The sequence below is a fragment of the Bubalus kerabau genome, chromosome 1 (assembly GCF_029407905.1).
Source record: "Bubalus kerabau isolate K-KA32 ecotype Philippines breed swamp buffalo chromosome 1, PCC_UOA_SB_1v2, whole genome shotgun sequence".
In the NCBI taxonomy this organism is placed as follows: Eukaryota; Metazoa; Chordata; class Mammalia; order Artiodactyla; family Bovidae; genus Bubalus; species Bubalus kerabau.
In genome coordinates, this window is record NC_073624.1 from 99477947 (window position 1) to 99542325 (window position 64379).

At 41.9% G+C, this 64379-nt stretch overlaps 1 long non-coding RNA gene across 1 annotated transcript; it reads right to left on the bottom strand.

Annotated features, from left to right (window-relative positions):
* Positions 1-38001: 38001 nt before the first annotated feature.
* LOC129641754 (uncharacterized) lies at positions 38002-59864 on the bottom strand. Its single transcript, XR_008709414.1, has 3 exons — positions 59792-59864; positions 58383-58516; positions 38002-38326 (listed from the first exon to the last, which is right to left on the bottom strand). It is a non-coding gene; the product is annotated as an uncharacterized LOC129641754 (long non-coding RNA).
* Positions 59865-64379: the final 4515 nt, after the last annotated feature.

Sequence of the window (64379 nt, forward strand, 5' to 3'; positions counted from 1 at the left end):
TCAGTTAGGTTGTTGGTTTTTTTGAAGTTGAGTTGTATGACCTCTTTGTATATTTTGGATATTAGTCACTTATCAGGTATGTTTGCAAATATTTTCTCTCATTCAGTAGGTAGACTTTCCATTTTGCTGATAATTTCTTTTGCTATGCAAAAGCTTTTTTGTTTGATGTAATCCCATTTATTTTTGCTTTTGTTTCCCTTGCCTGAGGAGACATATCCAAAATTAAAAAATCATGAAGTCTGATGTCAAAGAGAGTACTGCCTATATTTTATTGTAGATGTTTTATGATTTCAGGTCTTACATTTGGGTCTTTAATTGATTTTGAATTTATCTGCATGCATTTGCATGCATGGTAGGACAGAGTAGTCCAGACTGACTCTTTTGCATGTAGCTGGCATGTGACCTAAGCCCAATCAGAGTGCTTTGTTGCCCTGGTTTGGGGAAACACAGGAAACCTCGAAAGACCAATCAGATTCTTCCTTGAGATTTGCCATTTAGGTGCCTAATTAGAGAGCAGTGGAGAAGGCAATGGCACCCCACTCCAGTACTCTTGCCTGGAAAATCCCATGGATGGAGAAGTCTGGTGGGCTGCAGTCCATGGGGTCACTAAGAGTCGGACACAACTGAACGACTTCCCTTTCACTTTTCACTTTCATGCATCGGAGAAGGATATGGCAACCCACTCCAGTGTTCTTGCCTGGAGAATCCCTGGGACAGAGGAGCCTGGTGGGCTGCCGTCTCTGGAGTCGCACAGAGTTGGACACGACTGAGTGACTTAGCAGCAGCAGCAGCAGCTCTCCCAGTCTAGGGATCACAAACTGTAAAGATGAGATCAATGGGAGTGTTTTCTGTCACCTTTCCTGGATGCATGAGGAAAACCATCTACAGTTACAATGAGTTCAAAGTCCAGAGAAAATAGGAAATAAAGAGAGATGAGAATGAGGTAGAGAGAGAGAGGGTCCTAAGGACATTACTTAGGCCCTGAATCCAGCCATGCCTGAAGCAAAAGACATCTCTGCTCTTTCATTAACCAATAAGTTGTCTCTTCCTTAAGCCAGTTTCCAGACTATTTCAACTGAGGTTCTGTCATTTGCCACGTAAGGGAATCAGACTAATTTATTTGTTTATTTAGTGCTTCATAGTGATACATATCTATTGCCCTCATTTGTAGATAACCTGAAATTTAGAGTTTGGAAAGAAAATACTTGCTCAAGCCTGGCCTTCATGCTCTTCACAAGGACACATTGACCACTTGGGTAAAAACAGAGCTAATGCTTCCGATCCGCCAAAATCTCAGTGATATCGTATCTGTGTCATTGCCCAGCCCTGCTTTTGCCATATGCTTGTTCTTTGGAGTTCACTGCTCCCTTTTTCCCCTTGGCCTTCTCAAACTATGGGTGGGATCCTCAGCTCTTTCTACTTTGAATCTTCCTTGTTGCCCATGAGTTTAAACCTATAACTCAAATCCTGACCTTTCCTCTGAAACCAGATACCTGTATTTAATTTCCATTTGTGGGTTCAGTGATCAGTTTACACTCAACAAGTCTGAGACAGAATTCCTGGTAATGTGTATGGCATCCCATTACACCCATCATCAACCCCTGACAATTCTGAAGTTATCCTGGTGGTCCTTTCTCTCATCCTCATGTGTACTAAGTCAAGGAGACATCCTTCATGATGCCTGCATGTGCCAGGAGCTGTGTGAGGTGCTGGAGGGAGATGAACAATCAGACATGGTCCCTGACCTGAAGAGTTTGCATTCTAATAGAGGAGCAATCCAAGGCAGAAAGTGCTGAGTGCCACAAGAGTGGCAGCCAAGAAAGGACGAAGGCAGCCTGACAGAGGGCAGCATTCATGTCTCCTGCTGGGGAAGAATTTCACAGACCGTGAAGGGACAAGGACATCATGAGGAAAGGGAGCCAGGAGAGCAATTGATTGAAGTGATCTTGGAATGATGTCTCTGTTTGCTGGTTCATGGCGATGGCTGGGGGAAGCACTGGGGAAACATGGTTGAGGTCAACAGTGTGGGTGGAGCACACACACAGCTCTGTGAAGAGCCAATCACAGTCCCCTTCTTTCTTGTCTTCCCATATTATGGAGCTAGAAAACTGAAATATCAGCTTCCCTTGCAATTATGCATGAGCGGCTAGGGCCAAAGAGAGTAAAGAAGAGGGTAAGTTGATGAAAGTCATGGGAAAGCATTTAAAAAGTAGACAGCCTGTACTGACATGCTCATCTTGAGCTTCCTCTCCCCACTTCTTCCTACTTCAGAGCACATGCCATTACTTGTGGAAACAGCAGCCATCCTGGCACTGTGAGACCCTCCAAGAATGAGGATATGTTTGTGGGATGGCAGAGGAGAAAGCCAGAAATCTCCTGCTTCCTCAGTGACATCATCTGGCTACTGTTTCCCCCACCTCCCCACATGCCTTGTGCATGGGAAAAAAAAAAAATTCCTATTTGAGTAAAGTCACGGTTAGTCAGATTTTCTTTAGCTCACAGCTGAATAAAATGCCAACATATAAGCCATATGTTAGAAATACTGCATGCCATTCTAGAGAAATTAAAGTTTATTCTATAAGGAAGAAAGAGGCAGAAAGCACTTTGCATAGAAATTAGGGGGATGCCATTATCAGAAAGCCCTCTCCTTTTGCTGCTCACTGTCCATAGCCTTTCCATAGCTCAGTTCAGTCTCCCCCTGTTCATGAAAGCTCCTGTCCCTTGTCTTAGCCACGGTTATCCTCACTGCCTTCTGGGAAATTATCAAGTGTAGCTTAGTGACATGTATTGTTATTGATTTTTCATGGATATATTATATTAATATATATATATATATATATATATATATATATATATATATTATGCATGTTCAGTAGGACTGTAAGTGCCTTGCAGGTAGTGGCCATGTTTTATCCTTTCACTCTTGAAGTGCCCAGGCCGGAGAAAAATCACACATTGTTTTGGTGCTTAGGCACAGAGCCTGACACCATTGTGTAGATCTTAGGCAAAATTTTTAACCTCTTTAGGCCTCAATTTCCTCACCAGGGGAACAAAGATTGGTAGGAGAACTTGACTCACAGGGTTGTGAGGCTCAAATGAAGTATCTTCATGAATTCTTAGCATCATTTTAGTCATTGTTAAATATGTAGTCTAAGGATTGCTTTAATAACCTCCCTGAGTCCGGTGTACATTCCAATGTGACTTTGCTGCTTTTTCCATTGTGAGGTGGACTCCACTTCCCTGCCCTTGAATCTGGACATTCTTTGGCCAATAGAATGTGGCAGAAGTGAGGCTGTGCTAGTTCTCAGCCTAGGTCTCAAGAGGCCTGGCACATCTCCATGCTTCTCTCAGCGCCCCTGACTTTACCATAAGAACGAGTCCAAGGGAGCGGCTAGAGATGCCACCTCATGAAGTAGAGGTGAGTCTTCCCAGAGAAGTCCCTCTTAGATCAGCCAATCTGCTAGCTAGCTACATACACAAAAGAGAGTCCAGCCAAGATCAGAAAATCCACTCTGGAAACCCATACTCTTATGAGCAGTAATGAATGCTAATTCTTGAAAGTCAGTAAGTAAGGGGAAGATTTTTTATACAGCAATAACCAACTGATTTAAGTTATCCAAAAGAGAGACAGGACTTCGCTGTTTCATTCACTGCTGTATCCCCAGTACCTAGGACAGTGTATCACACGATCAGGTGCCCAATATATGTGTTGCATAGATTCTTGACTGTAATTATGATTACTATTATCTTAAAGGGCCATAGTGACAAGGAAATGAGGTGATGCGGGAAGAGCATTTAGTATTGCTCCAGGCACACAGTGACTTCTCAATAAATATTAGCTATTAAGCAACGACTGACCAACTGATTAACACATTTTGTATTAACATAAGACGAGCTGATGAGTAATGTGATCCTGAGCTCAGTGAATGAAGCAATCCTCTCTGTCCACCAGAAAACCTAACATTAACCACAGGTGGGTCTTTAGCTTATAATTTTAAATAGATGGGCTTCCCTGATAGCTCAGTTGGTATAGAAACCACCTGCAATGCAGGAGATCCCAGGTCGATTCCTGGGAAGGGAAGATCCGCTGGAGAAGGGATAGGCTACCTGCTCCAGTATTCTTAAGCTTCCCTTGTGGCTCAGCTAGTAAAGAATCTGCTTACAATGCGGGTAGACCTGGGTTCAATCCCTGGGTTGGGAAGATCCCCTGGAGAAGGGAAAGGCTACCTACTCCAGTATTCTGGCCTGGAGAATTCCATGGACTGTAGTCCATGGGGTTGCAAAGAGTCAGACATGACTGAGTGACTTTTACTTTCACTTTCTTTAAATAGATAGATGATAAATAGGTAGGTAGACGGATAGATAAGCAATAAATTAATTGTCCCAGGCCACTGTGTGTTGAGTTCCAAATGACTCTCAGTATGCTGCTTCTTCCCCCCTAGATGCTGGGGAGTCCTCTCATCTGGGGCGCTGCTGCTCACCTTGGGGGTCAGTGGTGTGTGTGGGGGGAGTTGGGGGAGTCAGGGCATGAAGCCTGGGGTAATTCCTCTGTAACTGCACTTAGGGGCTGGTCCCGCTTGCTAGCTCTGCTGTGCTATTGAGAAAAGAGGCCTTTTCTTCCTCACCAAGCGAAGATTCACACTTTGTAAGCTCTCAGTGAGCTGGTTAGTTCCCAAATTACATTTGGCCGCAGGAGGATGAACACATTGTACCCTCTCCGTGGGACTCATTATTTCCATTCTGGAGACTGTCATTTATAAAATTCCGACTTTCTTTCATTTTGTATTTACACTAAGCAAGGCTAGGAATATTGTAATTGTCTGTGATGTTTTGAAAACACTTGTCACAAACCGAAGCCAAATGCTGATTAATGTCAAGTGTTTTGAAGAACCAAGCTTTTGGCTCATTAACTGGACTTGAATGGCATTACCCATCAGCTTCAAGTTCTGATAATTGCTCATCACAGATTGGTGCTAATTTAGTAATAATGGCGCTGACAGATTTGTATGTTTTCCCTACACTGAACATTATGTATACATATAAAGGCTAGTGCAAATGCCAGAGTCGGAGTGGGAAGGCCTGCTCCAGGCCTGCCACAATGTCAACATGAGCAAGTCAGCTGACCTCCGTCTGTCTCCATTTCCTTACGTAGAACAAGGGGCTTAGAGGAGATGATCTTCAATATCCTTCTTACCAAGATCCAGTGGGGTCACTATTATGCGCTTTGGTCTTGAGTCCCGTAATAAGCATGGATTCATGTTAGGAAAGGCACAAACATGAGGCTAAACTGATATCCATGGAATATGGGCAAGGATGGCAGCTCACTTCCTTTCTCCTCTGCACTTTTCTATATTAAGAGGGAAAGAAATGTTCCCTGTGGGGCTTGCAGGATAAGCCCTTAATCAAATGTTACATACCATCTGTTTGAGACAGTATTTGGTAAGTCAACTTAAGTAGCTATAATCACTGTGGAATCTGAAACTGCTTCCTGTTATCCTGTCTATTTTCTGAAGCAGAGGAAGGTAGCTGAGTTTCTTAAACCAGCACAAAACAGTAATATTCCAAGGGAGAAAGACACTTATTTTGAGGCTCTTACTTTGGAACTGTTTATTGAGTTTGCCTTTCCTCTTCTCCCTATTCTGCCACTTATTTACACTGCTTCCTCCCCTCGCCCTTTTATATGAAAATTACCAGCCCCCTCAGTGTGGCTTACTGACTTCCTCTCTGTTCCCATTCCTTGGCATAGTCCTTGGGGATTTCAACATGCTTGTTGATAATTCTTACCCTGGCATTAGAAGAGGACCAGGCCCAGAGATGTTAATGATTGGTTGAGATGGCATCTCTGGTTCATGCCAGAGAATGATAGATTATCATGAGGCTTAATGCAAGCAGTATATATTGAATGCTTCATAGGGTGTGGGCTCATGAGATGCTCCCCAACAGGTGTTGGAATATAGAGCTTAGGCTGCCTATCCTGCTCTCAGGAACTCTCTTCTCTGGTAATTTGTTTCTCTAGTTTGAAGACTAGGAAAGTAGCTTCAAAAGCTGCCTTAGTTTTCCTTCCAACAACAGACACATATTCTTAAAGGCCCTCTTTCTCTTCTACTGGCTGAATAACATATAAAGTACCATGCTTTTCTATCTGAAAGGCTGGGGTCATCTTCTGGAGTCCTTGGCTCTTTCCTGCCAGCTGGAGAGGTGGTAACAGCCAAGTAAATGGTGGAGATCATCTTGAGTTCCCCATTGGTCCAAGTCCTCGGGGTTGGTTTACCCAGCAATAGGCATCTCCATAAATCCTAGGCCTCCCAGGATACTAAGTGTCATATAAACACTGCTCCACAGAGCTGCCTGTTGAGTGGCTGTTGTCATCTGTCAGAAGGCAAGGCCATGGGCTGTTTACCTGATGCAGAGACAAGACGACCCCTCTTCCTGGAGCTTTTCAAGTGCTTAAGTTCTGATCTTGGACAGCAGTGGTGCTGCGGTGTCTGGAACTACCAAAGGACACTGAGGACAGAATGTGGGGTTGCTGGGGACGTGACCTCATAAGACTTACCTTGTACATTTGGGTATAACAGGGATGGGTAAAGGCTGGGGGTGTGGAGGTACAGATTGCCTTTCCATGGTCAGAGAAGGGTCCTGGGGCTGAGAGAACTTGATGATCTGGTCTTCTGTACTATGTTATGTTGTGTGTACGGGGAGAGCTACCCCATGTGCTAGTGCCTGCCCCAGGGCTGGGTCAACTTTACTCTAAAAGCCAACTAAGGAAATGGCAACCCACTCCAGTGTTCTTGCCTGGAGAATCCCAGGGACGGGGGAGCCTGGTGGGCTGCCATGTATGGGGTCACACAGAGTTGGACACGACTAAAGTGACTTAGCAGCAGCAGCAGGTAGACTTTAGGCTTCTCTGGTGGCTCAGAGGATAAAGAATCTGCTTACAATGCCTGGCTTGGGAAGATCCCCTGGAGAAGGAGATGGCAACCCACTCCAGTATTCTTGCCTGGAGAATCCCATGAACACAGGAGCCTGGCAGCCTACAGTCCACGGGATCGCAAAGAGTCAGACACGACTGAGCAACTAAGCAGCAGCAGCCGGCAGACATTGTTACCCACACTCCAAAAATGAGGACACTGAAGTAGAGTCTGGCCCAAGGTTACCCTGCAAGGTTTTCTTGGAGGCAGAAATAGAATCTGAGTCCTGACTCCTGACCCAACTCTAAATGTTATCCCAACATGCCATGGCCAAAGGTGACAGGATGAGGCATTTAAATGTGAGCGCCAACTTCTGGGTTCACTCACGTCTTTCTGTTCTTTAACTTGGCCTCTTGCTGCTGGTTCAGGGCAGCTCTAACTTATTGTTGTTTTCTTTAGGCTGGAGAGCGTTACCACACTTCCTGGTTCTGACCTCCAATGGGGGAGTATGGAACCGAGCGCCAGCATTTAGATCATACTTGATCCAAGTGGCAGCTCCAGACTATGAGAGCGGGAAGCTTTGAGTCTTTGTCTTTTACGAACTGGTCTTTCGTGCATGATTTGCAGTAATGGAGATTCAGACAACCAGCACCTGTCATAGATCCCTGCAGGGGAGGCACCAAGAGGGTGCTAGGACCCAAATTTGAAGGGCAAAGTATGCTGGGTTCAAATCCCAGCTGTGCTGTTTCCAGGCTGTGTAATATTGGGCAAGTCTCTTTAACCTCTCTGAAGCTCAATACCCTGTTCTATAAAATGGGTATAAAGAATCCCTTAGGATGAGATCATCTTTGCAAAGTCCCTGTCACATAAAAAACTTCAGGAACTGTGGGTTTCTTCACCTCTCCTTACCCCACACATATGTTGAATACAATAACCATACTTTGAACCTCACATTAAAAGAATAAATATTATGCCTAGAGAAGCTAGATGAAGCAAGAGCTAGCAAAAATTAGGTCTTTAGGGTTAGCTATGCCACATGCCAAGCATAGATTTCCTGTTAATGAGCTTTAAATATATTAACGAGAGGATGCTTTTACTCCTTGGATGGAAGCACAGTATTTTGTGCCACTGGTATCCATGAAGAAGTACTGACACAGACAGATCCCTATAAGTTGTGCAATGTGAGTGAACTGAATCTTTTTTCTTCTAATATCACCAAGGGACTTGATCACAAAGGGGGAAAATATACCAATGTATGCCATACCCTGCCATTGTAATTATTGATGACTTAAACTGAAGCACAGCCTTTCACATAGGAGGTTTATGATCAAGAATTAAGAAATCTAAAAATGTTAAACCACAGGATAGACTTTTACCTTTAAATCTAATCCATTTGAAATGACTTCAATACTTTAAAAAATTGGGGGAGGCAGGAGGCATTACATTCTGCTGTAATTCTCTCTTTTTCCTCCCGGAGTCAAAAGGCAAGTCTGTCTTACCTACTTTATGGCCCACAATATGCATTTAATTAAACTCCCTCTATTTGTAACACATTTAGATTGGCAGTGGGCAAGTGGGTGGATGCAAAGCTATGTGGCACAATCTTACCCTCAGAGAGCTTATACTCTGGTCAACCCTTTGGGTAACAGTCCAAATTAACCTGGCCAGAGCAATTGCAGGAAAGAGGGCTATTCTGGTTTTGTATCCATCTCTTGGTTTCTTCTCTCCCTCTCTGTAAAATAAGACATTAAGAAGTGAATGGAGAGGTCAGCTAATTTTCACCCTCAAATTGAATCCTAGATTATTGAGAATAAGCACTTTTTTCTCCCCAAAGTCAGAAAAATAAATAAAAGTGTCAATAGCTATTTCAAAGTTCTATATTAGAAAAAATTAACTTAAATTCTAAATAATCATTATATAGAACTCTCAGGTAGAAAACAGTAGATTTTCAATTCTGTATCTACTGGAGAAGCAGGGCTGCCATTCAAGGCTATGACATTCCAAGTTCTCATTTGTACAGGGGCAGGTAGAGTGAATGCCCCTCTAGTTGGAGGCATGGAAGGTGATGGTGATAGTAGATCTATGTCAACAGATCTCTACTAAAAATCATCTGGGCTTATATAAGTAACAGGCATTCCTTCCAGTCATACTACCCAGCTCATATTCATAAAAAGAGGAGGAAGATATTTCCAGTGTTCTGTCCATAGGGCATGAACTCCTAGCTGCTTTCTTTTATTCAGTTGCTTTTTCACTCATTTGTCCATTCACTAACTCACTCAATCAAGGCATCTCAAGTCAGAGATGAAGGTGATACCATAGCCATCCTAGGTGAACTAACAGTTAAACAAGAGTTCTTGCCCTGTGCTTCACAAATTTCCAGTGAGTCTAAAGTTGGGCTTTAAAGATCAAGAAATACCTTGAGATTAAGTGTAGCCATTGGTCTGAATGTGTGTATATCAATCTTTCTGAGACAGGAACCATATTTTTCATCAGAGAATCAAAGGGCTTGAGATCCAAAAAAGTTAACAAATAACTGGCCCAGTGGGGGAGAAAACCCAGCCGAGCTCCAACAACCAACAGTAGGTTCTGTAACTCTGGCCAGAAGCCAGGTAGGTGGCTTCCCATGTTCCCTGCTCTAGTTCCCAAGCTACTCTTTCTTTATATCTTCACTTTGAATTCCTAAAAAGTAAAGTTTTATCAGCCCCATAAATTCCCATAATTTCTACTGGGGCAGAGCCTTCTTGCCAGGATACCTCAAAGGGTTTCACCTGCCAATTGACCACCTTCGGGTCAAGCACCAAAATGGCTCTGTAATCAGTTATGCCAGGTTGGGTGGGGGTGTGTCACTGGGAACAGATCATGGTACTACTCTAAGCCCTTGTCAGGAGTCCTCCCCAGAGAGCTTATTGATGAGGACATTCCCTGAGAAATTAGTTGTACGTGTGACAGTCCCTGCTATCATATATATAGAATCTTGAGAGTCCCTTGGACTGCAAGGAGATCCAACCAGTCCATCCTAAAGGAGATCAGTCCTGGGTGTTCATTGGAAGGACTGATGTTGAAGCTGAAACTCCAATACTTTGGCCACCTGATACGAAGAGCTGACTCATTTTGAAAAGACCCTGATGCTGGGAAAGATTGAGGGCAGGAGGAGAAGGGGATGACAGAGGATGAGATGGTTGGATGTCATCACCAACTCAGTGGACATAGGCTTGGGTGGACTCCGGGAGTTGGTGATGGACAGGGAGGCCTGGCATGCTGTGGTTCATGGGGTCGCAAAGAGTTGGGCACAACTGAGCGACTGAACTGAACTGAAATCCATACATTATAAAAGGATGGTTAGATAAGTTGGACCAAGCTATCCATTACCTTGCCAGGTCCCTGTTGGGATTGGTTAGTAAGATGACTGCTACTGCTAAGTCGCTTCAGTCGTGTCCGACTCTGTGTGACCCCATAGATGGCAGCCCACCAGGCTCCCCCATCCCTGGGATTCTCCAGGCAAGAACACTGGAGTGGGTTGCCATTTCCTTCTCCAATGCATGATAGTGAAATGTGAAAGTGAAGTCGCTCGCTCAGTCATGTCCAACTCTTCATGACCCCATGGACTGCAGCCTACCAGGCTCCCCGTCCATGGGATTTTCCAGGCAAGAGTACTGGAGTGGGTTGCCATTGCCTTCTCCGAGTAAGATGACTAGTTGTAGTCTATTGTATGGTCATGGACTACAAGAAAGCTGATTGTCCTGTGCATATTGATTAATAAAGCCTGAAACTTTGGCCTTTTTAGTCTTCATTCAACCCAGTTAACTTGTAATAGTAACAGTGAAAAGCACAGAGACTGGAACAAAGTGTCTTTATTACCGGTTCACTATGAACTTCTACTTGTCCCAAGTTAGGGATCCAAAACCAAATAAGATTTGCAACCTGCCCTTACAAGGATCATTTAAGAATAGAAGTTATATTGTTTGGTATAAATAGCTGAATTGAAATGGCAACGGGCTGCGGGCCAGAGGGCCGGAATTCTGGTGCTGACTCTGATGCTTACTGGTTGCATAAGCTTGGCTCTACTACTTGAATTCTCTGAACCGTAGTTTTCTTACTTGAAAATGGGCATAATAAAAAGCACTCTGCTTGGCTCTATGGTTATCAGAGAAACTAAATAAGATAATATATGTGAAAATGTTTTGCTTTACATTGCCAGAGCAAAACAAGGCTTTAAAAAATTATTGCCTTAGTTTTGGGTATTGTTGGCAGAAAGAACCATTCATTACTGGCGCCATGCTAGCTCCTATCATTAAACACATTCTTTGTCCTCTCAAGGTCTTTGCAAGTAGGTTGAAAAGACATCTGATCATGTTGGAAACACGTGTATTTTAGTGGTGTGCATTTGGTTTCAAAGGACATCTGATAAAGGCTTTAAAAGTTAAAAAGTACAAACTGAATATTAAAAACACCAGTTAAAAGTTAATGAAGCAGGGCCCATCAAGAAAGAGAAGCTGTTTGCTGAGGGTGAGACAGTGCCTCTGTCTTTTACAAGAAGTTTCAAACTATCAAAATTGTGCTAGAAGTTTCCAAAGGGATGGATTAGATTCTAGTTGTATTAAATTTCATAGAAGACTCTTTGACCATGGCACCCAAAGTCCAGAACAATTATGGATTTGAATGGTTTATTTTATGCTGAATAAAGTGTGTGAACAAGAGTTCCTTTTCTGAGTTTAGTCTGGTAGGATGAGGGCTATGAATAGGTCATTCACATAGCAAAGTAGCAGGCGCTTTCTTTTGAGGACTTTTGATTCTCCAAATATTCTTAGTACTGTCTGGGTCACTGAGGGCTTAAATTGTTTATGTTCTTGAGTATTACTGAACTTTCTGTCCCCAGTATCCCCAGTGGGAGACTGAGATCTTTGGGGACAGGAACTGTGTTGTATTACTAAAAATACTTAAAGTGCTATACTGGATATCACATTAGAGAGCACAAGTCTTGTCGAGGCAAAATTTTGAACAGGCGATAGTTATCTATTTTTGTCCTTTCTGAGTTTCAGAGTCTTATCAATAATAAATAATTAGATATGGTTTGCTGTACCAGGTATCTGTATGTAATAGCACCTGAAGTGATTTCTTAACTGGGTTTAATAAAGCCAACAAAAGGAAATGACTACATCTACTCATTGAAGTGAAGATTGTACATAGTTTACTAACCACATTTAGAAACAAGGAGCTAACAGATACCCATAGTGTGGTGGTATTCACCACCAGTTACCTTTTACTAAGGCCTGCCAGTCATGATCAACCAGCACTGGGGTTAAAGAACTTAGGCTCTGGGGTCAGGCAGACTTGAGTTTGAATTTCAGCTCCAACACTAATTAGTTGGTGACCTTGGTCAACTTACTTAATTCCTTTAAACCTCTGTGTTGCCATCAGGAAAACGGCGACAATGATATCGCATTCTCCTTAGGGGCTGTTGGGAAGATTGAATGAGGTGATATGTACCAAAGCACTTAGCAGTGTGCTTGGCACAGAAGATGTGATTAACGCCTAGTAGCTATTAGTATTAGTCAAGAAATTAGTCTTTGAGCTGCTCCAAGTTTTAGTCCATTTAATGTGCCCCTAGTTGTCCTTATCTCAAGGGCTCTGTTCTTGGGCTTCCGTTCTTGCTTCTTCCTTTGTTGATCATTACGTATTATTCTTCTCTTTGTGTTTGAACCCTGGGAACAGCTGCACAATGCAACTTCTTTCCCTGCCCAGAGTTAGGGGTGGACATGTCTCATCTCCTGACTGCCTGCCAAGTCAGCAGTGAGTCTGTATGCCACAGTGATTGGAGGAGGATTTAAACCCGTATAGGCCAAAAAGAGTCACTTTCCTCTGGGAATGTGATTTGAAAACAGATTCCCCTTCAACTCAGAATTCTCACTGTATAGCTCCATTAAATAGCCAGCAGCAGGGACTCTGGACATGATAGTTTAATCATGTCATGCCCAAAGCCATATGGCAGGAAGCAACTTAACACTGGATACTGAAACTACTCCATTAAACAAATGCCTTTTAATTTAATAATTATTAGTGTTACATAGATGCTGACTTCAAGTATGGCCTTGAGGGAGATGTGAACTCTGGAATGTTCTTTAAAACTCTACTCTGGCGATAGGCTTCTGTCTGATTGACATCTCTTGACTAGCCCAGAGTGAGAGTGCTTTTTGGCTTTAAGGATCACTTACTTCATAGAAAATCTGCTTACTTACAGGGCTGGTATTCCGCTGCTGTGAGTTGGATATCAGAATCTCACTGTGGGCTCTGAGGTTTATGCCAGACCTGGTTAGTCTGGCCAGGAAGAATGTTAAGAGAGAGGATGTGAGTCATCTCAAGTAAGCTTGAAATGGGTTGATACAGCTCTGCTGTGAGAAAAACCTAATCCCAGAAACACGCTGTCTTACCTTGCTGCTGCTGCTGCTGCTACGTTGCTGCAGTTGTGTCCGACTTTGTGTGACCCCACAGACGGCAGCCCACCAGGCTCCCCCGTCCCTGGGATTTTCCAGGCAAGAACACTGCAGTAGGTTGCCATTTCTTCTCCAATTCTCTTACCTTAGGCCTGTTGAATTAGAGGGAAGAAGATCTCTCTTCCTATGAATTTATGCCTGCTCTTTGTTGAAGTTCCATACTTCTCCCAGCCTTCCCCCCTGCTTTCTCTCCTAGCACTGTTGGCAGACTGAAGGCTTTTAGATTCAGGTCAAGGAATTATGGTTACATCTTGCCCACTAGGTTAGTGTTACAAATGTGTCAGCTAATCAGAACCCTCAAGCATGGAGGAATAATGATTGTCCCTGAGAATGTGCATATAGTTTGAAAATACAATAAATTTTGTAATGTTGCCAGATGGTTTCTAAAGAGCCCAATTCTGACTAAACTGAATGTTCCTTGGGAGGAAGGACTAGTTTCAGTGTTTGTATTGGCCCCATCTAGCCAATCGCAAACCTACTGTACATATTTGTTGGGTGGGTGGATGGATGAAGCTTCTGTAATATGCTAATAAAAGTACTGTAGTTTACATGTGATGGAAGAGGCAGCATGGAAGGGAATGACATGGCTTTCCAGAAGGACAATAAGTACCAACAAAGCAACATGGACGTATTCAGGAAAGAGGAAGAGAGGATAGTGACGCCAACAAGAGTACGTCTGATAAAATAGAAAGTCACAGGGACTTCCCTGGTGGTCCAGTGGTTAAGACTCCACCTCCCTGTGCAGGGAAGGCGGTTTGGGCCCTTGGTCGGAGAACTAAATCCCTCATGCCATGGGGCAACTAAGCCCAAGAGCCCCAACGACTGAGCCTCAGCACCTCAAATAGAGGGAAATCCATGCACTGCCGCTAAGACCCAATGCAGCCATGAATAAATATTAAAAACATAGAAAGCCACAGCTGAGACTGGGAGACAAAGCTCCCTTCTAAACAAAAAGTAAAGCCTACTTTTTGTTTTAAAGAAATCCTCAAACATGACTAACATTCTTTTCTTGAGTCAAAATGTGGTCTCTACTTCAGAAAAATTTCTTTATTTCTATGCTATATTCTGAGCATATGTCTATCTTTTGTTGAAGGAAAGGAGTGAGAAAATAAATGTTCTTTCTGTAGAAAAAGACTCACCTTTTCTCATTTGTTTATTAAAAGCAGGATTTCCAAGCAGGATTAGACCATCCCATAGCAGTTTCCTCTAGAAGCAAGTATGCAGAGGAAGGTTTGAGGTACTGTTCTTGTAAATATTTCACTATACCCTAATAAAACCCCTCCATCTTCCTAGTGAAGGATAGCCTACATTTTGTCTTTGCTTTCAGCAGCCTCTCTAAGAACCTGAGACATTAAACCTCAATACATTAACAGTGGCTACTGAAGATTTAGTTTCAAAACCATCAATTACTCTCAGCTCCACCTTAGAAGTATTAAGGGAAAGCCATCCTGTAAAGTTATAATTAGAGATTGAAATTGCTGACCAGGAAGCTCCTAGCCCTTTTTTAGATGCTCCTGGGACTTGCTCAATTTCAAAAGGCTATTGGGAGAACATCATTAAAGGCAATGAGAAAAAAGATCTAAGAATTTCAGCCTGGGAGAAGGGTAGCAGCCAGAAGTATTTTGATTAGAAACTTGTTCCCTCAGCCTTCCTGTGAGACCATGAATGAAAAGTGCTACAACATAAGACTGCAGGACATCCAGAGTTTCTTTCTGTATCAGACCCTTTTGGATGCAGACTTAGGCAGCTTCATTCTACTCTGCGGAAGAGTCAGAAGACTAGTGCCCATATGGGAATTACTTATGGTGTGAGGAATTAGAGAGCAGGGCCCAAGCACATGCCTAAGAACTTGTGAAGTATTTGCCACAACTTAGTAAGTCTGGCATAGTTTCCATTTCTGTCACCCTAAACAAAGGGCCTGTGATTTTCAGCACACTTGGTCTATGATTTAACTCATAAATGCTTGTGGGGGATCTGCTGTATGCTAGGAGAAGCCCTACTGTTACTGTGTGCTTTGTGAAGACACAAAGACTGGCCTTGCTCTCAAGAGCTCATAGTCTAGAGAAAGAAGTGTATGCCTGCTCAGTCACTTCAGTTGTATCCAACTCTTTGTGACCCTGTGGACTGTAGCCCACCAGGTTTTTCTGTCCATGGGATTCTCCAGGCAAGAATACTGGAGTGAGTTGCCATGCCCTCCTCCAGAGGATCTTCCTGACCCAGGGATCAAACTCATGTCTCCTGCATCTTCTGCATTGCAGGTGGATTCTTTACCACCGAGTCACTGGGGAAGCCCAGGAAGACAAGTAAATGGGAAAGTGATGAATATAAGATGTTCAGTGAGGGGGCAAGAACAGGGAGACAAAGAGCTGTTTCTGTTTGTGTAGAAAGTGGCTGCCCTCTGATGGCTGCTGCTGCTGCTGTGTCGCTTCAGTCGTGTCCGACTCTGTGCGACCCCACAGACGGCAGCCCACCAGGCTCCCCCGTCCCTGGGATTCTCCAGGCAAGAACACTGGAGTGGGTTGCCATTTCCTTCTCCAATGCATGAAAGTGAAAAGTGAAAGTGAAGTCGCTCAGTCGTGTCCGACTCTTAGCGACCCCATGGACTGCAGCCTACCAGGCTCCTCCGTCCATAGGATTTTCCAGGCAAGAGTACTGGAGTGGGTTGCCATTAACCTGAAATACCAAACTTAGTCCCATGTAACCCTTACTCTCCCTGTGAGCCTTCACATACCTTGCTTCCTAATTCTTCATCTAAGCCTAGGGCCAGGGTTGTGAGTGCTGTCTATTGGACTGTGTTAGAAAGAATAGTAGCACTCAGTGGAACTTCCAGATGTTCAAGCTGGGTTTAGAAAAGGCAGAGGAACCAGAGATCACATTGCCAACACTCACTGGATCATAGCGAAAGGAAGGGAATTCCAGATAAATATCTACCTCTGTTTCATTGAGTATACTAAAGCCTTTGACTGTGTGGATTATAAAAGAATTGTAGAAAACTCTAAAATGGGAGTACCAGACCATCTTACCTGTCTCCTAAGAAAACTGTATGCAGGTCAAGAAGCAACAGTTAGAACCCTATATAGAACAACCGACTGGTTCAGGATTGAGGAAGGGTATGACAAGGGTGTTCATTGTCACCCTGTTTATTTAACTTATATGCAGAGCACATCATGCGAAATGCCTGGCTGGATGAGTTACAAGCTGGAATCAAGATTGCTGGGAAAAATATCAGCAACCTCATATATGTGGATGATACCACTCTAATGGCAGGCAGTGAAGAGGAACTAAAGAACTTCTTGATGAGGGTAAAAGAGGAGAGTGAAAAAGCCAGCCTAAAACTCAATATTAAAAAAACAACAACAACAAAAAACTAAGATCATGGCATCTGGTCCCATCACTTCATGGCAAATAGAAGAGAAGGCCAAACTGGTGACAGATTTCTTCTTCCTGGGCTCTAAAATCACTGCGGATGGTGACTGCAGTCATGAAATTAGAAGATGATTGCTTCTTGGCAGGAAAGCCGTGACAGTGTGTTAAAAAGCAAAGACATCACTTTGCCGACAAAAGACCACAGAGTCAAGGCTATGGTCTTTCCAGTAGTCATGTGTGGTTGTGAGAGCTGGACAACAAAGAAGACAGAGTTCCTTTTGAACTGTGGTGCTGCAGAAGACTCCTGAAAGTCCCTTGGAAAGCGAGGAGATCAAACCAGTCAACCTTAAAGGAAATCAACCCTGAATACTCTTTGGAAGGACTGATGCTGAATATGAAATGCCAATAATTTGGCCACCTGATGCAAAGAGCCAACTCATTAGAAAAGACCCTGATGCTGGGAAAGATTGAAGGCAGAGGGAGAAGAGGGTGACAGAGGATGAGATGATTGGATGGCATCACTGATTCAGTGGACATGAACTTGGGCAAACTCCAGCAGACGATGAGGGTCAGGGAAGCCTAGAGTGCTGCAGTCCATGGGGTCCTGAAGAGTCGGACATGACTCATCAATTAATGGTGTCTGTCAAGGGTGTGAGTTTGCCAACCCTAGACTAGGGCATATTTTCAGTGAGCAGTGTAGCTGTAGCATACAAAGCTAAAATTCATTCAGCTGTAACTTGAACTAATAGTTGCTTTTTTGATTTTCCCTGACACTGGTAATTTTCACTGATTTTAACAGCACTTTGTAACTATGACAGATATGCTTTAGTATTGATAGATACTAAGAGTCTTGTGATCAGACGTAAGCATGCAATTGTGGAACAAAGATGATCCATTTGGATTGTTTATATCCTAGAGAATACATCTTACAAGACCTTTACACTTCCTGTGTTCTGGCTTGATATTCAACTAATACCCTTCTCATTGCTAACCTGATTCTTTGTTTCTGGAAAGGAAGGGTCCTGATTGATTGAAAGTAATATTATTGTTACTGGAAAGCTATTTCTCAAATGGGGATTATATACTAGTTATTTAGGGTTATATACTTGTTCTTACTAAGTATAAATTTTAAGGTGATTGATCACTCTTGGGAGCTTGGCTAATTAAGTTTCTCAATTTGGTTCTGAACCCAACCATGGCACTCCCACACCAAGAGTACTCTCTCCCATAGAACTCTAACTTCAAGAGCAATAGGGGCTGGTTTGCTTGCTTGTTGATAACTGAAAGCTGATCTATGTTCTTAGCAGCATTGATAAAAATGCTGGTCACTGTCACTCTTAATAGTAGATGATCTTATAATTGGTGACAAAATGATTAAATTACATTGATAGTAATATATCTTTCTGATTCAATGTAATCGAGTCATTTGCCACCAGTTATAAGATCATAAGCTTTTTTTAAATTTAAAATGTGATTACAGGAAGAGTCAGATTTAAGGCATGGCCAAAACTTTGTTATTAGTGAATTTCAACAGCCCCACGGAAACATTTTTGGTGAGTAAACTTCATTATTAACATTAGAAATTAATCACACAGAAATATTCAGCAGCAGAATAAATATAAAGAAGCATAAGAAAAATAGCTTTATATTCTAGAGGATATGATCTAGTTGGGGACATAAAAGATAATAATAATCGAACAAGGTAGTATATACTGTGTTGCATATATAAATATGTGTGCTAGACTTGCTCATACTGGATTTCATGGAGCCAATTGCTAAATTTTCTGAAGTATTGCAAGCTAGTTGCTAAATGTAGCCATTATTAAAAATTAAATTATATTCAAACTGAACTGAGAACTCCCAGATGTTCAAGCTGGATTTAGAAAAGGCAGAGGAACCAGAGATCAAATTGCCAATGCCCATTGGATCATCAAAAAAACTAGAGAATTCCAGAAAAACATCTACTTCTGCTTCATTGACTACACTAAAGCCTTTGACTTTGTGGATCACAACAAACTGTGAAAAATTCTTAAAGAGATGGAATACCAGACCACCTACCTGCCTCATGAGAAATCTGTATGTAGGTCAAGAAGCAACAGTTAGAATGTGGAACAAAGGACTGGTTCCAAATTGGGAAAGGAGTACATCAAGGCTGTATATTGTCACCTTGCTTATTTAACTTTTATGCAGAGTACATCATGCAAAATGCTGGACTGGATGAAGCAAAAGCTGGAATCAAGATTGCCAGGAGCAATATCAGTAATCTCAGATAAGCTGATGACACCACACTTATGTCAGAAAGAGAAGAGGAACTAAAGAGCCTCTAGATGAAAGAGAAAGAGGAGAATGAAACAGCTGGCTTAAATCTCAATATTCAAAAAATGAAGATCGTGGCATCCAGTCCCATCACTTCATGGCAGATAGATTGGGAAACAATGGAAACAGTGACAGACTTGATTTTCTTGGGCTCCAAAATCACTGCAGATGGTGACTGCAGCCATGAAATTAAAAGATGCTTGCTCCTTGGAAGAAAAATTATGACCAACCTAGAAAGCATATTAAAAGGCAGAGATATTACTTTGCCAATAAAGGTCCACCTAGTCAAAGCTATGGTTTTTCCAGTAGTCATGTATGGTTGTGAGAGTTGGACCATAAAGAGAGCTGAGAGCCAGAGAGCTTATGCTTTTGAACTGTGGTGTTGGAGAAGACTCTTGAGAGTCCCTTGGACTGAAAGCAGATCCAACTAGTCCATCCTAAAGGAAATCAGTCCTGAATATTCATCGAAAGGACTGATGCTGAAACTGAAGCTCCAATCCTTTGGCCATCTGATGTGGAGAACTGACTCACTAGAAAAGACCCTGTTGCTGGGAAAGATTGAAGGCAGGAGGAGAAGGGGATGGATGAGATGGTTGGATGGCATCACCGGCTTGATGGACATAAGTTTAAATAAGCTCCGTGAGTTGGTGATGGACAGGGAAGCCTGGCATGCTGCAGTCCGTAGGGTCCACAAAGAGTCAGACATGACTGAGTGACTGAACTGAACTGATATAAATTTATGATTAAATAGATTATATTAAAACAATGGTAATAAGACCTGAAACTCATCACTTCTTAATCATTTTACTATCATCTCTGATCTTGAGCGCAATTACATCTACTGTATCTGTGCAGTGTGCTCTAGGGCATTTCTTCCAACTGTGTTCAGTGGCGTCACATTGATGGTGGCTTGAACTCAGTCATGGTGGGAGTTCTTACCCCACAGAAATTGACAAGCACTGCAAACCGAGACTTCCTCCCTCCACCTCCCACCCCCAGCCAGTTAAATATTTACCAGCATACCACTGTACATAAACACCAAGTAGGAGAAAAGACCCTAAAAACTGTTACTGGGCAAAGAAGGATGAGGTCACCTCAGGTTTGGGGATCAGGGAGGAAAGTTTTTGAAGCTGGCTTGGTCAGGACCACCCTCAAGGATATTTAGAACCAGGACAAATCACAGAATGCTCACATGTCCCTGAACATTTCCACACGGGTGAAAACAGGTTAACATGAACTTTAAAAGCCCTTTTGAATACAAAACAAAGTAAATAAAAAAGCTGCAGTCAGCCTGAGGGGTGTGTGTGCGTGTGCGTGTGTGAGTGTAAGGCATGTAACGCAATCTCGCCCCTTCTGGCTGAGGAGTCCTGAGATGATGAGATAACCACAGTAAGGACCAGTCAAGAGGTAAAGGTATTTTGTGCTTCTCTTCCTTCCAGAGGTGATGCCCCAGAGACAAGGTATTCCCTTTGATCTTGCTGTGTAACTACAATAGAAAAAGATAAATTTAAATGGAAAAAAAAAAAGTAGGCTAAAAGGATTAGGTGGCATCCTGCAAGTGGGAGAGGGACAGTCGTTGAACTAGCACCCTAGATCATTGTTCTTTTCTACCCCCACATCTTTGCCAACCTCTTAAAGCCTCCTGGGAGAGAACAGGGGCAATTACTAATTTTCAACCAATGGAAGATTTTCTTGATGTAAAGAAAAAGAAGCTTAAGGGAAAAAAATCATAAAGAGTAATGGTAGTAGAAAAGGATGGCAATGGTGAGCCCTAAGGAGTTTTGGAAAAGGAAAAAAAAAAAAAAAAGGAAAAGTTCAGTCTTAACAAATGGTCATGGAGCAGCGAACTATGCAGCCAGCCCTGGCAGGACCATGGTGGGGGAAGGGAGACAAGAAGAAGCAGCTTCCAAGGACAGGGATAGGAACCATTCATCACTTGGGGCTAGAGCTGATGTCAGGTGAGGAGAGGATTCTGACGGCATGTGATCTTCATCTCAAGAGGACAGGTTCCACATTTCACCACTGCTGAAGTGCCCTTTTTCATACAATTTAACAATGATGAATTCAGAATTGATGGTGTCAACATCACTGTTGGTCAGATGGCAGATTTGACAATGTGGTCATCATTGCTGTGCATGTGGAAACTTGGTATAGATGTTCATATTGTGGTCATGTATTGTTTAAGAAATATGTATTCATACCAAATACATTTAGTATAACAGAAAGTGAAATTTTCTAGTAAGAAAGCATGGTGCCAAGGTCTAATGGGCATTTTTTTTCCCTCTATGACGGATTAAATAATTGCCTTATAATTAGTGGCATCTTAGATTAGTGAAATACAGGTTAATTTGCTGTTTAAGTATCTAAATTAACTGTTTATGAAGTTATATTCCAGTTACCTACAGTCTTAGGTCTTCTCGTTGAGTATCTCTGTGGAACAAGAAATGTGTGAGTTAGGTTGAACAAAATAATCACCCAGAAGTCACCATTCTGTGTACAGAATTGGTCAACCATTTACTGAATTGGTTGTTCGCTTATGACAATGCCTGTCCAGGCAGGGACTATTTGGCTTCGTACTGCGGGATGCTAAAGGTTACAATTACATGGAGATGAGTGAGTTTCTGAGGTTTCTGCTTAGCATCAAAGAGCTGAACCAACGTCTCATCTTTCCTCTTTGTGGTAGTGAGCTGCCACTCACTACATCAGACCAGTGTCCTCCAGTGTGGGTGGCTGAGAGAAGTCATCTTTATTTGGTATCCACTCCAAAATGACTCTGCAAGCAGAGTGAAAGATGTAATGATCAAAAAGTGAAAAACGTGTTTGGGAGCTGGTAGGTCGAACTATGGTCTGGAGTGGTCTGGTTTGTATGGGAGAAGGGTTACAGGCAAAGATGGTGAGTTAGGGGCTATGTATGGGGCCAGATCAGAATGCATGTATAAGATATGCACTGATATTCACCTGGAAATCAGCACCCAGAGAATCTTTTGTTAAACTGAAAGAACAGGCTAATGAAGGAATAGAAAGCTGCAAGGCAGTGATGCAAAATTCTTGACGATCTTTATCAAAAGCAAGGGCTTCTATTCCAGGTGTGAGTTTGTAGGGCATAATCCATTTCACAGTTGGTGGCCTGTTTTATTTTCAGAAGGGATTGGAATGGGGAAGGTAGGGCGCCTCTCCCCTGATGGCACAGCAGAGGTGGGAGGAAGAGGATCCAGTTCATTTGTTTTTCTCTCATTAGGCCCCTGCAAAAATGAAGATAAAGGATTTAATTGCACTGTTTCGCTTCTATCTCTAGAAAAGCCAAATTGGTAATTGCATTAACTTGTTACTGTGCCTTGCTCTTACAGGGTAATATAATTTTAACTATTGCTTCCTAATCATTGGGTTTTCATTATTCTGAAAATCCCATTCAGCATGTGTTTCATTTTCATTTTTATGAAGTTCTTCATGGAAAAATGGGGGCTGCATCTTTGAAAGACCCAAGCAGAGCTGAAGCTGTGACTTGCCCAAAGCCATTTCCAACTGTGAAAAGCAAAGCATGACTGTGATTTTCATCCTCCTTTGATGAATAACACCGTTGGCAGAGACCATATGCTCTGTCTCGCTTTAGGGTCCGATGGCACTGCACAGCAGAGGGATAATCACATCAAGCCCAGGATTGTTTTTGTTGGGTGGTAGTAATGGCAGAAGTAATGGCAGTCATTAACATCATGCTAACAGCAATGGGCCTTCAGACCACAGGACATTGGTCAAGGACAGGTCATTTCCAAAAGCTATCTGGAAGGGATTACACATCATTCCTTGTTCTTTCCAAAGAGAGCTTTGCATCTGAGAATTACAGGGGCAGTCTTGAGTCTGCCATTTCTTGCATCTACATTGTGGTGCTTTTGATATTTCCAGACGATCTCCCTCAGGTGAGAATCAAAGTGGACTCACACAAACCTGAGTTCATTCATAGAAAGGTAGCAGGAAATATCCTTGGGATGTTCCACTCCAAATTCAACAAATATAAATTTTGCAATACCAGAATGCATACACAGTGCTAAAAGCTGTGATGGCTTTGAAGATTAGAATGGTTATGGTTCTTTGGGACCTACTCTCCAGGAATGGAGGGATGTGAGCAACATGTGATGTCATGTATGTGTTACAAGGGGTGAATTGGTTCAGACTACAATGATTTGAGAAGGTATACCTGGAGTACAGGGGAAAAAATACTTGAGTTAAGCTTCTCTGCAAATTTCACAAAGGTGACTTGAACAAATCATTTAATCTCTTATTTGTCAATTTTATCATCTTTAAAAGAGAAGTTGTGTTGTTCAGTGGCTAAATTGTGTTTGACTCTTTGTGACCCTATGGACTGTAGCACGCCAGACTTTCCTGTCCTTCACTATCTCCCAGAGTTTGCTCAAATTCATATCGAGTGAGTCCATGATGCTATCTAACCAGCTCATCCTCTGTCATCCCCTTCTCCTCATGCCCTCAATCTTTCCCAGCATCAGGGTCTTTTCCAATGAGTTGGCTCTTCGCATCAGGTGGTCAAAGTATTGGAGCTTCAGCTTCAGCATTAGTCCTTCCAATGAGTATTCAGGGTTGATTTTTTTTAGGATTGACTGATTTGATCTTGTAGCCCAAGGGACTCTCAAGAGTCTTCTCAACCACCACATTTCAAAAGCATCAATTCTTCGGCGCTCAGCCCTCTTTGGACGTCCTCCATGGACAGAGGAGCATGGTGTCCATGGGGTCACAAAGAGTCAGACACGACTGAGCGACTTCACTCACTCACTCACTCACAGCCCTCTTTATGGTCCAACTCTCACATCCATACATGAGTACTGGAAAAACTATAGCTTTGACTATATGGACTTTGTCAGCAAATTGATGTCTCTGTTTTTTTAATATACTGTCTAGGTTTGTCATAGCTTTTCTTCCAAGGAACAAGCATCTATGAATTTCATGACTACAAAAAAAAAAAAAAGTCTTATCTTAAAGATTATTGGTAGGGCAATGAATACCTCTAACTGAAAATTTTATTTTAACAAAACTCTGAATTCTAGGTGGGATTGGCCAGGTAGAAACAGAAGGAAAAGCAATTCCTGGTGAGGAGGACAACATGATTAAGGGCTCAGTGGTAGTAAGGTGCTTTTCTGGTTTAGCATAGAGTTGGTGTTGATATTCGTGTGTATGTAGGTCTATGCTATGTGTGTGTGTGTGTGTGTGTGTGTGTGTGGCATGTGTGTGTGTGCGGCATGTATGTGTGTCTCCTTTCTTTTTTAGGGTAATCTTCCTCTACCATCTTCCCTTATAGCAGCACCTCTAAAATATTAAGAAACCCCAAGACAGAGGCAGATTATTTTGTAAATTATATCTGCAGAGACATTTGCACAAAAAGAAAAAAATGAATAAATAGATAATATTTAGATTTCTTGACTCATACAGAGTCATGCTTAGATGATGACTCAGGAGCAAATTGAAATTTATTGCTGTTACCTTAACAAAGGGAAGACATTGTGTATAGCAGATAGTCCGAGGGCCAAGAAATGTATTTTTATGGTCTGGTTCTAACTCACAGAACTCTGCCAGTAGGCTCACAAGCATTTATAAGATTGCAGGAACACAATAAGATTTAGCATAAAAATTAGAATAGATAGAATTTTATAAATAACATTACCTTACATTTGTTGGTGCTTTTTAGTTTACAAAGTGCTTTCTTCATTGTCAAATTGTATACTCACCACAAACCTGGAAGAGGAGCGTTTCTGATATTACTCTGCCTGCTTTCCAGATGTGGAAACTGGTTCCATGAAGTCATGTGACTCTTTGTGAATTTTGCACCCAACAAGTGCTAGAACTAAAACTTTAAGCTTTGGACTCTTGCTCCAGGATTCTTTCTAGCACATTATGTTGTCTTAGGGAAGATGCAGTCAGCCCACTTTTTTTTTTTTTTTTTTTTTTTGAGTAAGCAAGTCCAGAGGGTTGAAGCACTCAAGATTACATAGTTGATGGCTTCTTTGGGCCTTAAACCCAAATTTCCTAGCATCTTGCCCAGAGCTCTTTTCATAATGCAAGCTATAGAGGACACAGGTTCAAACTAAAGCACTGCAGAATCCTTCCACTGGATCTGCATATAGTACGGATCCCATAGGACAGTATCCCTGTAAATGTCAGGTGGTAAAATTCCATAGGAAATTTCAAGGAAAATAAATACAAGCTGGAATATATGACACACTATACTTTGGGCTCTTGAATTACTTTAACTCATTTAATCCTCCCAAATCCCTCTGAGGTAACTGTGGCTGTTATCATTATTTTATCATTAGGGAAACTGAGATACAGAAAAATAATATGACCAGGGATACATAGCCAGAAAATGGTAGGTGGGAATGCAGATTTAGGCAGTAAGGCCCTGGAACCTGATCCTCAGGCACTCAGCTATTAAGTCAAAACGGACCAATAGTTGGAATTCAAAACAGGTTTTGAAATGAAGTCACATTTTCTTAGGAAACCCTTTAAACAAATTGAGCAAATTAATCATGAAAAAGCAGTGTAGGGTAAATGTTTAGAATAATTAAGCATGTAAGTAATGACGATTATCCATCCTCTTATCTAGTCACTAAGTACGTGTACTGCTTGGTTTCTAAGGTCACAGCAGATTCAGAAGCTGTATGTTATTGCACTTTCATGTTTATTTTAAGATTGAGATGTAATTGGTGCTGTTGCGGTTTAGTCACCAAGTTATATCCGACTCTTTTGGACTACATGGACTGGAGCCCACCAGGCTCCCCTGTCCATGAGATTTCCCAAGCAAGAATACTGGAGTGGGTTGCCACTTCCTTCTCCAGGTTGCCAAGGGATCTTACTGTCCCAGGGACTGAACCTGCATCTCCTGCCTTGGCAGTCAGATTCTTCACCACTGAGCCACCAGGGAAGCCCATAATTGGCATACATCACTATATAAATTTGAGGGGTACAGAGTAATGATTTGACTTTCATACATCATGGAATGATTACCACAGTAGGTTTAGTGAACATCCATCTCCTATTTCTCATTAAAGAAATAGGAAAAAATCTTTTTCCTGTGACAACTCTTAGTGATATCTAAGTGATAACTCTCTTGGTTTTCATATGTAACATACAGCCATACTAAATATATTTATCATGTTGTACATTATACCGCTAGTAATTATGTACCTTATATCTGAAAGTTTGTTCCTTTTGATTCCCTTTTTCCACTTCCCCCAACTCCAATCCCCCACTTCTGGTAACCACAAATCAGATCTCTTTTTCTGAGTTGGTTTGTTTTTGAAGAATAGTTGACCTATAGTTACTCTGTCAGTTCATGTTACACAACATAGAGGTTCAATATTTCTGTATGTTTCAAATATGCGCACCACCGTACATCCACTTGCCATCTACCACCACACAAAGTTACTACGTAGCTATTGACTCTACACCCCACACTGCATTTCATACCTGACTCGTTTATTTTACAACTGAAGTTTGTACCTCTTACTTTCCCCTTCCTATTTCTTTCATCCCTCTTTCCCCTCCTCTCTGGTAACCACCTGTTCATTCTCCATATCTGTGACTGTTTAGTGTGTCTGTTTAGTTATGTTTGTTTATTTGTCTTGTTGGTTAGATTCCACACAAAAGTGAAATCATATAGTGTTTGTCTTTCTCTGTCATACTTATTTCACTTAGCCTAATACCCTTTAGGTCCATCCATGTTGTTGCAAATGGCAAGATCTCATTCTTTTTTTATATATAGCTGAGTAATATTTCATTGTATATCACATCTTCTTTATTCATTCATCTGTTGAAAGACACTTTGGTTGTTTCCATCTCTTGGCTATTGTAAATAATGCTGCAATGAACATAGTGGGTCCATATACCTTTTTGAATTAATCTTTTTGTTTTCTTTTGATAAACACCCAAGAGTGGAATTGCTGGATTGTATGGTAATTCCATTTTAAATTTTTTGAGGAACCTCCATATTGTTTTCCACTATTATTGCATTAAAAAACAACAACCTATGCATTGCATTTGTGCTCATTCACACTAGCATTTCTATTATTAGTCTGACCTACTGAAGTTTCCTATCCATTCTACGCTTGACTTTATTGTCAGATAGTGATGATACCTTGGGATTATGAAGGATTTTCTAAGGAAATTTAATTTATGGCACATCAGAACAGTTAAGATTGCGTGGACTTTTTCTCTGTGTGTGTCAGAAATAGAATGAGGGTGATGCAGATGCCCTGGAGTGTCACGGTCAGCGGAGACAAGCAGGGTAACTGCCCCTGTCTCTAAGATGCTGCTCCAGGGTTCAGTGGAGACAGCAGAGGGAGCATCATTTCTGGAGTCACACAGGCAGCTGGTCATGTTATCTTCTGTTCCTTGCAGTGAACTCAGCCACTAGGTACAGATCCTGTAGCCAGTACAAACACTCAAGGAATTCCTCTGGTTTCTGTGTGTTCTGAGACTGGAAAGATGTAGTCTCATTGCTAGAAAATTTTACTAAACTCAACAGAGATTACACATAATGAGTGAACAACCAACTCTGAGTCTCCATGAAGTCTTGCATTTATTTCCATGTGAAACATCCCCTAAGAAACCTGCCTTGCTGAAGGTGTGCCACTTGTGGACAGCTGATTACTCAAGAGTCCTTTGTTGTTGCTGTTCACTCAGTCATGTCCAACTCTTAGTGACCCCATGGACTGCAGCATCCCAGGCTCCTCTGTCCTTCAGCATCCCAAACTCCTCAGAGTTTGCTCAAATTCATGTCCGCTGAGTCAGTGAGGCCATCCAACCATCTCATTCTCTGTCACTCCTTTCTCCTCCTGCCCTCAATCTTCCCCAGTATCAGGGCCTTTTCCAATGAGCTGGCTCTTCACGTCAGGTGGCTAAAGTATTGGAGCTTCAGCATCAATATTAGTCCTTCCAATGAATATTCAGAGTTGCCATCCTTTAGGATGGACTGGTTGGATCTTCTTTCTGTCCAAGGGACAGAGTCTTCTCCAACACCACAATTCAAAAGCATCAATTCTTCAGCGAAGGGATGAAAATACAAAGCCAACTAGAATCATGACAAGGAAACAGAGCCTTCATTTCCCCCACTCTTTTTGTCCCCTTATTTCCATAAGTGCAAATTCCACCAACAACTTTAGTAGTTAAGCAATTCCTGAATAGCAGGAAAACCAAAAGCCATTAATTCTGCTTATAAAGAGCAATAACAATTTGAGGAGTGTCAAAATTTTGTGGCTACATTTGTCTTGTCTTTACAAATAAATTAAAATAGATAACAATAATAATAAGTTAATTGCTTGTTTAGTCTTTGTGATGTTGCAGACACTATAGAACCATGATTTCATTTATTTGTACCATAACCACAAGAAGCTGCTATTTGGACTTAGAATTGAATCTTAGAACTGTATCAATACGATTTAGTTATTATTCCATGAAAATTTTGCCTGGGAAAGACAAGACTGTAAACTGATAAATAACTTCTCTGTTTGCTTCAGGAAATTTCTGCAGATCTCATCATGGGCAAACTTCTCATCAAAACATAGTTACCCATCAAGACTTGCTTTCAGACCTTCACCTCCTTGTATCCATCTATCCTAAACTATTACTTCAGGAACTTAGCCCAATTTTATGGCAGTTCCCTTCTTGAAAGACCTGAAGGAAGTCTCCTGAACCCAGAGCCCAAACCCTACAAAGATCCTTCCCTGACTTTCCTTTTCTGAGATGCTATTAAGACTTTGTCATAGAAATGTTTCCCTTATTCAATTGTCTGGTAGTATTTTGGAGACCTCAATGATCCCTATTTTACAATTGAGCAAAGAAAAACCCAGAGCATTTCAGTAATTTGTCCAAGTCCACCCACTTAGTTAAGAGGTTCCTATCCAGGACTGTCTGACCCCAGCCCATATTCCCCATTACTCTGCTACTCTACCTTTAGTTGGAATTAGTTGGAATTTAGCTGGCTAAATTTAGTTGGAATTTTGCCAATTTTTTTCTGTTTTTAAGCCTGAATTTATTTGACTTTCTAAAATTTTATATATATATATATATATATGTGTATATATATATATATATATATATATATATATGAAGTTGGTGCAAATGTAATTGCTGTTTTGCATTGTTGGACTTAGCCCTTTGATATTGGAATACATTCTTAAATAAATGTGGTTATGTTATACATCATTTTAATGTGCATTTCTCACTTTATGTTTTTTTGTTATTGACATTACTTGCTGCTTATTTTATATTTATTTTAGACTATAGAATTATGTTAGACAAAAAGCAAACTTGAGCAATTTTTTAATTTGAGTTCAAATGAATTGTAAAGCAGCAGAGACAATTCTCAACATCAATGACACATTTGGCCCAAGAACTGCTAATGAATGCACAGCGCAGTGGTGGTTCAAGAAGTTTCCCAAAGGAGATTAGAGCCTTGAAGATGAGGAGCTAGTGGCTGGCCATCAGAAGTTGACAACAACAATGGAGAGTCATCATTGAAGCTAATCCTCTTAACAACTACATGAGAAGTTGCCAAAGAACTCAGGGTCAACCATTCTATAGTCATTCAGAATTTGAAGCCAGGTGCAAAAGCTTGATAAGTGGGTGCCTCATGAGCTAACCACAAATCAAAAAAAATCATCATTTTGAAGTGTTGTCTTCTCTTATTCTACATGACAACAATGAACCATTTCTCAATAGTATGATTGTAACTTGAGATGAAAAGTGCATTTTATACAACCTGTGATGATCAGTTCAGTGGTTGGACCAAGAAGCTAAAAAGCACTTCCCAAAGCCAAACTTGCACCCAAAAAAGGTCATGGTCACTGTTTTTGGTCTGCTGCCCTTCTGATCCACTACAGCTTTCTGAATCCTGGTGAAACCATTGTATCTGAGAACTATGCTCAGCAGATCAATGAGATGCACTGAAAACTGCAATGCCTGCAGCTGGCTTTAGTCAACAGAATGGGCCCCATTCTCCATGACAACGCCTGACTGCATGTTGCACAACCAACACTTCAAAAGTTGAATGAATTAGGCTATAAAGCTTTGCCTCATCCACCATATTCACTTGACCTCTCCCCAGTCAACTACCGGAGAAGGCAATGGCACCCCACTCCAGTACTCTTGTCTGGAAAATCCCATGGACGGAGGAGCCTGGTAGGCTGCAGTCCAGGGGGTCGCTAGGAGTCGGACACGACTGAGTGACTTCACTTTCATTTTTCACTTTCGTGCATTGGAGAAGGAAATGGCAACCCACTCCAGTGTTCTTGCCTGGAGAATCCCAGGGATGGGGGAGCCTGGTGGGCTGCCATCGATGGGGTCTCACAGAGTCGGACACGACTGAAGCGACTTAGCAGCAGCAGCAGCAGCAACCGACTACCACTTCTTCAAGCGTCTTGACAATGTTTTTCAGGGAAAATGCTTCCACAATCAGCAGAAGGCAGAAAATGCTTTCTAAGAGTTCATAGAATCCTGAAGCACAGATTTTTATGCTATAAGAATAAACAAACTTATTTTGCCATGGAAAAATGTGTTGATTGTAATGATTCCTATTTTGATTAATAAAGATGTGTTTGAGCCTAGTTATAATGATTTAAAATTAATGATCTGAAACTGCAATTACTTTTGTACCCACCTAATAATATATGCCAATTGTATCTCAATGTTTTAAAATGGTCTTTTTCCAAAGGTTATGGAAAACTAAGTCATTATCTTGGTAACTACTAAATAAAAGGAAATATTAAGCTAAAAAAAAATTCCAAACAGTGGTCCTAAGAAAGGCAGTTGCCCTGTGCCCTTATGCATTTAAGTAGCTATAGAAATTTAACACTCAATTTTAAAATAAATTTCAACAATGACGATTCACCCACATTCTTTAAATGAAGGATGTAATTCAACCAAGAGCCAGGAGAGCCAAAATTATAATTGGTTAATTTTTAAAATATTAGTGAATTATTCAGCTGGTATATTCGTTTCCTAGGGCTGCCGTAACAAATTACCACAAAATTGGTGATGTAAAACAACAGACATTTATTCTCTCAAAGTTACCTGAAGCCCACAAGTCCAAAATCAAGATGTCAGCAGGGCATGCTCCCTCTGGAGGTCCCGAGGGACAATGTGATCCATGCCTCTCACCTTCTGATGGCTCCTGGAAACCTTGCCTTTCCTTGTCCTGAGGCCGATATTTCTAATCTCTGTTTCTATCCTCACATGACCTCCTCTCTGCATCTTCTCCTTTTCCATCTCTTATAAGGACACTTGTCAATGGATTTTAAGCTTACTTTGATTGAGAATGATCTCATCTTGAGACCCTTGTCTTAATTACATCTGCAAAGACCTGTATTCCAAATAAGTTCATGTTCTAAGGATCCAAGCTACCACATCATTTGGGGGCCACAATTGAACCCACTACAGCCAGTAACCTCTATTATTGACCCTGTGCTATCATCAGCAGTATGTCTAAAATAAAAATGCCAACCAAAAATAATACAAAGAATAATGTAACAAGTACCTAATGACAATACTTTGGCCACCTGATGCGAAGAGCTAACTCATTGGAAAAGACCCTGATGCTGGGAAAGATTGAGGGCAGGAGGAAAAGGGGACGACAGAGGATGAGATGGTTGGATGGCATCACTGACTCGATGGACATGGTTTTGGGTGAACTCCAGGAGTTGGTGATGGACAGGGAGGCCCGGCATGCTGCAGTTCATGGGGTCGCAAAAAGTCGGACATGACTGAGCAACTGAACTGAACTTAACGACAGTTCATTTTCTGGATTCCATCATGTGTCTTATGCACATAAGTGTAGCAACAATAATGATTCCCATTCATATTTAACTTCACAGTTTGCAAAAGGCTTGTTAATAAAGTACATAGCTAGATGTCTACAAAAATAGATTCTTACAACAATTATCTGGTACACAAGGGAAGTATAATAAGAATAATGTAGCAATATCTCCTTTAAATATATGCACTTTTTGAAAAAAATTGATATTAAAGCATTTTCTTTGGGGTATTCCAGTGATCATGGTGTTTGAATATCAAAATGCATATATGCAATGTTTAAATACCTTATTCATATTATTGATCATGATGTATATACAATAATTTTGTGAACAGATCATTTTTCAGAAATGTATTAAATGTTTATCTAGAGCCTTTAATGTTTTAGGCACTAGGGGAGGTACATCAATAATAACAGTATTGTTTTGCCTTCTCCAGTTTGAAAAAAGGGAAAAGTGAAAAGGAAGATGATGAAGTGGTAACTTGGTCCCGACCTTAAACCATCAGTGGAAGAACATAGTGAGGCTCAAAATATGATTCCTATATATGTTAGCAAAATTATTTATAAAAACTCTACAGTGTTTTCTTCCTTTTTTACCTCCACATTGAGAGTATAGCAGGGTAATTTCTGAACCGCAGCATTTAGTCAATGAGAATTTCTCAAGCTGTTTTGACCCTGTTGCGATACATTTTACATAGTGATCAAGTATATGTGTCACTGAAATCACAGTTTCACAAAATAGTGTTTACTCTTAGAACCACAATGCCGTCTAACATTTTCTATTCCATTGTATTTCATTAGTGATCTAAATTCAAAACTCACTCATGGGTAACCACAGTTCATTAAATAACATTACCCACTCCTCTCCATATCGACCCAACATGCACATATTAAGAAGATTTCATAGTGAGTGGCATTCTTGCATTTTGCGCACAAAATGTTAGTTGCTCAGTCATGTCTGACTCTTTGCAACCTCCTGGACTGTAGCCCACCAGGCTCATCTCTCCACGGAATTCTCCAGGCAAGAATACTGATCAAACCCAGGTCTCCTGCATTGCAGGCAGATTCTTTACCCTCTGAGCCGAATAATCAGATATAGCCTCATTCATGTACACTTTACTGGGAGCAATATTTCTAAGGGCTTTAAAGACACAGTTAAATAGTTGGGGGAAAAAAACACATTAAATGATTTTACATTAGCTTTAACACTGTTAGAACATATTTTTTCTCCTGAATACACTAAAGCCTTTACAACATTAATAAGTGATATTCTGCATCTGGTCCCTTTCCTCCAAAGACCAATTTTTGCAACTGCTTTATAATAACTTCAGCTTGCTCACAGCTTTGGGTTGCCATGGCACTGATTCTTGCTACGTCTGTGTGATCTTTTAGTTCTCCAGCTCTCCACTGGTTCAGTCAGTCACTCAGCTTCTGTGACTGCTCCAGATTCTCAGCAAAGAACCTCTCGGTGGTTCAGCACAGTCAGCGGCTCACATCTGGTCCAGTCAGCAGAGACATGATTAAGGGGCTCACGAAGGACCTGTGGTGGCATTTCCACAAGTCTCTAAGAGGGTAGGTAGCAGAGTCCCAGCAGAAGTGGACGAGGCACCAAAATTGGGGAAAATGGGGAAGATTTTAATAAAAATGTGATTTATAAAGGTCTGAGCAGGGTGTAAGAAACCACAAGGGAGACTGGTAGAGTGTCTTTAGGTTAGTAATTATGGCACACCATTACCATGACTTGGCCCAAAGGGGCACTGGGAGGGAGCCATTGCAAATCTGGGGAGAGAGTTGGGTGGAGAGGTCAACTCCCCATCAGTTGTTGAGGGATCCTGCAGGGAGGACACTCAACCTCCCTGTTTTTCCCTCTGCCAGTTTCCTGCTGGTTCTCCCCCTGTTATAAGCCCAACAGGACCAGAAGTCAGAGAGCAAGAAGGAGCACACCACTGTGGGTCAGGATCCAGAAACAGAGAGCAGGCAGGAGCAGGGATCTAGAAGAGCAAGTGCGAAGTATCTTCAAGCACAGGAGGTGTGGACAAAGAGGGATTGACTGGCATCATCTTCAAGCATGGAAGTATAGACAAGGAGGGAATGATTGGCATCTCAGGTGCAGGGGGAGTTCAGGAAAGTTTCTAGAGGTCCTGGCATCTTTAGTTTTATATACTGCTGCTAAAGGTTTAGGGACCCCCTAGTGCCAGACACACTCCAGTACTCTTGCCTGGAAAATCCCATGGATGGAGGAGCCTGGTGGGCTGCAGTCCATGGGGTCGCTAAGAGTCGGACACGACTGAGCGACTTCACTTTCACTTTTCACTTTCATGCATTGGAGAAGGAAATGGCAACCCACTCCAGTATTCTTGCCTGGAGAACCCCAGGGACGGGGGAGCCTGGTTGGCTGCTGTCTATGGGGTCGCACAGCATTGGACATGACTGAAGCGACTTAGTGGCAGCAGCAGCAGTGCCAGACACCAGTCTAAGACTTCTTCCAGTCTCCACCACCTTCAATGGTAAACTCTCTCCTGGTTTCCAACAACAGGAATGATTTTTGCCTGTTTTTGAACTTTATGTATTGACATCATACAGCACTAATTCTTTTTTTTTAATTAATTTATTTTAATTGGAGTCTAATTACTATACAATATTGTAGTGGGTTTTGCCATACATTGACATGAATCAGCCATGGGTGTACATGTGTCCCCCATCCCGAACCCCTCTCCCACCTCCCTCCCCATCCCATCCCTCAGAGTCATCCCAGAAGACTTGCCCTGAGCACCCTGTCTCATGCATCAAACCTGGACTGGAGATCTATTTCACATATGGTAATATATATGTTCCAATGTTATTCTCTCAGATCATCCCACCCTCGCCTTCTCCCACAGCATCCAAAAGTCTCTTCTTTACATCTGTGCCTCTTTGGCTGTCTCACATATAGAGTCATTGTTACCATCTTTCTAAATTCCATATATATGTATTAATATACTGTATTGGTGTTTTTCTTAATGAATTACTTCACTCTGTATAATCGGCTCCAGTTTCATCCATCTCATTAGAACTGATTCAAATGCATTCTTTTTAACAGCTGAGTAATATTCCATTGTGTATATGTACCACCACTTTCTTATCCATTCATCTGCCAAGGTTGCTTCCATGTCCTGGCTATTGTAAACAGTGCTGCGATGAACATTAGGGTACACATGTCTCTTTCAATTCTGGTTTCCTTGGTGTGCATGCCCAGCAGTGGGATTGCTGGGTCATATGGCAATTCTATTTCCAGTTTTTTAAGAGATCTCCACACTGTTCTCCATAGTGGTACAGCACTAATTCTTTTGTGTTATATCTTTGATCTTTGCAGCAACAGCCACAATTTTTTATTGGAGTAAAATATACATAAACTTTACCATTTTAATTATTTCCCCAGCTTTATTGAGGTATATAATTCACAAAAAAATATGTATTTTAGTTGTACAACTTGATGTTTTGATAAACGTATATATTTTGAAATAATCACCACAATCAGGCTAATGAACAAATTCCATTATCTCATATATTGGGTTGGCAAAAAAGTTTGTCTGGATTTTCTATAATATCTTACTGAAAAACCTGAATGAACTTTTTAGTCAATCCAAAGTTATCATTTTCTTTTTTCCATTTTAACTGTTTTGAAGTATACAATTCAGTGGCATTAAGTATGGTTACAATGTTGTGCAACACTATCCTCTATCCATCCAACTTTGGTCAATCCAAAGTTATCATTTTCTTTTTTCCATTTTAACTGTTTTGAAGTATACAATTCAGTGGCATTAAGTATGGTTACAATGTTGTGCAACACTATCCTCTATCCTTTTTCATCATCTTGAACTGAAATTCTCTACCCATTAAACAATACCTTGCCCCCATTCTCTCCTCCCTCCAGCCCCTGGAGAAAGCTCTATTCTACTTTCTGTCTCTATGAATTTGCCTGTTCTAGGTTCTATAAATTTGCTTGTTCTGAGTACTTTGTATGAGTGAAATAATACAGTATTGGCCTTCTTATGTTGAGGGGTTTCCACTTAGCATAATGCTTTCCAGTTTCAAATGCGACCTTCATTTTACACATAAGGAACCTGAGGTGCAGAATCCTTAAGGAAGCAAATGGTGAACCCAGGCTATGAACCCAGGCATTCTAGCTCCAGAGCCTGAGTACTTAGTGCTTCATGGCTGTGCATCAATGGATCTTGTTTTTACAAAGTCAGTGATAACTGTTTAAATCATGGGCTAGCTGGATGGCTCTGACGACTTCTCAGAGTCTACCCAAACAAAATAAGATGACTTGCAATCCACATTTTCTCTCCTGTGTTACTAAAGGAAGAGTTTTCCTACTGTTTCCTGTGTCTGGTTAAAGGACAAATTTTTCTTTCTAATCGAAGACTCTTAGTTAACTGTTTCTGCAGTCCCTGCCATTTGTCAACTTCTAGAATTACTCCACTCTCATCCCTGAGTCTGGCTTCTCACTCCAGAGCCGACATTTGGTTGTCTCAACTCCCTATTGGGTAAAATCCATCTTCCCACCACTCATAACTACATACAATTTGCTCATACTAGTTTGGTGCAGAACCTACTGTTGACATGGGAACCAGATCAATCCCTTTTGAAGCCAAAGATGTCAGTCTGGCTACTGTTAGGAATGGGGGAGCCCAGTTGGCAGATACCAATCTGTCTCATCCAAAGTGAATTCAGGGGCCAATAGAGCCCAAGGCCAAGCTCCTCCCTGTCTTTGTGCAGTCAAACCACAGAGAGCACATGTGAATTTACAAACAGCCCTCGCATGTCTGACTTTTTCTTGCCAAACCCCCTGAATTCTCACATCTCAGAAAGCTTGATGCAAGAAAAGGCAGGTAGTCATAGCTATCTTGCATGGCATGACCCAGCCTGCAAGGGAGCTCTCCAGGAAAGAGGCACTGTCCTTCCAATGCTGGAAAAATGCAGCAACATTATATCATAAGTGTATTTTTTAATTTGAGCATTTCCAAACATAAGGCCCCCTATATACCTCTCACCTAGTTTAAAAAATTATCAGTATTCTGCCAACAGATTTTCTTTCTGCAATGCAATGAATTACATTATTTTCTGGTCCCATTTGTTACCAGACAAATGGCAATCTAACCAAAATTCTGTCTCCTCTTCTTATACTGGATCTTTATTACAATGTTTTGTGGCTCAATCCTCCAAGTATGGGGCTTTAAATGATGCTTGGACTTGTCAGAAATCACTTGGCTGTGAGTAAGAGAAACTCAGCTCACTTACCTGAAACAAAAATGGGAATTCATTGATTCACATGATCATGAAGTTACTTTCTGAATAACAGCATGAAGGGACTCAAAGCTACATCAGCACATTGCTCATCTCCCTCGGTCACTTGAATCTGTTTTCTGCTGGGTTGACCTCATTCTCATCAGGCTATGACCCCAAGGTGGTTTAAAAAAAAGTCCTGTTATCTCTAAGCTTGCACTGTACCAGTTTAGCATTCCTGCCAGAAAGAGAGCAGGATTTCTGTTTCTAATGGTTCTATCAAAAGTCCTTTGGCTAATTCTTATTGAATTGACCTAATTCATTTGAGCATCCCTTAAGAATCACTGTGACCAGGGAGATGACATATGCTAATTGCCCAGTCGTGCGACTTGGCCAGAGGAGGGCTTGGCACTTTGAATAACAGCACCATCAAGATTATTAACCAAATAGAGAAATATTTCCCCCAAAGAAAATCAGGGTTCTTTTAGCAAAAGGCATAGGACACTATGCTAGACATGACTATTTCATCTATGTGTTGACAACTCCCAAATTTATTTCTCTTCATCCTAGGCCTTAACCATGAACTCCAGGTGAAAACACCCAACAGCCCCCTTGACATATTTTACAGGCATCTGAAACTTGACCTGTTCAAAATGTGTCCTCTGGTTGTGAGCAGCCTGCCCCGACCCTACTCCACACACCCTTTGGTTACAATAAGGACTGGCAGAAGGAACGTGTTGGAAGGCTTCGGCACTCACAGAATTGATTGCAGGCTGGAGTCCTGGGCTTGGGAAATAGAAACAACAGGTGCCTTTTTTTTTTTTTTTTTTTTTTGGTGGAGAGGTGGGGAGGGTTGCTGGGCTTGGTCTTTGTTGCTGCACTAGGGCTTTCTCTAGTAGCAGTGAGCAGGGGCTACTCTCCAATCGCGATGCGTGGGCTTCTCATTGCAGTGGCTTCTCTTGTGGAGCATGAGCCCTGGGCACACACTGAAGAATGTGAGCTCAGTGGCTGTGGCTTGAGGGCCCTCGAGCATGGGCTCAGGAGTTGTGGCGCACAGGCTTCATTCCCCTAAGGCAGGTGGGATCTTCCTGGACCTGGATTCAAACCCGTGTCCCCTGCTTTGGCAGGCAGATTCTCAACCACTGGACTACTAGGGAAGTCTGCAGCTGCGTTATGAAAGAAAATTTTGTTAGGAGGTGGAATTACCATGTGTGTTTGTGTGCTCAATTGCTCACTTGTGTCTGACTCTTTGCAAACCTGTGGACTATAGCCCACTAGGCTCCTCTCTCCATGGAATTTTCCCGGCAAGAATACTGGAGTGGGTTACCATTTCTTCCTCCAGGGGATCTTCCCAACCCAGGGATCGAAGTGTCTCTGGCATCTCCTGCATAGGCTGACAGATTCTTTACCACTGAGCCACTGAGAAACTTTCTGAATTACCATATGATCCAGCAATTCCACTTCTTCATATGTACACAAAATAATAGAAAGCAGGGACTCAAACAGATACTTGTACACCAGTGTTTGCTGCAGCATCATTGAGACTAACGACAAAATGGAAGCACCTCAAAAGTCCACCAAATGTGGTGCATATATGCAGTGGAAAATTATGAAACCTTTAAAAGGGAGGAAATTCTGATACACACTACAATGTGATGAACCTTGCAAACATTACACTGAATAAAATAAGTCAGATACAAAAGGACAGATACCACGTGAGTTCACTATGTAGGGGTCCTGGAGTACACAAATTCATAGAGACAGAAAGTAGAATGCTGGTTGCCAGGGACTTTGGGGAAAATAGGGAATTGATGTTTAATGGGTTTAATGGGTTTTGTCTTGGGATACTGGAAAAGTTCTGGAAATGAATGGAGGAAACTGTTGCACAGCAATGTGAAGATATTAATGTCACTCAATTGTACACTCAAAAAAGGTTAAAATAATAAATTTTATGTTACATATATTTTACTGCAGTAAAAAGCAGCAGTACTGAATAGTTTTGAGATGTATGTCATCAGTGACCATAGTTGGTATTCAGTTAAATTGGTGTGAAATGAGTGGCAAACAAGGAGAATCTTTTAGCTTTGAGACATGTCTCAGTAGGGACACTGTGTACACAGAAGACATAGTAAATAGCATCCCAGTAAAAAGCATTAACGGATGAACTATGTACCTGGCAGCCTTACCAAAATCCGTTCTGCCATAGCCTAACCCTGGTGGAGTAGAGGGAAATTTTTCCCCTTAGGGCATGCTCTCCCTATTTTACTCTAAAGCAGACCAACAGCCCTGGGAAATAAACTCACTGTGAGAGTAGTGACCAGACGCTGGGGTGTCCCCCTCCCCTAGTCAACAGCAGAGACCTTCATCGTTATCCACGTGGGTGCCTCAAGGTCTGCAGTGGGCCTCTCTGGACTTTTTCTGTTAATGTAGCCCTGGCCCCCTCCTCTTCTTTAATTCCTCCTCTTGGCAAAGAAACATCAGTCACCCAGCCCTTGAAGTGGAAGAACTTGATCCTAAACTGCAGCGTGAGAAGTCTCAGGGAGTGATCAGTTCACAGCATGTAATAACAGGGACTCTGAATTTAGAGAATTGCTGCTTTGCTTTCCAGTGGTTTCTCTGTTTCCAAGCCTTTCTATTTTTCTATCAACGTGAGCTCTCTTGTTCTCATTCTCCAGGCCCTTGAGAAAACTACACTCTTCCTGGTAGTTTCTAGGCTCATACCATAGTTTAGATAAAACTGTTCATTGATCAGCTTCCTGTGTACCATGCAGAACTAATGCTTCTCCTCTTGGGTCCCCAAACCAGTTCATCCTAACTAGTCTGGTCTTAATGTGTCCAGCTTAACCCTCCAAAGAGTCTTCTACAGTTACCCACCCATGCCTTTGTTCACTGAATCACTCAAGTCTAAACACCACCTCACATACTTTTCCTTTCATGATTTCATCTCTTGTTTTTGTTCAGTTCCTAAGTCGTGTCCTGACTCCTTGAGACCCCATGAACTTCAGCATGCCAGAATTCCCCATCCTTCACTAACTCCTGGAGTTTGCTCAAACTCATGTCCATTGAGTCGGTGATTCAGTCCAACCATCTAATCCTCTGTCATCCCCTTCTCCTCCTGCCCTCAATCTTTCCCAGCATCAGGGTCTTTTCCAATGAGTCAGCTCTTCACATCAGGTGGTCAAAGTATTGGCATTTCAGCTTCAGCATCAGTCCTTCCAATGAATATTCAGCATTGATTTCCTTTCTGATTGACTGGTTTGATGTCCTTGCAGCCCAAGGAGCTCTCAAGAGTCTTCTCCAGCACCACATGGTTTCATCCATGATTTCCTTTCATGATTTCACCTCTAGCCATTTCTTTTACTTGTTAGTTTAGAAATGACTCCTCTGCCTTCTGTCCATTTTTGCTGTTGACTTGGGTCAGGTCTCTTGGAAGCCTTAGTAGATTGCATGCAGAGTTGGGGAAGGACCTTCATCACTCATAAATATAACCCACGTGGAACTGAAACATCTCATTTCCCCATCTCAAGGCTGTGTGAGCGGAGGTAGGAGAGCATCACTGCCTAAGAGTACAGGCTCTAGGGCTAGCCTGTCATTCATAAATTGGGTAGCCTTGGTCACATCATCTCTCAATGTCTCAGCCTTCCTCTCTGAAAACAGAAATCCCAGAAATAGTACCCATCTAATGGGACTGCTGTGAGGATTGAGTTAATATATTGAAAGGACTTAGAATAGAACTGGCACATAATAAGTCCTCCATAAATATGGTTTCAGTCTTCCCAAGTGGCTCAGCAGTAAAGAATCTGCCTGCCAATGTAGGAGATGCAGGTTTGATCCTTGGGTCAGGAAGATCCCCTAGAGAAGAAAATGGCAACCCATTCCAGTATTCTTGCCTAGGAAATCCCATGGACAGAGGAGCTTGGAAGGCTACAGATCATGAGGTCACAAAGAGTCAGACACAACTTGGCAACTGAATGACAACAACAACAACAAAATATGGCTTCATCAAAAAATTTACAGAGATCTGTCCTTAATTATTTTGAGGGGGTGGCAATGGATGCGTGGGGGATACATTCACTCCTGTTACACAATACATAATCAAATTTCTTGTACTGGGACTCTTTTGGTTGCAAATGAGAGACATTCAGTTCATCATCTTCAGGAAAAAAGAGAAAGAAAGGAAAAGGAAGTTAACTGATGCTTTTACTCAAGCAAGCATACTAGAACAATGCAATGAAAAGCTTTAAATCAGTTTCAAACACTGGGATTTTCTTTCTCTCTTCTCTATCTCTGCTCCTTGTGTTTTCTCCTATTGCAGATGACATAGGCTTTTCTACATCATAAGGAACACGTATGTTGACTAACCTAGCATCACCATGTCCACAGAAAAGTGTTCCACCTCTACACTGTATTAATGTAATGAGAGAGGCCAAGATGCAGTGGTCATGTATGGATGTGAGAGTTGGACTATAAAGAAAGCTGAGTGCCAAAGAATTGATGATTTTGAACTGTGGTGTTGGAGAAGACTTTGAGAGTCCCTTGGACCGCAAGAAGATCCAACCAGTCCATCCTAAAGGAGATCAGTCCTGGGTGTTCATTGGTAGGACTGATGTTGAAGCTGAAAGTCCAATACTTTGGCCACCTGATGTGAAGAGCTGACTCATTTGAAAAGACCCTGATGCTGGGAAAGATCGAGGGCAGAAGGAGAAGGGGACAACAGAGGATGAGATGGTTGGATGGCATCACCGATTCAATGGACATGGGTTTGGGTGGACTCCAGGAGTTGGTGATGGACAGGGAGGCCTGGTGTGCTGTGGTTCATGGGGTTGCAGAGAGTCGGACTTGACTAAGTGACTGAACTGACTGAACTGAAGATGCTGTAACAAACATATCAACCAAGTGAATATATTCACAGTATGCCTCAGGATGGGTTCTCCAAGAAACAGACTGGGAAATTTAGTGTGCAGAATATTTATCAGGGGATATGCTTAGATTTAAAACCTGTAGAAAAGAAGGAAATGAAGCAGGATTGGGTAAAAGAGTTGAGCTCAAGTCAGACCTGGTGACACCATTGTTCATCCCCACAGAAGCTCTGGAGCAAAGATGGCTTGTAAGTGATGCCCCCAGTTAGACTGCAGTGTCTGGACATACACTCTTATGTCATTTGATCATTGGATGCAGGCTTCCCCTGAAGTGTATGACCATGGGTGAAGCAACTCTCCAAAGGTGCAACAGTGCCTAAATTAGGGGCTGACTGCACTCCCTCAGCCAGGATAATTAGTCCCTCAATGGTATGGAATCTGGTTGATGGGTCACAGTGTACATCATACAATAGTCATTGATCTCTTGCTCATATCATAGTCCTGGGGTTCAGCCAGGCAGGTAGGCTGTTTTCCATGCAGTTATTCAAGAACCCAGGCTCCTTCCATCTATGGCATCATTAAAACATAGAACCTTGTTGTCATCTGTATTTAGCTGGGAGAAGATAGTAACACATGGGGGAGGATTATATCAGTTCAGTTCAGCTCAGCTTAGTCGCTCAGTCGTGTCCGACTCTGCGACCCCATGGACTGCAGCATGCCAGGCCTCCCTATTCATTACCAACTCCTGGAGTTTACTCAAACTCATGTCCATTGAGTCAGTGATGCCATCCAATCATCTCATCCTCTGTCGTCCCCTTCTCCTCCTGCCCTCAATCTTTCCCAGCATCAGGGTCTTTTCAAATGAGTCAGCTCTTCGCATCAGGTGCCCAAAGTATAGGAGTTTCAGCTTCAGCATCAGTCTTTCCGGTGAACACCCAGGACTGATCTCCTTTAGGATGGACTGGTTGGATCTCCTTGCAGTCCAAGGGACTCTCAAAGAGTCTTCTCCAACACCACAATTCAAAAGCATCAATTCTTCAGCACTCAGCTTTCTTCACAGTCCAACTCTCACATCCATACATGACCACTGGAAAAACCATAGCCTTGCCTAAATGGACCTTTGTTGGCAAAGTAATGTCTCTGCTTTTTAATATGCTGTCTATGTTGGTCATAACTTTTCTTCCAAGGAGTAAGCGTCTTTTAATTTCATGGCTGCAATCACCATCTGCAGTGATTTTGGAACCCAAGAAAATAAAGTCTGCCATTGTTTCCACTGTTTCCCCATCTACTTGCCATGAAGTGATGGGGCCAGATGCCATGATCTTAGTTTTCTGAATGTTGAGCTTTAAGCCAACTTTTTCACTCTCCTCTTTCACTTTCATCAAGAGACTCTTTAGTTCTTCTTCACTTTCTGCCATATATGAGGTTATTGATATTTCTCCTGGAAATCTTGATTCCAGCTTGTGCTTCTTCCAGCCCAGCGTTTCTCATGATGTACTCTGCATAGAAGTTAAGTAAGCAGAGTGACAATATGCAGCCTTGACGTACTCCTTTTCCTATTTGGAACCAGTCTGTTGTTCCATGTCCAGTTCTAACTGTAGCTTCCTGACCTGCATACAGATTTCTCAAGAGGCAGGTCAGGTGGTCTGGTATTCCCATCTCTTTCAGAATTTTCCACAGTTGTTGTGGAAATTCCACAGTTGTTGTTATATAGGCTGGGTCTAAAAGTGACACACATTTCTGTTCATATTCCACTGACATAGCAATGCAAATGGCAGGGAAGCCTGGATGCCAAAAGAGGAAATGGATCTTGGTCAACAGCTATCAGTCACTCGCTGGCTTCTGACACCAGACCTCCTTCTTATTACTTACAGTTTCCTAGAAAGTGGCTGCCCCTCCCATGGGGCTCCTGCTTATCGCCTGCTCCAAATCCTAATGAACATGGTTCTCTCATTACCTATTCATGTCTTCCAGATTCCTTTGGTTTACTTTTCACACTGAAGACTTTAAGTCTTCTTCAAAGTAGATAGAATCCCTTCATAATGCTTCTTCCATAAGCCCCGTAAGCCTCCTCTTCTGAGAGCCTTTCCAATCTGGCTGCTCCCCAACCATCTCTTCTTCTCCCTCCCTCTCTCAAGACACAAACTTACACAGACACACACACACACACATCCTTGTCACCAACTCCTGTAACTCGCCTTCCTCTTAACTATGCTTAAGACACCAAACTATCATGGGTTTCCCCTGATTTTTCTTTTTTATTTTTACTGTGTTCTGTCTAACCTTATTCAGCTACTTTCTACAACTGGTTTTAAGGGTCCAAATGGAAGGGAATCTGAGCATTTTGCACAGGGCTTAAAAGATCAGTATTAAGTTCTTCCCTCCATTTCTCCCTCCCATCCCTCCTCCCTTCTCCCTGGGGCAGAGATGGCTTGCTGACTACCAAAGACTCACAGTGTCTTTCCATTGTGTGAGTTCTCGTGACTAAGCAGTGTCATGAAACTAGTTTGGGCCAGTGGAATGGGGGCAGAAGTCATCTGTGTCACTTCCAGCCAAGCTAGACTGTGCCTTCCTGTGCCGTTTGCAGCACGCTTACAGACACACCACGTGTTGAGGACCACAGGGTCACAGGTCAGAACAAGACTGGATCCCTGGGTCACCACTCGGAGGATAGTTGCCCAGCTAGGCACATCTGCTCAGACTGCATGAGTCTTTTGTTAATTTGGGCATGTTTGTCACTAGACTTGCATTTGCTGCTGCTAAGTCGCTTCAGTCATGTCCGACTCTGTGCGACCCCATAGACGGCAGCCCACCAGGCTCCCCCGTCCCTGGGATTCTCCAGGCAAGAACACTGGAGAGGGTCGCCATTTCCTTCTCCAAAGCATGAAAGTGAAAAGTGAAAGTGAAGTCGCTCAGTCCGGTCCGACTCTTAGCGACCCCATGGACTGCAGCCTACCAGGCTCCTCCGTCCATGGGATTTTCCAGGCAAGAGTACTGGAGTGGGGTGCCATTGCCTTCTCCAGGACTTGCATTTAGCCTACTCTAATACACTCCCTTTCCTTTGTTACATATTTTTTGTTTCCTACTATTTGCCAAGTACTATACTGGGTGTTAAGGGTGCAAAGATAAAACAGTCCCTGCACTCAAGATCTCACAATATAGGGAGAGAAATCCATGTATACGTTGATATTTTTGTTACCTCGTATTAAGTCCTACATTATGGATATTAACAGAGTATTATGGGAGAGTAGAGTAAGATATCTAAGACAGCTTCCAAGGGGATGAGAGTGGGCATGGAAAGGATGGTTAGAGGTCAGTAAGGCAACAGATATTCCAAAGAGACAGGCATGAACAAAGGTGGAAACAGGAAAAGCAAGTTTGTGGGTACCTATGTATGGTGAGGGAAAAAGGTAAGAGGATTAAAAGCCAGGAAGTTTTGACTAGGATATGCTGTTAGTTTTATTCTAAAGGAGAAGTTTACTCAGCAGAGACAATTATAATGAATTCTCAAATGTGATTAAAGTACTACTTAAGAGTAATAGTTGCTCTGTGGGACCACAATACCTCGGACTCTCCAGGGGAAAATGCTATTGGGACTCAGCTTTGAAGGTTTATTTTCATATAATCCTTAAACTCTAATGAGTGCTTGATTCCAGTGGAGCATAACTCTACTCCTAGGGAATCAAATTGCTATTTTAGAGACAGACAACTATGTACATTTTAAATTTCCTATGTGCTTAGAACTGTTTATGGGGTATGATCTGTTCGTGCTGCTTTCCAGGGAATTCTAGTAGCCAGTGGACACAGGCCTAGCTTAAGTTCTGGTTCCACTGATTGTGTTACATTGAACCATATGAGATGGTCAGTATTTGACCATTTTGTATCTAAAAGATGGCAGTTTCACAAGGTTCTACCTGGTAAAATCGTGGGTGGAAGATTGAATTCTCAGTCTCAATTCTTTACTCCTTGTAGTCATAGTATATATTCATGTACACATTAGTATATATACCAATATATAATGTAGTAGTTTGACTACCTGATCTGAAGGGCTGACCCAGTAGAAAAGACCCTGATGCAGGGAAAGATTGAAGGCAAAAGGAGAAGGGGTGGCAGAGAATGAGTTGGCTAGATAGCATCACTGACTCAATGGACATGAATTTGCATAATATTATACAGTCACAGTCCAATAATAGGAGCAGTGTTCTTCCCCACTCACTGACTTAGGCTTTTGCCTTGGAGTTTGCTTTGGGCAATGGAATGTTAGCAGATGCGATGTGCTTGTGCTTGAAATGTGCTTGTGTAGTTGGACTTTACTCAGGCTTCCGTATCACGAGGAGAAGTACCTGTCTACCTCTCTGGTTATCATCTGCATGTTGACTGAATGCAGGGCAGCCATCTTGAGACCATTACAGGAAACTGCCTCAAAGAGATAAGCGGTTGTGCTGTGGATAGTAGAGCGGCAAGATGGGAGAAATGTCTTTCGTGATGAAGTCACCAAGCTACTGAATTCACCAACCCTGAAACAGCCCTGTCTCCATGCTTCTTGCTATATAAAATGATAAACATTTCCATTTTTTAAACCACTTTGCTTGGATTTTCTATTCCTTGTCATTGGTAGCATCCCAATGGATTACTCAAGATCACCATTGTGACTTTAAGATGTTTAAGGTTGTAAAAAGTCATCAGTGAAAATTTGAATAATTATCTCTGCCTTATAGATGGAGGTCCTTATCAGCCTTGGTTAGAAGAGGGTTGGACCAAGTCTGACTTCTTTTGGCCTGAGCCAATTATTTTGGTTCATCACCAAATTCTGTCTGGTATCATTTCCACCCTTTTTTAAAGTCCAATTTCCTTAAAGGAAGGAAACAGGTCTAAGGGTCTAGAAGTTGCATATCATATATTTTGTTGATCTAGGTCTTACAGGTGAAGTTAATTCATGATTAATGTTCATACAAGCTCTCTGCCCTCTGCAGGGGAGGTAAAGGGAAAAGGTAACACTGTGTAGTCAAAGAAGCAGATATTTGGAGTTCATTGATTCTGAGTTCAAGTCTTGACTAGTTGGTATGACTTGTCCAAGCCACTTACTGTCTTTAAGCCTCAGTCTCCTAATTTGTAAAACAGGAACAATGATATAGACTTCAAGTTTGGGGAGTAAAATATCAAACATGAAGTATAAAGCACATAACAGGTGCTCTGTAAATGATCATTGTCTTCCTTTTCACCATCTCCCATGGCAAAATATATAATTGATTATAAAGAAGATAAGCCTAAATACCATGAGTGGTTGGGACTGGAAAAGCCCATGCTTTACTGCTAAAGTCAGTAACGATCATTTTTGTAAACCAAGAACAAGACAGAGCCATCGTTCTAGAAAGTACTCCATGTTCTCAGGAAGAAAGATGAAACAGTAACAGAAGGTATTATAGCTGTCCTCACCTATGTCCCCAAACCATGTATTTATTTTTAATGTAAAATATATGAGAAGTTGAACAGTTTTTAATGTGGCAATTTTGAAAAGATTCTTCTGCCATTCAAACTCAGAACATATGCTTCTTTTCCCCATGATTATCCTAAATATCATTTTCCTCAGGACATCTCTCCCACTTAGACTGATTATTTTTCAGTTGTCTGGAATTTGATAGAGTTAATGCATGCTCACGCATGTGTGTGCACATGCAGGCACGCACACACACACACACACACTTTCTACAAAGTTATGTGGAGGAATCCAAGCTTTGCAGACCAAAATGAAATTTCTTGTCTCCTGACACTATCTCCTGCTAGTTTCTTTGTACCTTTTCTTTCATCCTCCCACCATGCCTGAAAAACAGGAATTTCCTCTGGGCTACATGACCTAATGTTGTGGCCCTACAGGTTAGGCAGCTCATGATGGCAAGGGCAGAGTTCAAAAGTTGGGATGGGGCCTCTGGGTTGAGAAGAGACTGAAGTTGAATTATCAACTCACAGACTTTTTCCAGAAGGAAGATTAGGCATAAAGAGATTAAAAAAAATGACCACCTGATCTCTAGCTATCTTATGCCCATGAAAGGCAAGATGATTGTAAAGGTTGTGTAAGACCCCTCATCACACATTTACTGAGTGTCAGTTACCATTGTAGGCAGGAGGAATACAGCTGCATGTGTAAGGAACTCACATTCTAGGGAAGAGAGAAGATAATAAAGAAAGAAAAAATAAGTAACACATCCTGCATAAGTGCCTTGGAAAACAAAGCAGAGAAGGGGCTAGCAGTGTGCATGAAGAGAGCTTTGCCATTTTGAGTGGGATAGTTTGGGGAGCCTCACTCAGGTAACGTTTGAGAAAAGACTTGAAAGAGTGAGATCTAGGGAACAAGCATTCCAGACAGCAGGAACAGCCAGTGCAAAAGCCCTGAGGTGGGAACATGTCTGGAATGCTCAAGAGAAAGCAAAGAGGTCTGTGAGGCTGAAGCAGAGAGAGCAAAGGGGTATCATCTGATGCTATCAATGGGAGAGAATGTGGTCCTCATGTGGGGCTTGTAGCACTGTGGGAAGCACAGTGCTTTCACACCCAGTAGAATGGGAAACTGTTGGATGATTTTGAGCAGTGGAGTGACATGTTTTGATTCACCTGTTACAAAGATCCCTCTGGCTGCTGTAGTGAAAATAGATTATAAAGTGAGGATACCATGGCAAAAATCCAAGTGAGACATGAGGGTAACCCGGACCAGGCTGGTGGCAATAGAGGTAGAGAGATGTAGAGATATTCTGGGCTACATTTTGAAGGTAGAGCCACAGGATTTCCTCACAGATTGGGTACAGGATGAGAGCAATAGAGGAGTCAAATATGACTCCAAGGCTTTTGACTTGAGAACCTGAAAGGATGGAACTGCCATCAGCTGGCACTGGGAAGACTGTGGGTGCAACAGGAGTTTGGGGAAAAGAGCAGAAGTTTATTTACTATGGAATAAGTTTGAGATGCTTTTTAGACATCCAAGTGAGGGTGCTGGGTGGGCAGCTGCTTATATGGGTCTGGAGCTCAAAGGTCTCAAATACAAAATTCCCAGTCCAGTGACCCGATGTTCAGTAAGTGGCAGTGCCCACACCCCCAAAGTCCAGATTTGGTTCATAAATGCTGCCAGACAAGAAGGCTCCCAAGCCAGTGCTGATCGTCACACTATGTGGCTTCTCTTACCTATGCGAGCCTGGAGGTGCTCTGTAATAAAGAATGTCTTGATCCAAGGGGCCAGTTTGTCTCGTCAACCTCATCTTTATAAAGAGAATGGCACAATTATGGGTGCAATATCTTTGCCTGTCTTCCAAAGGAGTAGTCAGTAAAACATGTCAACACCCTTATTCAGTGTTCTCTGTATTCTCTCTCTAGCTCTTACACACATACCTGTGCCGGGGAGACAATTTTACTCCCTAGACCCCTCAAAACAGCTATCCTTCATTTTCTGTTTTCCTCCTTGCCTCAATCAATGGTCTTGGTTTCTCCTCTCCTGCCTTGAAATAATCTTCCTCTTGGCCCCTCCTTTCTCTAATACTCCCCACTTTCCCTAAGCCTAGGATTTCATCATTTCCCATTGCCATAGTCTTCTTTGGATACTGTGTCCTGATTTCCTTGGACAAGAAAGGAAAGAGTTACTCAGTCATGTCCGACTCATTAGGACTCAATGGACTGCAGCCAGGCTCCTCTGTCCATGGGATTCTCCAGGCAAGAATACTGGAGAGCGGTGCCATACCCTTCTCCAGGGGATCTTCCCAACCCAGGGATCAAACCCAGGTCTCCCGCACTGTGGGCAAATTCTGTACTAGCTGAGCCACCTGGGAAGCCCTGGACAAGGTGGGAAGGAATTGTTTTTTAAATTCTTCTGGAATTAACTCCTGAGGGCAGAGCTGTTGGAGGAGTCTCTGATAACGCATTGGCCTTTGAGCATTTGAGTCATGAAGGTGGTCCTAAGAGACTGTATTTCTGTGCCCAGGGACAATAAGTGCTCCCACCCTGCAGGTCCTTTTGATTTGCAAACGCTGGCCATCAACCAAGAGGTGGATACCATTCAGCTCAGAGAAAGTATTTCACCAGCATTGACTTTGGGGTGGAAAGTTTTACCAGGAGGCCAGCTCCTCTGGAGTTCTAAGCTGCGAAGATGGGGTCCTTGAAGTTTGGGGGAAATACACTCATGGAGGAGAAGTTATGAGGGGAGGCAGCAAAACCCTCTTCCCTTCTGACTTCTCCTGTCTGTGCAAATAGGGTAGGTGTTGCAGGGGACCAAAGGCCCCAGGGTTTTTCTTTTCACTTTCACTCTTGGTAACATCTCTGGAAAGTCCTTGTTTCCAGGATCAGCTCCAAACCGGAGGCACAGGGTGTTTCCTGAATGGTTCACTGGGTTTTACCTGACAGGTGTGTCCGGCAGCAGGAATTACAGCCCGAGTGTGGCCGAGTCTTGTCAAGAGGGCATCTTGGTTCAGTCCTCCCTTCTGTTTCAGCTGATCCTTGGCTCCATGCTTGTGAGCATCTGGGAAACTGGCATGGAAGTCATCCCACACTTGGTGAGATGACTAGCAGACACACAGGCGAGACAAGCCAGGAGCCCAGCCAATTCCCTTAAGGAGTGTGGGCAGAGACCACGCCAGCGGGAGGAGCGGGGTGACGGGCGCTCAGCGCTGCCACCAGCGCACCCAGCCAGCCTGGCAGCCTCAGCATCTGGCACGGGCTCCAAGTTTCTGACCCCCATCTTATTCCATCCTTCCTGAGGATTCATCAAGGGGAACACAGAAGGCTTTTTATAGGCATCCTGGTTCAGCCTTGGTAGGGTTGCTGAGAACAAAAAATATTTCTGGAGTGGACAGATATTTAGAAACATCCTTGGCAAAATATGTTATTTAATTCTTCATCACAGGACAAAATGATGCAAAGAGGATTTTCCTAACACCTTCAGAGCTCAGAGGGGTATTGTGTGCATGAGCTGTTTGTGTGTCAAGGAGACAGAGGAGCACAGGGGAGGGAGGTCCTGGCTTCAGCTCTGACACTTTTAAACCTGTGGAGATTTCCAGAATCGCCAAGCCAGGTCCAGTGGGATCCTTAGCCACACTCATCATTGTTATTGCCATGGAAACAACAGACATTTCTGATATAAAATAGAAAGCCATCTCTGGCCATCACTCTTAAAAAAGAATAAAGGTCTGGTTTTCATCTCTGCTTCTTGAGCTCAGGCCAATCTTTTCTGTTGTCTTCCTTTATGGACTTTGGAATAAGGAGCTAAAGGAAAACTCCTAAATGGGAAAAAGACTTCCTCTCTGAGTCCAGACAGGAGCCAGTGGAGTGAACAGGGTGAACTGGTTTCAAAGCAGCAAGTTTTAACTAGCAGCTTCAGCTCAGCTTCCTTCAGGAAGTTGGAGACCCCACACTGAACTTGATTTAAAGTGGGCCTCTAAGTTTTTCTTCCTGTTTTCCTGAGTAACTGTCTGGACTTCTAAATTACAGGGGGAACAGCCTAGGAACTTAAAGGTTGCTCTCATCTGCATTGTGGTCTGTTGCAGATAGAGAGAGGATCTGCGAGTACCTTGAGGATTTCCAGGGTGGCCTCCCAGGCCTGCTGCTTGGAATCATCCTGATGAGATTTGAAGAAAGGGCACAGGAACATGAGCATTTATCCACACTGAGTAGGATCTTTATCCCTTTCAGGTTCATTGACTGTCACTGTCACTACTGATCAATCCAGTGTGTTGTCCTTTCCACAATCTCAGCACCTCACCCAGGAGTGCTGGGTTTGAAGCTAACCCAGCATGTCACGTAGGGGAGCATGAGGTAGGGAAGGACCCCTGCAGCTGGGGGTCAGAGTCATGGTTTCTGTGCTTTTTACGTGGCCTCCACTTCACCATGTCGGTCCTTCAGCAGCCCTCACCTGCCGTGTCATCACTCAGAAGGGCCCTGCTCAAAATCTCAAATGCCGATGTCCTTCTGGCTCATTCATTCCCTCACCCCACTAGATAGTTCATAATGGGGTTCAGCACACAGACCATCATGTTCACCCTGTCTATATGCTCCTCCTCACTTAAGCCTGATCCTAGGCTGATTATCTGCACTGATTATTTAATTATTTTTTAACTTTTTTTTTTTTTTTTTGCTGTACCTGTCTAAGTTGTAGCATGTGGGATTTTTCGTTGTCTCATATGGGATCTAGTTCCCTGACTAGGGATCGAACCCTGGCCCCCTGTATTGGGAGCATGGAGTCTTGGCCACTGGACACCAGAGAAGTCCCTGAACTGTTTTCTGGTCAACAGCCTCAGCAGTGTTGGATGGTCCCAGCTCTACCTCCTTTCCTCCTGTCTTGGAGAATGAAGCATCTCTTCTTCCTTCAGATGACTTCTAGCTGTGTCCCCCACCCCCCTGCTTCTGTAGGTCCTGCTCTGTCAATCATCCCCTCTCTGCCGTGGATCTGCACCCTCTTCCTTTTCCCTGTGAACTCGCTCTACTCGCTCAGTTCCTTATCCTTCCCTTGACCCTGCATCCCTACCCCAGCTCCTGTCCAATTTCACTCCTTGCTCTTCTCTAAATATTCATTTCCCTTTCCTTCAAAATTTGACTTCTGTTTACAAGGTATTGGGGTACATGCAAGGCTGGGTTAGAAATTTGAAGTAGTGAAATGCTAATTACTGCTGTTGACTTAAAGGAGCGGGAGGCCACATTGATGCAAGATAAGGAGATGGGCGTACGGAGGAACATGGGAACATCTACGGCATGTCTGAGGGGGAAAGAGAGTAGGAAAGGACTCTCAAGTGCCACTCTGTGCATCTTAATTGAAGGTTCACTTGGACAGTGCCTGAAACATAGAGGTTATTCAGTAAAGGAGCCCTCCCCCTCTTTCTTGTCCCCTTTCTCCGGAGCTCAGTTTTCTTTGTGTAGCATGGGGCTGGACCAAACATGTCATCAAATGCCTTCCAGCTCTAACCGTCTTCACACAACAGAATTTCTCCTAGCAATGCCCAGTTTGTAACTGCCTTGGAGACAAGCCTTTCAAAAACTTCTTACAAAAGAGATCTCTGTTCTTTCCACAGAGCATTCTAGACAAATATCAACAAAAAAAATTTTTTTAAAGACACTGAAACTCATTGCCTAATCACCTATTACCTCACTGTGCTTCTTGAATAATCTAAACCAACGTCTGTATGGTGATGGTGGTGTTACAAGGATGAAAGCGGAGATGTGATTTCCATCCAACTTAGTTCATGCGTATTTCTAAGGGATTTTTAGGGTTTGGCACATCAACCTTAAGGAAAAGCTATAATTCAGTTAAATTTTGGACTAAATAAAGGAAGGCTGGTGGTTTTTAGACAGATGGGGGCTTTTGTGGACAGAGCTCAACAAAAAGAATATGAAAAGAATGCAGAATTCAATCAGGCAGTAAAGAGATTAGTTGAATCCAGACTAGACTAGGGGTTGATGAATTCCATCTACCCAAATTAAACTTTGCTAAAAAGGGCCAGTATGTTTGCTATTTCAAGAGAATGTAGCATACTTAGATCCTGAAAGCCTGTCTTTGTGATTTCAATATAAAATGGGTAACATTTTAACCTTGAGATTCTAAGTTGAAAGGTATATAAGATGTTGATTGAGTTTGTAAACAGAACTGGATTGGAATATTTGAGAACTCAATTTATTTTATTTTTAGGTTTATTTGATTAGAGTCGCAACAAGAGAGCTTTAAACGCTAGAGAAGCTTTCATTTGTTATAGTCATAAATCAGTCCTGCAAGATATTGGAGGCACATAAAAATTAGTTTGAGTATATTACATTTATAAATGCAGTTTGAAATCGACTGTTTAATTGACAAAGTTTATAAATAGAACTGATTTTCTAAGCAGTTTAGTCTGTCAACAAAAGTTTCTGGAAACTTATCAGAGAAAATTTGAAAGTGATTTTCTTATTTTATTACTTTTATAAATAGAGTTGTAGTTTGGGCTGAACGTAATGAAAACCATGTTTTACATTGCAATTTGGGAGCTTGAATATTAATTTAGAGTCAAATAACTGTAAATCCTTTCTGTGGAAAAGGTCCCCAGAAAATTATTCCTAAGAAAAGGTCCTTAGGAATAGGATAAGCCAAGACAGGAAGGATGAAAATGTCTGGAGTATATGGACAAGGAGAGCTGTTTGGCACTGCAAGAAAGTGGATACTCCAGGGATGTAATGACAGATATAATGGGAAATACTGGAGTGTACTAAGACTAGTGGCCTAAAATATTTTCTCTTACACTTTATAATGTGAATATTTTAAAGAATGCTCCCATTCTAATCTTTATCTTTGCACATACACACACACACAGAAGTCGCTCCATCGTGTCTGACTCTTTGCGACCCCATGGATTGTAGCCCACCAGGCTCCTCGGTCCATGGGATTTTCCAGGCACGAATACTGGAGTGGGTTGCTGTTTCCTTCCCCAGGGGTATCTTTGCATGCCCTTACTTAATATGATATTTAACAGATTAAGATTAAATCAATACAAGGTAATACTCAGAACTGGATGACACATTAGCTCAGCAAGGAGCACTGATTGGTTTCTCAGCAGTTCAAACACAATATTACCTCACTGTCCAATGATTATCTTATTTTGACTCTTCTAGAAATTGGGGACCAAAAAGAGGTAAAGAAGAAATGAGCAAAAGTTTTCAAATAACCAGCAGATTGAGTAGAATTTGTACTCATTTCTGGCTTTCCCAGCTGACTTGGACCAAACAGAAAGAGGTGAAGGAACAGAAGCAAATGTCATTGCGATGCTTCAGGCTTCCATTCTCTTTCCCCACGTGAAGTTATGCTTTTTGTCTTCTCTACTCATCAGACTCCATCCTCAGGGAGAATCAGACTATTGGTTGATATTTTAACATGAATTTAAGATCAAGGGGTAGTTTTTCTGTAAGTCCTTTTTTTAAAAAAAGTTTTTAAACGATTATTATTTGTTTCTTTGGCTGCACCAGGTCTTAGCTGCAGCATGCTGACCCTTTAGTTGTGGTGTGAGAACTCTGAGTTGCAGCCTGTGGGATCTAGCTCCCTGATGAGGGATTGAACCCAACTCCCTGCACTGGGAGTGTGGAGTCTTAGCCACTGGACCACAAAGGAAGTCCCTCTCTAAGTGTTGTCTTTGGTCATGGAATGGAAGAAGCACAAGATCTTCGCTGTTGGGGAGAATTAAGTGACCTCCGCTTTCACTGAGGGCACCTTCAGGGAGGGTGAGGTACCCGTAGGAGCACACATACTGTTCATCTCCACAGAGAGACTCTTACGAGAGAAGGGGGCTCAGGGAGTAATTGCTCTGGGACTGTCTTTGTAGATGGGAGAGGTGCTGATCCCTTGTACAGGCCAGGAAAACCTGGCCAGTTGGCAGAATTACTTAAAGAGATGCTTTTAAAACATTCTAGGCCTGACATTCCACATTCAGATTCTTATTGAATTACTGTGGGGTGCATCTATGGTCAGCCCTATTGAGGGGACAGCTATTATAAGACCAGTGATGAGTTTAGTATCCTTTAAGAGTTACTTAAAGAAGCAGGTGTGGCTTCCCTGGTGGTAAAGAATCTGCCTGCCAATGCAGGAGACTCAGGTTCAATCCCTGGGTAAAGAAGATCCCCAGAGAAGGAAATGGCAACCCACTCCAGTATTCTTGCCTGGGAAATCCTATGGACAGAGGAGCCTCTCAGGGTATAGTGCATGGGGTCACAAAAGAGTTGGACACGACTTAGTGACTAGACAGCAACAATGAAAGAAGCAGATGTATACTCTATTTCTTTTTATTATAACAGCACAGTTACAATTTAGGGGCATAGATTTCCTCCACGCTTACTCGTAGGCAAGTAGAAGCCCTAGGAATTATAGATTCTGATGATCTCTAAACCTCTTCTGTCTTGCTTTTTCTCTCTGTAAGTCTGTTTTCTTCTCCCTCTTGTGTTATGGGAGAGCCTTTATGGGCTGCCTGAGGCTCTTTCTACTGGCTTTCTGCTCATTTTATCTATTTTTATAGATAAAATGTTTATCTATTCTTCAAAATAAGTAAAGCTGAATATATCGCTATCAGTTATCTGGAAGTAGGTGGTACTAGTCTTCTCTTCCCCTCTTAGAAGAAGTGATAGGTGTACTTACTATATGTCAGCCCCAAGACTTGCAGTTTTACATACATACTACTTCATTTCGTCTTCAGCACAATCCTGGAAGACAGGAGATGGATTCAAAAAAGTTAATGCTATTGCTTAAAATGACTCTGCCTGGGAGTGACTAATTCTAGTTTCTTCATCACCAGCCAACATTGATTGAGTACCTAGCACAGGAGGGCACCGAAACCGGCCTAGGCTGTCCCGAGCTTGCTAATTAGATCATTCTGCTCTCTCCTTGGTATGCGGCGTCTTGTGATATTGATTAAAACCAACATGTTAAAAATAAACCTTGAAATTTAAGCTCTTTGCCCAGTTTTTAAAAATCATTCTTAATATCATATTCATAAGAGGAAATTACTCCTAACTTTTGTGTGTATCACAACCTGCTTTTTGCTAAACATACATGTGCACACGTTTTAGTATCCTGACACTTTATTGGGTACTTATTTATATACGTATTTATTTGACTGCACCAGGTCTTAGTTGAGGCATGTGGGATCTCTTTCCTTGACCAGGGATTGAACCTGGGTCCCCTGTGTTGGGAGTGCAGAGTCTTAGCCGCTGGACCACCAAGGATCATGCTAGGTTTTATATATCATTTTATATTTTTCCACAGTGGACGTAGCATGCACAATGGCTGTATAGGCCAGGATTCCATTATTTGACCGAGCATAATCTATTTATACAATCCCTGATTGTTGGTTACTCACATTGTTTCCATTTCCACTTTTAAAAACAAGGCTGTGTTATCTAGCCCAGAAGTCCTTTAAATATCAAGACTGTAGGCAGATAGTTTTAAAGATGCAAGAAATCAGAATATATATGATTATGATCCCATCCTAAGAAATCTCCTGGACAATCACCTGTATCCTGTCAAGAGAAGACTAGGGAAACAGAAAGAAAAGCACTGATTATACTTAAACATAGGTCTAAGACTTAAGTACAAATAGGGGAAAAGTGGAAGAGTAGCATGTAAATATTAAACATTCTGACAAATTGGAAATAATACAGCTAAAAACATTGGAAAAGAGAAAGGGAAAGTAAAATAAGACCATTGGTAGGCATGCAGGTAATACCCAATATAAGTGGGAGTCAAAATAAGTCAGTTAAAAGTCTAAAGCAATTTAGAAATCCATGCAAGGAAAAAGGGAAACATGACCTTTTGCTTAAAAAAAAAACAAAATATTAATATAAAGGTAAGCACTGCAGTCAAAATATAAACTTTCTGAAATTTCAAGATACATAACAATAATAAGAAAGGGAAAACATTTTTTATGTTTGAAAAATATATATATTAAGGATAATCTACAAGCTCATAAAATAGCCACCCAGGAGGATTGTGGGGCTTCCCTTGTGGCTCAGCAGGTAAAGAATCCTCCGGCAAAGCCGGAGACGTGGGTTCTATCCCTGAGTCAGGAAGATCCCTTGGAGAAGGAAATGGCAACCAACTCCAGTATTCTTGCCTGGGAAATCCCATGGACAGAGGAGCCTGGTAGGTTATACAGTTCATGGGGTCGCAAAAGGTCAGACACAGTTTAGCAACTAAAGCAACAACAGGAGGGTTACAACCAATGAGTAGGAAGGATAGGAATGGAAGTAAGATTTCTGAGTTTATCTTTTTATAGTTTTGACTTTTGAATCATGTAAAAATTATACGTATTTGAAAAGTAAAATTAATTCCAAAGGGGTGGGGGGAAAGGCAAACATTAAACTTGAGTATAAACAGAAACGAATGAACCTAATTGCATTTCAGATTACACATCAAGGGAGTTCCCTAGTGGTCAAGCGGGAAGATTCAGGGCTTTCACGGCCACAGCCCAGGATCAATCCCTGATTGGGGAACTGAGATCCCACAGGCCACATGGTCTGGCCAAAATAAATAAAAAACAAAACCATTTTTTTAAATTGTACATCAGATATAACTACATAGAAAGTGGTATTAATTCAAGTGCATTTTTATTATACCTTCATAGAATATATTCTCATCTACTTCATTGTTTTTCAGTAAACCATTCTTCTGAGTTCCCGTGCCATCCATATAGCTACCCAATCTTATTGTCTCAGCTTGAATCATGCGTTAACTTCTGGCTCAATCATTAATGGCCAGAAAGAAGGCTACATATTCCATATATGACCACCATTCCCAGTGTTCAGAGAGGGAAGAATGGTAGTAAGCAAGACAGAAGTACTAAAAGTTATCTACTCATCTTATGAAATATTATAATCTGAATGTGCTTACCCATCATTCTAGACCATCCTTTTTCATTTGCCAACTATGTATTAAGTACTTATGATGAGCATGGTAACGAGTTAGACGCCACGAAGACACAAAGATGAGTCAGACATGTTGCATCAACTTAGGAAAACAGGACACTTAAAAATGAAAATAGAAATTTAAACTTTAAGAAATTAATAATTTAATATTTAAAATAAATTATATATTGAGAAATTAAATTAGAGATAACATTAAAATTATATTAATATATTTATAGATTAATGTGTTATATTACTATTGATATCATAGTGTTAGCAAAATAATCTATTAAGTGTGTTAGTTAAATTAATATTAATAAAATGAAAACAAATTAAATTGCATCCCAAGGCATTCAGAAGAAATGACAACAGTATAAAACCAACACAGGTCAGTTTGCAGAGGACGTGATTGGAGGATTACAGCATGTCTTAGAAGTCATCTGCACAATTTTCCTTTCAGTTGAGGAAACTCTTCTACAAGATTGGTGGTAACACTGGGCCCGCCAGCCTCCGCTCGCATGCATTCAGAATACTTTGTGAGACAAAGAGCTCTCAGCATGGTTGCACAATGTTAATTATTAGATTGTTCTTCCTTAAAATAAAACAGAATAAGCCTCCTCATAATTTCTCGTCATTGATTCTACCTCTGCACAAGTTTTCTAAGTGCCAGCCTAGTCAATATTTGAAGGTTTATGATGACTTTCTCAACTTTCCTACCCCAAAGAGTTGACTATATTCGACTCCAAATCTTCCTAAATTTTTCAATGGCTACTTAGAAGATCTATTTTAATTCTTCTTGAAATTTGTTCCCCTCATGTGATGTTTTATCTGTATCCTTTTTAAATTAGGGGGCCAGACCTAGATACTACATAGAGTTTAACATAGGTAGATTATAGAGAAAATTCAGTGAGGTATTTCTATGGTGGTGCATAAGAAAGAAGGGTGGCTTTGGAGATAATGGATCTGAGGCTTCCAGAAAATCAAGTTTTAAAAAAAGAAATCAGACTTCTGCCCAAATGATAGTTAATCCTGTGATCTTCCATGAAATATAGTTCATAGACAATCACCATCCAGTTACCTAGGATTATTTGTCAAAAATGAAGAATGAGGGCTCCTACCCTAGACTATGGAATCAGAATCTCTGAATGTGGTACCTGGTAATCTACTTTTTCACTAATAATCTGTGCTGATATTTCTTACATGCACAAAATTTCAGAACCATCAACATGGTGTTAGAAATACAGGATTTTCCAACACCTGGTTGTGTGACTGTGGGCACTTCACTTGACTTCTCTGAGCTTCAGTTTCCTCATCTATAAAACGAGGTAATGACTCCTTAGAGGATGATTTATTAAAACAATAACGTATGTGTAGTAGACACTGCTGCTTATCTACCTGATTGCCATTTTCCAGATATCCTCCTCTTCTTCACCTGTGGAGCCCAGTTTTGTTTGAGTAGGGTGTGTTCCATGTGTTCAAGGAAACTGAACCATTTTGATTGACCTAAGATGATGTTGGCAGTCTCATTCCTCTTGTCACTGATTGGTTTAAGTTTCTATAAGTGATTTGATCCTGGACAATGAGACATGGGGGAATTCTGTACAGACCTTCTGGGGTAGAGTTTCCCAACCAATAAAAAGAGACAAGTAGGAGGTGTACTTTTCTAGATTTTGAGATTTGTATCTGGTATCATTTCAGTCGTGCAACCACAAGAGGAGATGTTGCCTGCATGCCTAGAATGTCAGTGTTGGAGGATGGATCCTCCAGGATGTTGGTTTGCTGCTCAGTCAACCAACCCTGGAACCAGCCACTCCTCACCAATGGCTATGAGATAGGAAACCCTTACTGCTTAAGCACGTTTTGGTTAGGTACTCTTACAGCTGAAAGCATTCTGATGGACTTGGCAGGTGCCCTGAGCATAATGCCTAATAGGTAATATTTGCACAATAAAAGGCAGCTATCATTATCACTATCATCATCAACAGAAATGCTGGACTTCTTATCTGTTAAATTTAGGACAGGGATTATAGTGCTAGTCCTATTACAAGACATACATACTCAAAAATAGTTACTGAAAGTTTGCATTAACTCTCCTTGGTTTCCATTCTTTGTTTCAACCTATTGGAATCATGGTGATTCTATTATTTAATGTATGACTATATCTGCTCTCCTTCCCAGACTAGAGTTTGTCACAAATTTGACGGATTTTTCAGCATTTAAAATTTTCACTCAAATTTGGCCTCCGTTGAAAGATCGTCAGGATTTGAATAGGAGAGATAGGCTTCCATTATTGATGGTAGGAGCACACTATGACTGAGAATTATTCAGGAAACAAGCCTAGTTTCATGATTTGTCGTGAGTGGTCCCAAGTTAAGCACTATATTGGCATTTGGAGGGCAGCTTGTGGAATGTAAGGAGTTGAAAATTTGTCCCATGAATCCCTGGAGATTTTTGTCTCATGGGGCATCTGTGGCAGTTAGCTGAAGTTAGGTGCCCTTCCCAAGGTCATTCAACGATGGTGTGACCAAAGAGGAATTAGAATTCATGGTCACAGTGCCTGGGATTCCTGTACGTGATGTTACTTAGGGGCAACAGCAATTATTGTGGCAACAGTATCTCCGGAGAACAAGGGGAGGGAAAACGGTGGAGTCAGTCTCATTGACTCATAGAATAGTACAACAGCCAGAAACCTCAGGAACTGTCTGATCCAACACTCATTTTACAGAGGAAGAAACTGACATCCATAAAGGTCAAGTGATGTTTCCAAGGTAATGTGGCCAACAAGTGGCAGAGCGGAGATGAGGACTTCAGTCTTGTGATGCTTGGCTTCCTGCTTTTTCCCTGTATCATTTCTGCAGAACTTATTTCAAAACATTCTTTCTAGAGTTTCCTGACATGAGAACTGCGAATATGTGGCAACATTGTAAAGCAGACGGCGTTCTCTTATTAGAGCCATTGCTTAATTTTAATTTATTTTACTGTCTAGTTTTATCAAAACTTCTTGGATTTCTTCTGAATTCCTAGCAGTTGTGCTAGGCAAGTACTTACTTTCATGACTGCTTCATCAAGCCATATTTGTGAAATGTGTCCATAATGTAAAGAGTTAACCCTTTTGTGGCTCTAGAATTTAGTGTTCTTTATTTAGGGTTATATTCAAATAGCATGTCTAAAAATTGGGGAATTATTCCTTATGACTAAACTATCATGGAGCACCAACTACATGTTAAGAATTGGTCTTGACACAGCACACATCATGATATGTCATTTTTATCCTTATAAAAAAGCCTGAAGAAGTTTGTACTCCTATGACAGTTTTACAAATGAGAGAAGCAGGGATCAAGTTCACATAGCTTAAAATGGTACAGGTAGAATAAGAAGCCTGGTCCACTTGAATCCAGAACCCTTGATGGATTTGAAAAACAGAAGGAAAGGGAATTCTGACAAAGAAGTGATTTGGGGTCCAAGGCACAGACCACAGGAGACAGTATGGGGAGTAGAATCATCGGGGTCATCTGCAGCGGCAAAGAGGACACTGAATTCCAGGAAGAGCAATCACCAGAAATCAAGAGGTTCGCCTGTTTCACAACATTGCCTGACATTGGCCCTGATTCTAAATATCAAAAATATGTTTGGTTTGGAAGGCAACCTGGCACCATCCACCAGCCAGTTGGACATGCCAAGTAGGGACTGAGGTTTTCAGACTGACATTTCATTAGCAAAGGAATTGTGCTATTGATTCTGTATTGTGGGGAAGAAGGAGCCTCATCTGGCTTTGGCAGATGCAACATAGGGTGGGAGTTTAGAGCACGGGCTATGGATTTAGGCTAGATCTGTTTAGTGGCAGGTCACCAGTTACCAGGAATGTGACCCTGGACCAGTGACTTTTACCTGTGAATTCTCACATCTGAAACAGGGTAATAGTAGCACTTTCCTCAGAGTCTTGTTGTGCGGTTTCAATGAGACGCTGCATGTCAAACACTGGGGCACAGAGTCAGGCAGGCAGTAGCAGTGAGTGTTCAGTCACCGCCACCATCGACGCTGTTGCTCTGCACTGGGGGAACCAGGAGAGCAGGGCTCCTCTGTTTCACTTCCTCTACAGATCTACATTCCTGCTTTCTTCAGGAGGTCGCACACGTTTTCAGGGCTTTTGTGTCATGACAGAAAGTCAACAACAGTGTGTGCTCCCTGAGGCATCCCTGTGCCACGTCGGGAGTAAGGCAGAGAGGAAGAGAGTGCCTGGCTGCCATCGTGGGCTGTGAGTTATACTCACTCCTGATAATTCTGTGAAAGTAGATTGTCTCTGAGCTAGACTTAAAGTCAAACTTCCATGTTTCTAAAATGACAAAATTTCATTATCTCACTTGTGGTCTAAAACAAGCACAAGGGTGGGATGATTTGGGAGAATGGCATTGAAACATGTGTATTATCATATGTGAAACAGATCGCCAGTCCAGGTTCGATGCATGAGACAAGGTGCTTGGGGCTGGTGCACTGGGATGACCCAGAGGGATGGGATGGGGAAGACGTGGGAGGGGGGGCTCAGGATGGGGAACACGTGTACACCCATGGCTGTTTCATGTCAATGTATGGCAAAACCACTACAATATTGTAAAGTAATTAGCCTCCAATTAAAATATATAAATTTATATTAAAAAAAATAAATAAAAATTTTAATCTGACAATAAATAAAACAAGCACCAGTTCACCAAGGTGACTGGGTGATGACATGGAGATGTCAGTACCACTAAAGAAGAATTTATTACTTACATTACCTGAAAGGAGTGGCCATGCCATGCCACACAGGGCCATATAGGGAGCACCAAGTTTGTCAGGAGGCAGAAAGGAGCCAGAGAAAAGCCTAGTCCAGAGCCTTTATTGGGGTTTCAACAGAAAAGACATGACAAGGCAGAGTAAACAGTTAAAATGGGCTAGTTGGACTAATTCTGGCATCCAGTCCCATCACTTTATGAGAAATAGATGGGGAAACAGTGGAAACAGTGTTAGACTTTATTTTTCTGGGCTCCAAAATCACTACAGATGGTGACTGCAGCCATGAAATTAAAAGACACTTATTCCTTGGAAGGAAAGTTATGACCAACCTAGATAGCATATTCAAAAGCAGACACACTACTTTGCCAACAAAGGTCCATCTAGTCAAGGCTATGGCTTTTCCTGTGGTCATGTATGGATGTGAGAGTTGGACTGTGAAGAAAGCTGAGCACCAAAGAATTGATGCTTTTGAACTGTGGTGTTGGAGAAGACTCTTGAGAGTCCCTTGAACTGCAAGGAGATCCAACCAGTCCATCCTGAAGGAGATCAGCCCTGGGATTTCTTTGGAGGGAATGATGCTAAAGCTGAAACTCCAGTACTTTGGCCACCTCATGCGAAGAGTTGACTCATTGGGAAAGACTCTGATGCTGGGAGGGATTGGGGGCAGGAGGAGAAGGGGACAACAGAGGATGAGATGGCTGGATGGCATCACTGACTCGATGGATGTGAGTCTGAGTGAACTCCGGGAGTTGGTGATGGGCAGGGAGGCCTGGCGTGCTGCGATTCATGGGGTCACAAAGAATTGGACACGACTGAGTGACTGATCTGATCTGATCTGATCTGGGGGGCATTTGGCTACAGGGTGGTTATAGCCCCTGCAGTTGGCCCTGGGATGATTTAGGGGAAAGGAAATATTGGCTGGGTGTGTGAGAGTTAGATATAGGTGCTGATGGAGGATATGGACTCAGGATTGGTTAGTTTGCATGTGAAAATTGTGTTTATGGGTAGGATGTTATATGTAGAAATTAGCTAGTCCTGAAAGGGGCACTCTTTCTCTCCAGGTCTGTATGGTTCCCCAAATCTCAAAATATCTTTATATACACACATGCAAAACATAATTCATATAACCATTCATGTCTTCCTTACTTTTGTTCCTTTTTGGTCCTTCAAAATTCAGTGTTCTCTGAAAAAATAGTTAATAGATGAAGTCTAT